The sequence below is a fragment of the Staurois parvus genome, unplaced genomic scaffold, assembly GCF_062004578.1.
Source record: "Staurois parvus isolate SC_StPar_1 unplaced genomic scaffold, SC_StPar_1.0 ptg000837l, whole genome shotgun sequence".
NCBI classification, from domain to species: domain Eukaryota; kingdom Metazoa; phylum Chordata; class Amphibia; order Anura; family Ranidae; genus Staurois; species Staurois parvus.
In genome coordinates, this window is record NW_028318633.1 from 75,840 (window position 1) to 147,928 (window position 72,089).

General features: G+C 48.8%; 2 protein-coding genes across 2 annotated transcripts; both read left to right on the top strand.

The window, feature by feature from the left end:
• Positions 1 to 9,864: 9,864 nt before the first annotated feature.
• LOC149443710 (E3 ubiquitin-protein ligase TRIM39-like) lies at positions 9,865 to 11,514 on the top strand. The gene has a single exon (XM_089655369.1). It carries the CDS (start codon positions 9,865 to 9,867, stop codon positions 11,512 to 11,514), a length of 1,650 nt encoding a protein of 549 aa, XP_089511495.1.
• Positions 11,515 to 45,370: 33,856 nt separating this feature from the next.
• LOC149443711 (E3 ubiquitin-protein ligase TRIM39-like) lies at positions 45,371 to 50,523 on the top strand. Its single transcript, XM_089655365.1, has one exon. The coding sequence runs from the start codon at positions 45,419 to 45,421 to the stop codon at positions 46,991 to 46,993; it is 1,575 nt and encodes a 524-aa protein (XP_089511491.1). The 5' UTR covers positions 45,371 to 45,418; the 3' UTR covers positions 46,994 to 50,523.
• The last annotated feature ends 21,566 nt before the right edge of the window (positions 50,524 to 72,089 follow it).

A 72,089-nucleotide genomic window follows, 5' to 3' on the forward strand; every position in this document is an offset into this window, starting at 1 on the left:
ATCTGTTGATCTCTTGGTGAGGTTGCTTTCCTATTTTTCCTCTTCCTTCACTCCCCTAGATTTTGGTTAGAAGTCTTTTTGAAGAAAGGTTATGTGCACCTAAAAGTCTAGGTTCCTCAGCTTTGGTTGAGTAGATAAGTAGTGTTTTGAAAGCCATAAAGACTGTTATTCAGTGGAAGTTGCTTCCCCTGCAAGTGGAGGATAAATTGAATGCCTGATAAGTGGGCCATAAAGGTCTTGGTGATGTTTTTCTACTTTTTTTTTCTGCTTTATGTAATTTTTTTGATGGTTGGAGGAGGCCATAAAGGCCATAACCAAAATATGAAGATGCAAGGTCAGGAAGTCCTTATATACAAATATTGTTGGGCTGGAGGTCATAAAGGCCTCTATTAATACTTTCTTACCTGCCCAGATAGCAAAGCCATAAAGGCTAAAGTTTCCTTTTTCTAATAGTATATATCTGATTTAGGGAGTTGTATCCTGTTCTTGTTTTTGCTTATGTTTCCAGATAATTGAATACTGTATGTATGTATTTATTTATTATTTTTGTATAAAATGTAAGCTGGTTGCAAGATTTTATTTCAATAAAATATCTCCAGCTATCCTACCCAGCTCAGGTGTGGTCGCATGGTGAGAGCTCTGCAGTGCTTCCAGAGGCCTGAGAAAGCCAGGGGCTAGATTTGCTCTGCCTGCCCAGGGAGGATGAGCAGTCCTGAGCAGGATCCCGGTGGAGAGAGACCACCTGAGGGCCCTAGTACCGGTCTAATACCAACACCTGTTGAGGACCTGGGAATAGGCCCAAGGAAGGAGGAGTTACAGTATGTACAGAGACTGTGTGGCAGCTCATATTGGCCGCCTTGGACGTGAAGAGGAGAAGCTGAATGCATGGAGGTTGGAGCTGAAGCGTTTTAGATGGTCCTATGACCTCTGTATGGAGCACCAAAAGGCAGGCTATGAAGCCTGAGCTGGAGGCACTTGAGCACAAAGTAAACAAGCAGACCCGGTTGGCAGCCTCTCTGAAAGCCACCAGTGGCCTGCTCAAAGAAAAGTATCAGAATGAGAAGCGGTTTAAGCTTGCCAGGAGCAAGTCCCTGGCTGCTGCAAGGGGCCATGTGGAGGTGGGGTCATCATCCTTGGAAGACCTGTCAGATGGCCCGGCTAAGGAGAAGAGGAGTGAGGGAGTACATGAGTCTGCTGTATCTGTGGGATCTACCCAGCAGGTTAAGGATCCCCCAGGGAGTGAAGTGGAGGAATCTGTCCCTATCCCCCCACGGCAGCCGCAGAGGAGCCAGGATTGGGGTTCTCAAGTGGAGGAGGCTGAGTGTGCGGATTCCCTGGATTTTGTGGCTGAAATGGACTCCCCATTCAGGGGTGGCAGTTCTGTTTCACATCAGAGGATTCTGACAGTGAAGATGACAGAGTCCCGAAGCCGGTGAAGCCGAAGGAAAGGGAGCGTTGTACCTACAGCTGCACAGGCTCTCCAGTGAGCTGGAGGGTGGTGTGAAGCTAGCTGTCAGTGAGCCTGTGATTACTGACATGGATCTACAGGTGGGCAGGATGGAGCCTCGTGCACCGGCGTGTGCAGTGAGTTTGGACTCTAAGGACATTGTGCTGTCTGATGATTGTGTCCCTATGTGTACAGGTACACCCGGTGTTACTGATCTGCCTACTATGGTCCCCCCTGCAGCTCTGGTTCCCCCGTGGCTCTGGCCCCTCCCATGGTTTCCATCCCTCCCGTGGCTCTTATGCATCCTGCGGCTCCCATCCCTCCCACTGCTCCCATCCCTCCTGCAGCCTCTGTCTCTCCTGCAGCTTCTATCCCTCCTGTGGCTGGTACATTGAGCTATTCAGCAGCCCTGAGAGGAGGTCAGGGTGTTGGTAAGCCTGCTGAGATGCGTGTGGGGGGGTCACCTACTGCAATCAGCAGAAGGAATGTGGTACAACTAAGGTGGATGGGTGAGGGTTCCCCACCATGCAGGAAGGAAGTTGTGGATAGGGTCATTGAGATGGGCTTTCAGGCGGCAGATATCTTTGCGTTTATTGCCCCTGTGGGTACAGGGGAGTACGACATCTCCTTTGTTAGGGCAGACAGCCTGGACATATTTTGGCAAAGATATGAGGCTTATTGTAAAGCGTCCCCTAGGTGGGCGGGGCTTCTCCCTAAGGTCGTTTCTCACCAGCCCCTGATAAAGAATGTTACCATCTTAATTAGGAATGAGTCCATACCAGCGGCGGACATAATGATATGGTTGGGGAGGTATGGAGAGGTCTTGGGACCCCTACGTAAGATTCTGGATGACGGGGATATGGACGGGAGGTTGGACGCCACAGTGAAGCTGAGGTTGGTGGGAAACGTAATATAGCATCTTCCCTCTTCAGCCTTTATGGGAAGGGACCACCTGGTGGCATTCTATGCAGGGCAGCCTAAGCTCTGCCATCGTTGTGGCAGTAATGGCCACTTTTCAGAGTCATCCGTGGTGTTGAAATGTTCATTATGCCAGGAGGTGGGGCATTTGGCAAGGGATTGCAATCAAATTAGGTGCAATCTTTGCCTAAATCTGGGTTATGCCTACAGCAAGTGCCCTGAGGCACTGCATAATCAGCCAGAACTAGTAACTGAGCTTGCTAGGATAGAGGCGGAGGAGGCGACTGCAGATGCAGCCCCTCAGGTAGTGTCCGCTGCAGTGGTAGTGGCCACCGCAGCGGCTGCTGAAGCCACTTCATCTTCAAGTGTTCCCCCTGTTGTATCCGTACCCTCCCCGTGTGTTGAGTCTGTGAGTATCAAGTCTGTGTGTGTGTCTTCCCCTTCCCTAGTGTCATCTGCGTCCCCTGCTGTGTCTGTTCCCCAGGCTAAAGCTAAAAAGAAGGGGATAAGCAAGGCGGCTGAGGGGGCTGGTCTGGCTGGGCATTCTGTTGCCCCTTCACCGGCCCTTCTCCCGCTGCGTCGCCGTAGCAAGACTGTGGAAGGTCAGGAGTCTGCTGGGGGTGGGCCGGTTGAGGGGGAGGATTGGTCGGTGGTTGGGAAGGGAGGCAAGAATAGGACGGTCCTCTCTACTTCATCTTCTATTTCCTCTCTGGAGGTTGATGACTTAGCTTTAAGTAATATGTTTGAGACCTTGTCTGGGGATGGTGGGGGACTGGTTGACTCCCCCTCCCCGATGGAGGAAGATGAGGCTGGGGGGTCCCTGAAAAGGGCCAGGCCCCCTTCTAAGAAAAGCAGGACAAAAGCTAAGAAACGCCAGTCTTAATGACCCAAATGGCAGTTCCCACTCCGATTGAGGTGACAACCATTAATGTTGCAGCATAAAGTCTGTAAGCGCTAGGAGTACGGCCTTATTTTTGCTCAGTGGTATTGGAGCCGACATTTTATTTTTGCAAGAGACCCGGCTTACCAGCCTTGCTGACGTCCATCTAGCAAAAAGGGAGTGGAGGTGCGGTCCTTCCTTCTGGTCTCTTGCGGCTGAGCCTTACAGCGGAGTTGCGGTACTTTTTACCGGCATGGTAACGTGTCTGCGGGTCATTGAGGTGGAGATTGGAAGATGTTTGATCTTGGATGTCCTTGTGAGGAGGCAGGAACTGCGCTTATTAATATTTATGGACCGCAGTCGAGTTGGGACAGGAAATGCCTCTTTACAAGGATCAAGCCTTTTCTTTTTAAGTCCCGGCAGGTTGTCTTTGGAGGGGATTTTAACACTGTGACTAGACCCAAGGACAGGAAAGGCTCCAATGACAGGCTGGGATATGACAGCATAAATGCAATAGTCAGGGAAGCAGGTCTGGAGGACGCCTTAATTAAGAGCAGCCCGGACAGCACTGGTTTCACGTTTAGGAGAGGTAACTGTCAGAGAAGGATAGATAGTTTTTTTTTTGAAGGGGGACTCTGCCTTTTTGGCACCTGAGTGCCGAGCTGTGGAGTTTTCCGACCACCTTTTACTTTGAATGTTTCAGATGCGCCACTGAGAGGGAAGGGCATCTGGAGGATGAATTCGGCCCTGCTGTATGATGAGGAAGTAAGACGATCTTTTGAGGAATTTTTTCAAGCTCAGGAGACCGTCCTGGATTTCTGCAACAGTAAACAGTAAGTCGGAGTGGTGGGAGCTTACCAAAGGTTTTGACAGGTTTTCCAAGGCCCTAGGAAAAAGGAAGCAACTTGGTAAATATATCGCCCTCCAATGGCTGCAGAAGAAACTCGACCTCCTCGTCTCTAGCGGTGGAGATTCTGGGGCAATCACGGAGGTTAAGCTTCTCCTTAGAAAGTACCAGTATGATCGGCATGCTTCTCTGGTTCTAGAGAGGGATTATGGGAAGTACCACTCGCCTGATCCCTTCCAGAATTGCAAACAGAGTGCAGCAATTAGGACGGTCACCGGCTTGAGGGATAGTACGGAGTCCCTGACAAAATCCAGGTCAGGGATTCTGGAGGTCTCTAGGTCTTTTTATGAGGAACTTCTGAGTGAGAGGCACCTTGACCAGGCAAGGAAGTTGAGCTTTTTCGATTCTACACCTCGTTTGGAAGGTAACATTCCGTCTGCAAGTTTGACAAGGGAAATTACAGCAGAAGAGGTAGCCAAAGCTATTGATGGTCTGGCCATTAAGAAAACTCCTGGGCCAGATGGTTTGACAGCGGAGTTCTTTAAAACCTTTAAGTCCAGCTTGGCACCTCGCCTTGCAGAGGTTTATAATTGCTGTCTGGATGAGGGGTCACTCATCCCTCCCTCTATGAGGCAGTCAGCTGTAATTCTGCTGTCAAAGGGTAAGGACCCTTTGGCTATTGAGAACTGGCATCCCATTAGCCGTCTCAAAGACGATAGAAAGATCCTGGCTAAGATCTTATTTTGGCGCTTGTCGTCAGTGGCAGATGGTTTACTTTCACTCCGGCAGCATTGCTGGGTCCAGGGCAGGAGCACCTTTACAGCGGTGTTAGTTGTCCAGGAGGCTCTGGAGCGATGTAGGGCTGATGGGGGAAGTATTTGCTGGCAGTGGACCATGTGACGAGCGCGGTGTCAGACCCCAGCCCTTCTCACAAAACTTATGACCGAAGGACTAGCCAATCTAAAACCGCGCTGTCACGTGTGTAACAATGCCACACCCAGCTGCACCCTGCACAAAGATTTTCCAGCTAATGGACTACAATCTATGTACCTGCAGCCTGGATGCTATTGTTACTGGGTCGGGTTAATTACGCACTTAACCCTTCACACTGCCACCACCTCCTTTTTGTATAGAGAAAGAGGAAACTCAGCAATACACTAGGATGATTGGTTAACCGTCAGTATTTCGCTATCTCTACAGACCGGTTATACAGAGGGTTAAATACTCATAGTAGCATTCTCTTTAGAGGCAGGGATTCATAAATTGCAACTAAGAGCTATAGAAACAGTTCAACACTTTTAGAAAGTAAGATTTATTACCTAAAGGTTAAAAGGGTGCAGTACGAATATTTACAGAAAGAAGATGCAACATATATATATATATATAAATATATATATATATATATATAAAAATACACAGAGCACAACAGCACAGCAAACAGACAACAGAAAGAAGTTTAGGTAAATAAGTACTTGCCAAATAAATGTCTGGGGTTAGGCAGTTCCAAGTCTGATGAGCAAAAAGAAAAAGGATTTCTGGTCTCGCATTGGGTTTCGTTGTTGCCGTGAGATTCTCCTTTGCGTTCTGTCCGATAGATGTTATATCGAACAGTCCTCACTTGTCTGACTCCTCACTTGCCTGACTGCTCCTTTTTCCTACACAAAATCAACTAGTATCTTCCTACCACGACAAGCCAATACCTTATTTGGCAAGAGGATTGTTAGGCAGAGCTCAGCATCGTACGTTGCTTGCATTCCTGAGGGAGGGGGGAAATCGGAGGAGGGAGACTGATTTGGGAGTTTAAGAGAAATACCAAAATGTAGTTGTTTGGAGCAGAATGGATGACCGCGCCCATCTCTGTGTGCATGATTGTGACAGACCAGGCAAAGGCTTTCGATCGAGTCGATCATAAGTACCTCTGGTATCTCCTGGATAGGTACTGCCTAGAGGGGAGGTTTATTGGCTAGCTTAAGGCTTTATATAAGGGGGCTGAAATCTTCATGTTTGTGAATGGCTGGGTTGGGTGGCCCTTTGGGGTTGGCTCTGGGGTGCACAAGGGGTGTCCGCTGAGCCCCTTGCTCTACATTTTTGCCATCGACCCCTTCATCAGGAGGTTAGATGGTGGAGCGTTTAGTGGGGTGCCAGTGGGCATTGCTGATGAGCCGCCTCTAAGGATTGTTGCTTACGCTGATGACATTTCTGTCTTTATCTCTGGGACTGAGGAAGCGCAGGAGGTGGTCTCATTGATAGAACAGTATTCCGAGGCGTCAGGCTCCAAGGTCAACCAGACAAGTGTGAAATTTTCTTTATGGGTAGGGAAGGTGAGAGCTTTTCACTTCCGGATGCCTTCCCGGTGCCCCAGCAGAAAGTAAAAATTCTAGGCATCGAATTTGGCCCCGCTGATTATGGCAAGTCAAATTGGGAAGCTAGGCTGTCCATTGCCGAGGTCAAAGTGAGATGTTTGGTATGGTCAACCCAATTGTGTTCTTCTGTCTGATGTTTGTTAAACATAATTTTGGTAGCATGTTGGCAGAGAGACCGCCTGCATGGGTAAGCCAGTTTCGGGCCTGGTTTAGACCCTATATGGACTGTTGGGAGAGAGGCGGGCCAGTGAAAAGCCTGCGTGTTAAGCATGGTAAGCTCTCGGCTTACGTGGCCCAGAACTTAAAGATACTTAGGCGGTGGCATGTGATGGCGGAGGAAGTCGGGTCCCTCCCTAGGAAGCTTCTGGGTGAGAGGATTGTGGCTACCGCTTTTCATGCGCTACTGGCCCTGAAAGATTGCCCAAGCCATATTATGCGGGAGGGTCTACGTTTGATTAATTTGGAGCGGATTCCCTTGAAGTTCAGGGACCAGGCTTGGCTCGCGTTCCATGGCAGGCTCTATGTGAGAGGAAACCTGAAGTACCGTCCTCTGGATGACCGTGGTTGTCTGAGGTCGGAGTGTCGGGGTGAAGTGGAGACTATGGACCACTTTTTGCTTCGGTGTCCTTTCAACATAGAGGTGTATAGAGAGGTGGGTGGGGCTCTGGGTGTTCCTTTCCTACACTGCATGTCTTATGCAGAGTGGGTGTATGGGGCATTCGAAAGTCGCACGGGTTTTGATTTGGACACTCTTTTCATAGTCAGCTTAGCGGTCCCTTATTACACTTGGAACGCACGGTGTCAGGTCTCAATTCGGTAAAAAGTCCTTCCCATCCAGGTGGTGGTGAATGACATTCTTTGTGAGGTTGGGAAGATTCGGGGTCTTGAGAAAGACAGATTGCGGTGAAAAGTCTGGATGGAGGAACATCAGGCTCGTAGCTGCTGTCTGTTGATCTCGGGTGGTGGTCCCTGTCTTTTTTTTCTCCTCTTTTCACTCCCCTAGATTTTGCAAGTAAGTATGGTTTTTGATGAAAGGCTGCATTCGCTGAAGGTCTAGCTTTCTTAGTCTTTGGTGGGTATAGTTTTTGTGTAGCTGTAAGTTTTCTTGGGTTTAAAGCCTGAGAGTTGTGTGATATTGGGCCATAAAGGCCAGCATCCTTCATGTATGCCATGATGCCACGCCATAAAGGTCACTGACCTTTCCTGTGTATTATGAGGTCAGGCTGTAAAGGCCTTTCTTTATAGGTAACCCTTGATGCTAGGCCTGTAAGGGGTTTTTTTTTGATTCTTCATACTAATGTGGTAAGGCCGGAAAGGTCTTTTTTTTGTTCTCTGAAGCCTTGTTATTTGGGCCATTTGTGTTCCTCTCCCTTTCCTTTCTACAGCCTATGGACTCTAATGCTACAGCCATAAAGGGCTGAATGTTCATATCTGTGTTTATGTTTTATTATGAAGTATTTTGTATATGATTTAGGCCAGAGGAATGGTGTTGTTGTATTTATTTATTGTTGCTTTTATTTTTTATAATTTTGTAATAAAAGCTTTTTGTTTGCTGGTCACAAGTTCTCTTGAAATAAAAAATTTCCAGCTATCCTGCAGCCAGGACCCTGGTGTAAATGACGCTCCCACTGTCCACACCCCCCACACCAGACACACCACAAAAGGTAGCTTGCCACCACCCAACAGTTTATCCACAGAATGGTCTGCTGAAACACCCCACACACACAAATCTCCATCTGGCCGATCTGTTACCTTTACAATCTGCATACAATCTGCCCACACACAGTGCAATTGCATACAGATTGGCAATGAGATTGACCGAACGTTTAAAGGCACTAAAATACAATCCAATCTAATCTCTCCAATCTAATCTCTCCAATCTAATCTCTCCGGAGATATGAGCACGAGCTTAAATACACAGAAGTCACTAATTTTAAGATTTAATATCCCGAAAGTGGGCGGAGCATAAGATATGTACAAAGTATAAAAAGTTACAGAAAATACAAAAAATATGAGAAGACACACAAATGACTATTCACTATAAAATAAAAAGGGGATAAAAGATAGAAGTAAAACTTTTACCAAGATTTATCCTGCGACTGGAGTAAGTCAGAAAGGTCCGTAATCCGTTAGTCCATTGACCAGCTCCATACGAAATACAATGTCCCAATGTCTGTGTACTCAATTTATGGGTATATGGACATAGGCGGTACATTAGTCCTTGGCCAATTGACCATGGGGGGGTGTTCCTGTACCTGCCCACAGGATGTTCTGGGTGCTGACCTGCCCAAGTTCAATCAGACCAAGACTGGCTTGAAACACCAAGTTGGGGATTGGATTTCCGACACCAGCACATCAGCTCGATTGCGACAGTACCAAACACCATTCAACACTCCAGCGCCGCCTAACCATTTCCTGCATTTTCCTGGCCACAAATATGATTTTTATATGTTGGTGTGACCCACAGCATGCCCAAACAGAAGGGAGTATTTTCATCTCTCTGCAACTAATATTTTAGCTTTTATGAGAGATGAAACATACCCCTTTGATGTATGTTTATTCTTTTAGCTCCCCAGACAGATCAGAGACCCCCTGCTGTCATGAAGCTGAAATGTCTGTGTTTCTCTTTTCAGCTTCAGGAAGGTGGCCAAGTCTGATTATGTATAGGTGTCAAAATCTTATTAGCACCCAGGTGTCACTTCCAGCCAGAGGAAGCTAGGCTTTTCAGGTGCTAATTGATGAGCTAATTGATGACCATCTGTCTGAGTACCTATGACTGAATATTTCTTTAATGACAAGGAATGAGCTAAATTTACATTGTCATATTCTCTACAGGTCACATCTTATCTACTCAAATCTGTACATTCATGTCACATTTCTGTCACACCCTGTGACTGCATGAAGTCATAGAGGAACCAAGTTCCTCACAACTTCCTTCCCTTTCTGCATTGCCAGGTCAGTCGAGTGCCACCTGTAGTGGGGAGTACAGACTGCACCTGCCTAGACGGGGTGACTACCACCATTACTCTCTGCATGTTGGGGTGTTGGAACAATAATGAAGACATGTTTTGGGGGTACACAGGCTGCAGTATACGCAGTGTATAGTGTGAGCTCAGACTCTATAGAACCGAATCCCTTTTCAGCATCATGTAGTCACCTCCACTTCCCATCTCAATGCACTTAGTGCTCCTCACGTCTCCCCACATCCGTCTTTCCCTCGTTCTCTGTCCTGCAATGTTGGGAGGTGCGATTATCATGACTACTGCAAATAAAAGCTTCTTCCTTCTGTACTCTGATCTCCGTGTCCTATAATACTCACCCAGCCCAGCCTCAGGGTGTCACCCCTCCCCCACTGCATTCCTCTCCATTGTCAGAGACTTTCAGTTTCGTTTCTCTTCTGATGTCAGCGATGGCGTCTTCTGCTCTGAGAGCTGAGCTGGAATGTTCCGTCTGTCTGAACATTTATACCGATCCTGTGACCCTGAAATGTGGACACAACTTCTGCCGGCTCTGTATTGGTCGTGTGCTGGATACACAGGAGGGGTCTGGAGGATATTCCTGTCCTGAATGCAGAGAGAAGTTTCCGGGTCGTCCTCCACTGCAGAAGAACATGAAACTACGTAACATAGCGGAGAACTTCTCATCTGCTCAGCCAGGTCAGGAGGACTCCAAGGTCTTCTGTACTTACTGTGTGGAGTCTCCTGTACCTGCTGTTAGATCCTGTCTACACTGTGAGGTTTCTCTGTGTGATAAACACCTGAAAGTCCACAAAAAGTCCCCAGAACACATCTTATGTGACCCCACCTTGTCCATGGAGAGCAGGAAATGCTCCGTCCATAAGGAAGTCTTGAAGTATTTCTGCACTGAGGATAAGACCTGTATCTGTATGTCTTGTTATGTGATTGGAGGACACACAGGACATAAGATGATGTCACTGGATGGGGCTTCTGAGAAGAAGAAGGAGACACTGAGGAACGTTCTGCAGAAACTTCTGACAAAGAGAGAGGAGATGGAGGAAAGAGTCCAGAGTCTGCAGGAACACAGGAGGAAAGTAGAAGAAGAAGAAGCTGGTGACACCGAGAGAGTCACTGCCCTGTTTATAGATCTCAGGAGACGTCTGGAAGACCTGGAGAAGACAGTCCTGAGGGACATCTCCGGGAGGGCAGAGCGGGTCTCCATCTTCATCCGGGATCTGGAAATAAAGAAGGAGGAGCTGTCCAGGAAGATGCGTGACATTGAGGAGCTGTGTAACATGACGGATCCACTGACTGTCCTACAGGAATCAGACACAGGTGACTTGTGTGATACTGAGGATGGAGATAATGAGGACAGAGAGAGACATGAGGAACTCCTCCATGATGGAGGGAGGCTGGGTGTGGCGGGGGTCTTACACACAAGTTTATCTGATATAATAACAGGGGGAAATGTATCCTTCTATATACAGGGGGCTGCAGACATATTACTGGATGGAAACACAGCTGGTAATAAGCTACAGATATCAGATGGCGGGAAAACTGTGTCCAGGTCAGATATAGACCAGAATTGTCCAGAAACACCAGAGAGATTTCAAGATTGTCCTCAGGTGATGAGCAGTCAGAGGTTCTCCTCCGGGAGACATTACTGGGAAGTGGATGTCGGGGGGTCAGAGAGCTGGACAGTCGGGATGTGTTACCCCAGTATAGACCGGAGAGGAGGAGTGGAGTCATTGATTGGATGGAATAACAAGTCCTGGGGTTTGGACAGGGAAGGTGATCAGTATGCAGTGATACATGATTATGATGAGACCCCATTACCCCCCAATCCCTCCAGTAACAGAGTCAGGATAGATCTGGATTATGAGGCCGGGCGGATCTCCTTCTATGATCTGTGTGACCCGATCCGACACCTCCACACCTTCACCACCACCTTCACTGAGCCCCTCCATGCTGGGGTATATGTATGGGAAGGTTGTATAAAGATAGGTGGGGGGAGGGGGGGGGGATGTGAGGACTCCGCCCACAGTCTGTTGATGTCAGATGAAGAATTGGAATTCATTTTATATTCACCCAATAGTATATAGAGGTGGGCGGGGCTTCCTGAAAGTTTTGGTAATATAAATAAATGTGAGATTTCTCCCTCTGTCACCGATCTCTGTGATTGGGTGGAATTTCTGTCCAATTACTGGAGTCACAATAACATTGGTCCTAATGGTCAGCGATGATGCGATCGATCTATCCATCCATCCATCCATCCATCCATTGACAATCTGAAAAATTACTTAATTTTTAAGTTATTACAGTGTATGACACCAGCCATCTCCTCTCTGCCCCTCCCCCTCCTCTCTGCCCCTCCCCTCATGTGGTCCCTCTGTGTGCGGTGGCACCATGATCAGTCATAGAGGTTGGGGATAAGTCACTGTGATGGGATAGGATGGAGCCACCTCTCCTCTCTGCCCCTCCCCCTCCTCCCTTCCCCTCCCCATGTGGTCCCTCTGTGTGGGGTGGCACCATGATCATACATAGAGGGTGCGGTGCAGTCACTGTGATGGGATAGGATGGGGTCTCCTTTCCACTCTTCCCCTCCCCCTACTCTTTGTCCCTCCCCCCACTTGGTCCCTCTGTATGGGGTATGAGACATAGAGGGTGGGGTGTGGTCACTGTGATGGGATAGGATGAAGCTACCCCCCCCTCTTCTCTCTGTCCATCCCCCTGCTTCCTGCCCCTCCCCCATGTAGCCCCTCTGTGTGGGGTGGAACCATGATCAGACATAGAGGGTGGGGTGCGGTCACTGTGATGGGATAGGATGAGGTCACCTCTCCTCCCTCTTCTCTCTGCCCCTCCCCCTCCTCCATACAATCTATACTACAAAGAGATGGAAATAAATGTAACAATCTGAGAGGAAATATATGAAGACGTCTTCTACAGATTTACTACTGAAAGAAATAATCTGATGTACCAGAGAGCCCAGACTGTGTTTCTTAGTCCCCGGTCACAGCGGTGCGACTCGTCATGTGAGTTGATAGTTTCTCATCACATGACAAGTCGCACTCTATTGTCCACAATGGAAGCGGTCATACCGGTACAAATCCCCCTCCATCCGAGTCGCACCGATTATGAAAGTTCTTCCTGCACTACTTTTTCCAAGTTCAGCTGCGACTTGCATAGACTTGTATATAAAGTCACACAGATGTCCTGCAAGTCGCACCTGAAGTCGCACTGACATCCGACTTTGGAATCGAGCGACTTCAAGTGACGTTTCCAGATTACAAAGTGGGATCCAGTGGGACTGAAGACTTAGTTTGTAGGCCAAGTGGGTCAGGATTAGATCCCCGGTCAGGTGTTTCCTATCTGGGGCTCCGTTAGAGAGATTTCTCCTCACTTCCTGTCCCGGTGACAACATTTTCCTAGACAGGAAATGAGGGGAACTCTCCAACAGAAACACAGAGTGAAATAAGAATCCTATGTTTAGTGGAGTAAAGAAGGGGAAGGTTTGGGGCCCCTGTCAGATCTTTCTATGTCTGTGTCCCTGGTACAGATTGGCCCTCACTCCTTGTCCCAGAGCCCCTATAGTAGGAAAAGCCAGCCGGGGTTCTCCTCCTTCCCCACACCATCCACAACTAGAAATCAAGTCTTTGTCTTGGCATGGACTGTAATAGAACATCTCCTTCATTCACCTACATATGTAAACGGTGTTCCCACCACACATGTGAGGTATCACCACAAACGTTACAACAAGAGCAATGATGGCGGCTCCAGACCTCCTCTGTAACTCCAAACTGGTAACCCCTAAAAATGTTTAAATCCTCACTTATGGAGATTTTATAGTTCCGTAGTTTGGTTGCCATTTTACAGATGTGCGCAATTTTAAAGTGGAACATGTTAGGTATCTATTTACTTGTTATGTCACCAAAAATGGGTTATATATTGTGTGTTTTTTTCATTAAAATTCATTAAAGTGTATTATTTCCCAAAAGATTGCGTTTGAAAAATTGCAGTGTACATACCGTGTGAGAAAAATATTGCATCACCCACCATTTTATTCTCTCGGGTCTCTTCTTAATATATATATATAATGTTTAGGGGTTCTAAGTCTTTTTCTAGTAAAACAATGGTGATTGGTACATGTAGGGGGAATGTGAGAATTGGTGTGGGGCGGGAAGTCGTGAAGAAACGATGTTGGATTCTATGAGATATTGGAAATCGTCTTTAGAGATGGAGGACATGGATGTTCTGAATCTATCTCTGCTTTCATCTTAGAATTCTCCTCTTTCTAGTACTTGCCGTGTTACACAAGATAGCTATGGAAGGGGGCTCCTTCCAGCATTTCTATGGAAGAGAAGGATCATCTTAGAGGGCGGGGCTAGCCTCGGCCCCGTGTTGGTCCCCCCAATAGAATTTCCTATCATGGTGTAGCGCCTCCCCTGGTGGTTTCCAGGTATCTGCAGCCACAGCATGGGCACTCTGACATTGTTGTATACAAATGTAGCAATCTATACATTTCTGTGTTTTCTTCATTTTTGGAACATTTTGTTGTGTTGATTCTTAAACAATCCTCCATTATTCTTCTCCCTGAAGAAGTGGATCCCAATCCAGGAAACGTGTCGAGTTCAGTCATAGAATAAAAATGGGAGGAGTTTGTAGAAATTAAACAAAAGCTTTGTTCTCAATGAATTTATAACTTCATGATTCTTCTGGAATAAAGTATATGAAATGGTAATATAATATATTTTGTGTGAGTTGTGCCTCAAAAACCCTTCCATTCCATTGACACATTCTCTATATACACCCCCACACCACAGTGCCAAGAGCCTGAGCCACTGTGAGCTTCTTGTGTGTGGGGACCTGGAGAAGTGCAGACCCATTTTTTTTAGCTGGCAGTCGGCTTTCATGTAAAAACAATCCTAGTGGCCAATTAGCTGTTGAATTGTTTTTACAAGCAGCGGGAAGGGACATCACCACCCCGCCTCCCACAGTTTTCTTGGGCTCTCCTGTCCCACAGGGGAATCAGAATGCAGCTGGCAGTTCCGCTAGCTGACCATAGAGCTGATCAGAGACCAGAATGGCTCCAATCATCTCTATGATCTAAGAAATCGGAAGCTATGAGCATTTCATCATTTCCCTTTCACCGCACTTTAACAGCGTCATTTGTAAATTGGGAAAGCATCTGATCACAGCGATCTTGGTGAGATGAGATGATGGAAGGGCAGAGGAGAGATCTAGAGTCTGATAGACCCCAGATTTCTCAAAAAAGAGCACTTGTTAATGCCTATTGCAGTCACAAGTAATATTTACATTCCCTGGGATAACAATAAAAGTGATAACAAAAAATGAAAGGGACAGTGTAAAAATAAATTTAAAAAATCAAAATAACTAAGAAAATAAAAAGCATCCTCGTCACCACGCACCTGCATGCGCAAGCGTTGACCCCGTGCCAGTATGTTAGCAGCGGTTGCACCATGCATGTGAGGTATCACCGCAAACGTCAGATCGAGGGCAGTAATTCTAACACTAGACCTCCTCTGTAAATATAAATTGGTGACCTGTAAAGGCTTTTAAAGCATCGCCTATCGATAATAAAAATGTATGTACTTTGTCACAATTTTAAAGCATGTCATGTTTGGTATCTATTTACTCGGCATAACATCATCTTTTATATTTTATCAAACAATTTGGCAATATATTGTTTTTTTTGTGCATTAAAATTCTAAAAAGTGTATTTTTCCCAAAAGATTTGCATTTGAAAAATCGCTGTGAATATACTATGTGACGTAAAAAATTACAACACCCATCATTTTATTCTTCAGGGTCTCTGCTTTAAAAAAATATTTACTGTTTGGGGGTTCAAAGTAATTTTCCAGCAAAAAAATGTTTTTTCATGTAAACAAAAAGTGTCAGAAAAGGCTCGGCCTTCAACAGTGGGTGATGTGGGGCAGAAGGTTCTAATGTTGGCCCTGAAATGCTGGGATAGTAAAAGCCCCTCCCCCTCCAGATGACCCCTTTTTAGAAAGTAGACACCCCAAGGTATTTCCTAAGAGTCATGGTGAGTATTTTGCAGATCTCATTTGTTGTCATATGTTTTTGGAATAAGAAAGAAAAGAAAAATGTATTTTTTTCTTTTCATTTTCAAAACCCTGTGACAAAAATGAGATCTGTAAAATACTCCCCATGCCTCTTATCAAATTCCTTGGGGGGGTCTACTTTCCAAAAAGGGGTAATTCGAGGGGGTGCTTCTACTATCCTGGCATTTTAGAACCTCTGAAACTGTGATAGGTAGTGGGGAAGTGATATGAGGAAATATGCCCTTTGAAAGCCTGGAGGTGGTCATTGGATTTTGGGGGCCTGGATGCAGCTAGACTGCCAAAAGCCTCTCACATGTGGTACCCCCATACTCGGGAGAAGTAGGAGAATGTGTTTTGGGATGTCATTCCACATATTACCATGGCATGCATGAGCAATATATCATTTAAATGACAACTTTGTTTTATGAAAATAAAATTGTCATTTTCAAAAAATTTGTGGCAAAAAAATTAAATGTTCCATGGCCTCAGCATGCCACTCTGCAAAATCCTTGGGGTGTCTACTTTCCAAAAAGGGGTCATTTTGGAGAGGGGGGTTGTTGCACTGTCCTAGTATTTTAGCACCTCGAGAAATGTGATAGTCAGAAAGTAAAATCTGTGTAAATTCCAATATACATCCCATAGTTTGTAGACGATATAACTTTCACACAAACCAATTAATTTACACTTATTGGGATTTTTTTACCAAAGACATGGAGAAGAATACATTTTGGCCTAAATTTATGACTAACTTTGAGTTTATTGGATATTTTGTACAAGCAAAAGTGAAAAATATTGTTTTTTCCAAATTTTGATTTTTTTTTGTTCATAGCACAAAAGGTAAAAACTGCAGAGCTGATCATTAACACCAAAAGAAAGCTCTATTTGTGTGAAAAAAGGACATAAACTTTGGGTGCAGCATTGCACGACCGCACAATTACCAGTTGAAATAGTGCCGTGCTGAACAGCAGAACATGGCCTGGTCATGAAGGGGGGTAAATCTTCTGGAGGGCGAGGGGTTCATTTTAAATGTAAACTTCCCCTGTGACTGCAATAGTCAGTGACCGGTCCTCTTTACTGAGAAATCTGGGGTCTATTAGATCCTGGATGTCTCCTCTGACCGCACTAAGATCGGAGGGATCAGATATTTTCCACATTTAAAGATGGCGCTGCTTACATCCGGGAATCTGGAAATGATGAAAATGCTGGTCACTTCTGGTTTCCTATACTATAGAGATCATTGGGGACCTTCTGGTCCTTGAGCATCTCTATGGTAAGCTGGTGGAAGTGCTGGCTTTTATTCCAGGCTCCCCGGTGGGGGGGTAAAGCCCGGAGAAGCAGGGGCACATAGTGTGATAATAAATCCTGTTCACCTTCCCAGAGTAGTACAGTGTCACTATGGTAACGCAGCACTGCTCTGGTCATAGTATGTAACAGGAAAATGGGAAAAATGGTAAAAAAGAAGAAAAGTTAATAAAAAAGAAAAAGAATATATATATATTTTGTCACCAGTCATTGTCACTGACCACGCCCACACCAGTTATATGACGGCGCTGTACTGCTATGGGGACAGGATGTAAAAAATATATATTGTGACCAAAAATTACAACTTCAAAAATCTCGCCATGCCTCTTACTAAATACCTCAGAGTGACTACTTTCCAAAAAGAAGGCATTTGGGGGGATTTGTACTGTTCTGACATTTGGGGGGATTTGTACTGTTCTGACATTTGGGGGGATTTGTACTGTCCTGACATTTGGGGGGATTTGTACTGTTCTGACATTTGGGGGGATTTGTACTGTTCTGACATTTGGGGGGATTTGTACTGTTCTGACATTTGGGGGGATTTGTACCGTCCTGACATGTGGGGGGATTTGTACCATCCTGACATCTGGGGGGAATTTGTACTGTCCTGATATTTGGGGGGATTTGTATAGTCCTGACATTTGGAGGGTGCCCCCACCATATCCCTCCACCCCTCCCTTCCCCCTTGTACATTCCAAGGTCTGTGGGGTTTCCATGGACAGGGCTGGGCCGGCCGTTGCCGAGGCAACCTAGCCGCGTCCCACATGATCTTCAAGAGACCCACACAGGAAGCAGCATCTCTCCCTGTTCCTGTCCATGCTGTTGGTTATCATCTTGCTCCCAAAAAGATGCTGGGAGGCTCGGGTGAGGGGGACCGAGCCTCCCCAGCCATCCCCCCTGCGCACTCTGCAGACCCCCAAAAGGTCAGGACTGTAGCCCTCTACAACACCCCAGGGTTGGGAGTCTCCACAGCTCTGCATGAGCCTTCTCCTCAAAGGTCAGACCCCACAGCTGAGACCCTGCCAGTCTATAAGCCTGTCTACTGAGCATCCTTGCACTCTGTCTGCTGCTGAGTGCCCTGGGAGCTGTGGCTGAGGGAGCCTGCACACTGTCCCTGGAAGCTGTCTGCTGCTGAGTGCCCTGGGAGCTGCTGCTGTCTGCTGATCGCTGGTTGTCCCTGGAACGCTGACCGCTGGTCGTCCCTGTCTGGAGCCGCCTGCCGCTGAGGGTCTGCCAGCTGCTTACTGTCAGTGTCCTGAACTGTCCCCGCTGTGTGCACAGACCCCCCGTGTCCTGAACTGTTCCTGTTGTGTGCACTGACCACCCGTGTCCTGAACTGTCTCCGCTGTGTGCACTGACCACCAGTGTCCTGAACTGTTCCTGCTGTGTGCACTGACCACCCGTGTCCTGAACTGTCCCTGTTGTGTGCACTGACCACCCGGGTCCTAAACTGGTCCTGTTGTGCGCACTGACCACCCGTGTTCTAAACTGTCCCAGCTGTGTGCACTAACCACCCGTGTCCTGAACTGTCCCTGTTGTGCGCACCGACCACCTGTGTCCTGAACTGTGCCTGCTGTGCGCACCGACCACCCGTGTTCTGAACTGTCCCCGCTGTGTGCACCGACCACCCGTGTCCTGAACTGTCCCCGCTGTGTGCACCGACCACCCATGTCCTGAACTGTCCCTGTTGTGCGCACTGACCACCCGTGTCCTGAACTGTGCCTGCTGTGTGCACCGACCACCCGTGTTCGGAACTGTCCCCAGTGTGTGCACCGACAGCTCGTGTCCTGAACTGTCGCCGCTGTGTGCACCGACCACCTGTGTTCCGAACAGCCCCGCTGTGTGTGCACTGACCACCCATGTCCTGATGGCATGCCTGAAGTATAGCTACCTGTGGTGCCCCTGAGTGCTTGAGCCATCGCTACCCGTTGAGTCCCTGTGAACCCGATGTCCCTAGAAAGCTGGGTGGGAGCTGTGCTGAGGCCAGACTCAACAGCTAGAGTCCTGTTGAGTCCCCAAGACCCCTGCCCAGGGGGAGATTGCCTGCCTGTTGCCCGAGACTCCAATCCACTGTCCAGTCACGGAGGGAGCTTGACTGAGGCCCCAAGCCTAGGGGGGTATTGCCTGCCTTTTGCCCGAGACCTTTACCCAGGGGTAGGTTGCCCGCCTGTTGCCCAAGACTCCAATCCGCTGTCTAGTCACGGAGGGAGCTTGGCTGAGACCCCAAGCCTAGGGGGGAGATTTCCTGCCTGTCGCTGAAGACCCCCCGTGCCTGGAATCATCCCTGGTTTGCGCACACATCACCCTCCCTGTCATTTCCCCATTGAGTGTCTGTCCTTTTGTTGCTTCAATAAAGCTTTGTGTGTTCCCCATCTTCTCCGTGTGCGCTGTCCTGCCTGCGCTTCCGTTACAGGGGGTATTTGTACCGTCCTGACATTTGGGGGTATTTGTACCGTCCTGACATTTGGGGGAGATTTGTACCATCCTGACATTTGGGGGAGATTTGTACCATCCTGACATTTGGGGGAGATTTGTACCATCCTGACATTTGGGGGGATTTGTACTGTCCTAACATTTGGGGGGATTTGTACCATCCTGACATTTGGGGGGATTTGTACTGTCCTGACATTTGGGGGGATTTGTACTGTCCTGACATTTTGGGGGGATTTGTACTGTCCTAACATTTGGGGGGATTTGTACTGTCCTGACATTTGGGGGTATTTGTACCATCCTGACATTTGGGGTATTTGTACTGTGCTGACATTTGGGGGGATTTGTACTGTCCTGACATTTGGGGGTATTTGTACTGTCCTGACATTTGGGGGGTATTTGTACTGTCCTGACATTTGGGGGTATTTGTACTGTCCTGACATTTTGGGGGTATTTGTACCATCCTGACATTTTGGGGGATTTGTAGCGTCCTGACATTTGGGGGGTATTTTTATCGTCCTGACATTTGGGGGGATTTGTACTGTCCTGACATTTTGGGGCCTCCAGATATGAGATCGGCTGTCAGTACATCAGGATGGAGCAGTTTTCAGATATATCTCCCATAGTCTGTAGGCTCTATAACATTCATACAACCAATCACTATGCACTTGTGGGGGGGGGGGGGGGGTTACACCAAAGACATGGAGTAGAATACATTTTGTTTTGAATTTATAAAGAAAAATGTTTTATAACACCAAGCATAGAATATCGGGGGGTCGGTCTTGTTCTGTTTCTATAATATAGAATAGTTTGTGGACTCTATAACTCCCTACAGACTAAATAATAAACACTGATTTGGGGTATTTTCACCAAAGAAACGGATCAGAATACATTTTGGCTAAAATTTATGTATAAATATTATTTATTTGCTAAAGAAATGAACATGTTCATTTCTCTTGTTTATTTTTGTTTTTATTTTTGTTAGCAAAAAAAAAAGCCCCCACCCCCCCAGTGGTGATTACATACCATCAAAAGAAAGTTCTATCTGTATAATAAAAATGATAAAAGTTTAGTTTGGGTGTCAGTGCAAAGTGTGATAGCGCCCCCTCTCCATCAGGGGGTCGTATTCCAGCCACCTTTTTGTGTCACAATCTCTTTTGCCTCCCCGGTATTCAGCTACAAATAAGACGTGTGTCCTGTCATAGAGCTTCATGTACAGAACATTTATTACACAACAAGGAAACCATCAGTCACTTTTATATATATCAACATGCAGAGCTAGGATGGAAAGTAATTATTAGAGATGAGCGAATCGAATCAGGCGAAGTGGAATTTGTTTAAAATTTCAGGAAAAATTTGATTCGCAGCGAATCCGAATTTTTGCCGACTTCGGATGGTCGAATCAAATTTTTCCTGATCGGCCGTTTTCATCCCTTCTACAGCCGGCAAAAATGTCCCTGCAGAGAGCTCCGCTATTTCTGACAGCTGTCTGACAGTTCTTTCACATGTACAGCGGTTGAAACATTGTATGTATTTGTTTCCATTTAGGATACAGATGTTTTTATTAGGAAACAAATAGATACAATGTTTCAACCGCTGGAAATGTGAAAGAACTGTCAGAGAACTGTCAGAAATAGAGGAACTCTGCAGAAACACTTTTTGCTTTACTGGAATTATTCTTATTTTCATTCTTCTTCTTATTTTCATTCTTCTTTTCATTCTTCTTTTCATTCTTTTCATTCTTCTTTTCATTCTTCTTCTTATTTTCATTCTTCTTTTCATTCTTCTTTTCATTCTTTTAATTCTTCTTTTCATTCTTTTCATTCTTCTTTTCATTCTTCTTCTTATTTTTATTCTTCTTTTCATTCTTTTCATTCTTCTTTTCATTCTTTTCATTCTTCTTTTCATTCTTCTTCTTCTTTTCATTCTTCTTCTTCTTTTCATTCTTCTTTTCATTCTTTTCATTCTTCTTTTCATTCTTCTTCTTATTTTCATTTTTCTTTTCATTCTTCTTTTCATTCTTCTTCTTATTTTCATTCTTATTTTCATTCTTCTTTTCATTCTTTTCATTCTTCTTTTCATTCTTCTTCTTATTTTCATTCTTCTTTTCATTCTTTTCATTCTTCTTTTCATTCTTCTTCTTGTTTTCATTCTTCTTTTCATTCTTTTCATTCTTCTTTTCATTCTTCTTCTTCTTTTCATTCTTCTTTTCATTCTTTTCATTCTTCTTTTCATTCTTCTTCTTATTTTCATTCTTCTTTTCATTCTTTTCATTCTTCTTTTCATTCTTTTCATTCTTCTTTTCATTTTTCTTCTTATTTTCATTCTTCTTTTCATTCTTTTCATTCTTCTTTTCATTCTTCTTCTTCTTTTCATTCTTTTCATTCTTCTTTTCATTCTTCTTCTTCTTCTTTTCATTCTTTTCATTCTTCTTCTTCTTCTTTTCATTCTTTTCATTCTTCTTCTTCTTCTCATTCTTTTCATTCTTCTTCTTCTTCTCATTCTTTTCATTCTTTTCATTCTTCTTCTTCTCATTCTTTTCATTCTTCTTCTTCTCATTCTTTTCATTCTTCTTCTTTTCATTATTTTCATTCTTCTTCTTCTTTTCATTCTTTTCATTCTTCTTCTTCTTCTTCTCCTTCTTCTTCTTCGTCGTGCCCCGTGACTGCCCAAATGAGTGAAGTGTGCGGTGATTCTAAGATGGACGGCACTCATCTGCATGTCATACTGACTGACAGTATTATTTCTCTTCCCCAGCAGACTCCAAGGACATTTAAATTAAAGGTACAGTGTTCTGCACTAATATAAAGGCTCTCTGAAGCCTAGAAACCCTTTTTATAAGTAAAATTTGCAGCGAATAAATTTGAATCGAATCAAATTTTTTCGGAAAATTCGGCGAATCAGGCGAATCGAATTTTTGAAAAATTCGCTCATCTCTAGTAATTATCATAAATTGTTACTTGTATCAAAAACCCGTATGATATATAGCGTCTGTAGATATCGGAAGAAATTAAACAACACTCTGAAACAGTGCAAATATGTGGTATGAACGTGACAGTCTTACAGAAGGTCAGGGTAACAATGGTGACATTGGTGGTAGATATCGGTGTGGATTGCACGAACCAGATGGCGCTTATTAATGCGCATATGAATGATGATACTCGGGTCATCTGAACTTGGACATCTGGGATACGGATCGTCCGATGGACAGCCCCAGGAATTACAGCATATCAGCCACACTTCCAGATACTTGCAAAGCGATCAAAATCCACCAGAGGGAGCCAGCGATCAGGATGTCATTACAGGTCTTTAGCCCAGCATCAAAGAGTATGTAGTACACACGAAATCCACCAGAGGGAGCCAGCAGTTAAGATATCATCCAATGGTCTCCTTTTAAAAGGCAGGCTCATAGAGGAATGAGCCCAAGCACAACAAATGCCATAGTGCAACACTGCTTTATTATGATGAACAACAATTAAAAAGAATGACACTTACACTTTCAAAAACACTTTTGGCACCTAGCCAACTGAGGGGTCCACGTGGCAGGGTCACTGAAAGCCACTTTCTGACATGTTTCGTGCAATAGCACATTTTGCAAGTATCTGGAAGTGTGGCTGATATGCTGTAATTCCTGTGGCTGTCCATCGGACAATCCGTATCCCAGATGTCCAACTTCAGATGACCCGAGTATCATCATTCATATGCGCATTAATAAGCGCCATCTGGTTCCTGCAATCCACACCGATATCTACCACCAATGTCACCATTGTTACCCTGACCTTCTGTAAGACTGTCACGTTCATACCACATATTTGCACTGTTTCAGAGTGTTGTTTAATTTCTTCCGATATCTAGAAACACTATATATATCCGTACATCATGCGGGTTTTTGATACTAGTAACAATTTATGATAATTACTTTCCATCCTAGCGCTGCATGTTGATATATATATTGTATTTAGAAGGTTCTGAGGGTATTACCGTTCATGCTGGCGGCTCCACCTGCATACATCTAGCACTCGTTTTTTCCATATATTTCATCAGTCACTGTTGTTGGTGCGCTCTTCCTCTACCTCCACCTCCTGCACCTTACTCCATACCAGATCCTTTACTACTTGGGGGCTACAGCGCCCCCTAATTACACAGACATGACTTACCCAGGAAATGTTCTCATCCTACATCCATCTAATGGATCCCTCTTCATGATATCCCACATCCATCTAATGGATCCCTCTTCATGATATCCTACATCCATCTAATGGATCCCTCTTCATGATATCCCACATCCATCTAATGGATCCCTCTTCATGATATCACATAGCCATCTAATGGATCCCTCTTCATGATATCACATAGCCATCTAATGGATCCCTCTTCATGATATCCTACATCCATCTAATGGATCCCTCTTCATGATATCCCACATCCATCTAATGGATCCCTCTTCATGATATCCTACATCCATCTAATGGATCCCTCTTCATGATATCCTACATCCGTCTAATGGATCCCTCTTCATGATATCCTACATCCATCTAATGGATCCCTCTTCCTGATATCCCACATCCATCTAATGGATCCCTCTTCTTGATATCACATAGCCATCTAATGGATCCCTCTTCATGATATCGTACATCTATCTAATGGATCCCTCTTCATGATGTCCTACATCCATCTAATGGATCCCTCTTCCTGATATCCTACATCCATCTAATGCAGTGGTTCTCAACCTTTCTAACGCCGCGACCCCTTAATACAGTTCCTCATGTTGTGGTGACCCCCAACCATAAAATTATTTTCGTTGCTACTTCATAACTGTAATTTTGCAGTGGGAGGAATAGTGCCCCATCATTGGTATCAGTGGGAGGAATAGTGCCCCATCATTGGTATCAGTGGGAGGAATAGTGCCCCATCATTGGTGTCAGTGGGAGGAATAGTGCCCCATCATTGGTATCAGTGGGAGGAATAGTGCCCCATCATTGGTGTCAGTGGGAGGAATAGTGCCCCATCATTGGTATCAGTGGAAGGAGTAGTGCCCCATCACTGAGGTCAGTGGGATGAATAGTTCCCCATCATTGGTATCAGTGGGAGGAATAGTGCCCCATCATTGGTGTCAGTGGGAGGAATAGTGCCCCATCATTGGTATCAGTGGGAGGAATAGTGCCCCATCGTTGGTGTCAGTGGGAGGAATAGTACCCCATCCTTGGTGTCAGTGGGAGGAATAGTGCCCCATCCTTGGTGTCAGTGGGAGGAATAGTGCCCCATCATTGGTGTCAGTGGGAGGAATAGTGCCCCACCATTGGTGTCACTGGGAGGAATAGTGCCCCATCATTGGTATCAGTGGGAGGAATAGTGCTCCATCACTGGTGTCAGTGGGGGGAGTAGTGCCCCATCACTGGTGTCAGTGGGAGGAGTAGTGCTCCATCACTGGTGTCAGTGGGAGGAATAGTGCCACATCATTGGTGTCAGTGGGAGGAATAGTGCCCCATCATTGGTGTCAGTGGGGGGAGTAGTGCCCCATCATTGGTGTCAGTGGGGGGAGTAGTGCCCCATCATTGGTGTCAGTGGGAGGAATAGTGCCCCATCACTGGTGTCAGTGGGGGGAGTAGTGCCCCATCACTGGTGTCAGTGGGAGTAGTGCTCCATCACTGGTGTCAGTGGGAGGAATAGTGCCACATCATTGGTGTCAGTGGGAGGAATAGTGCCCCATCACTGGTGTCAGTGGGGGGAGTAGTGCCCCATCACTGGTGTCAGTGGGAGTAGTGCCCCATCACTGGTGTCAGTGGGAGGAATAGTGCCACATCATTGGTGTCAGTGGGAGGAATAGTGCCCCATCATTGGTGTCAGTGGGAGGAATAGTGCCCCATCATTGGTGTCAGTGGGAGGAATAGCGCCCCATCATTGGTGTCAGTGGGAGGAATAGTGCCCCATCATTGATGTCAGTGTGGTGGAGGGGAGAATAGTGCCCCATCATTGGGGTCAGGGGGGGGGGGGAATAGTGTCCCATCGTTGGTGTCAGTGGGGGGAGGAATAGTGCCCCATCATTGGTGTCAGTGGGAGGAATAGTGCCCCATCATTGGGGTCAGGGGGGGGGGGGAAATAGTGCCCCATTGTTGGTGTCAGTGGGGGGAGGAATAGTGCCCCATCGTTGGTGTCAGTGGGGGGAGGAATAGTGCCCCATCGTTGGTGTCAGTGGGGGGAGGAATAGTGCCCCATCGTTGGTGTCAGTGGGGGGAGGAATAGTGCCCCATTGTTGGTGTCAGTGGGGGGAGGAATAGTGCCCCATCGTTGGTGTCAGTGGGGGGAGGAATAGTGCCCCATCGTTGGTATTAGTGACACAAATGATGGGGCACTATTCCTCCCACTGACACCAATGATACTTACTTTGCTGACCCCTGCTCCAGCCTGGGCTCGCTCTCTCACTTACCTGTCAGCTGTCTTCCTTCTCTGGCCGCTCTCCTCTTCACTCGCTCCGGCAGCTCCCTCGATCTTCTTTGATGTACGCGCGCTGCCGCTCGGCTCCTCCTCTCCAAGCTCCACCTCCTCGCCGGTGATTGGCCGCCTGTGTGCCTCTCCTGAGCTACAGTTCCGGTGGCCAATCAGCGGCGAGGAGGCGGAGCTGCTGAGCGATCCCGGAGGTGTGGCCAGGTGACAGGAGCAGCGTATCATCCCGCCCACACATCGCCTGAGACGGAGCAGCGGTGTCTCGGTTCCTAAGACCATCGGAAATATGTGTTTTCCGATGGTCTTAGGCGACCCCTGGGAAATGGTCGTTCGACCCCCAAAGGGGTCGCGACCCCCAGGTTGAGAACCGCTGATCTAATGGATCCCTCTTCATGATATCCTACATCCATCTAATGGATCCCTCTTCATGATATCCTACATCCATCTAATGGATCCCTCTTCATGATATCCTACATCCATCTAATGGATCCCTCTTCATAATATCCCATATCCATCTAATGGATCCCTCTTCCTAATATCCAATATCCACCTAATGGATCCCTCTTCATGATATCGTACATCTATCTAATGGATCCCTCTTCCTAATATCCTACATCCATCTATTGGATCCCTCTTCATGATATCCTACATCCATCTAATGGATCCCTCTTCATGATATCCTACATCCATCTAATGGATCCCTCTTCATGATATCCTACATCCATCTATTGGATCCCTCTTCATGTTATCCCATATCCATCTAATGGATCCCTCTTCCACATATCCTACATCCATATAATGGATCCCTCTTCCTGATATCCCACATCCATCTAATGGATCCCTCTTCCTGATATCCCACATCCATCTAATGGATCCCTCTTCATGTTATCCCATATCCATCTAATGGATCCCTCTTCCACATATCCTACATCCATCTAATGGATCCCTCTTCATGATATCCCACATACATCTAATGGATCCCTCTTCATGATATCCTACATCCATCTAATGGATCCCTCTTCATGTTATCCCATATCCATCTAATGGATCCCTCTTCCACATATCCTACATCCATCTAATGGATCCCTCTTCATGATATCCTACATCCATCTAATGGATCCCTCTTCATGATATCCTACATCCATCTATTGGATCCCTCTTCATGATATCCTACATCCATCTAATGGATCCCTCTTCATGATATCCTACATCCATCTATTGGATCCCTCTTCATGATATCCTACATCCATCTAATGGATCCCTCTTCATGATATCCTACATCCATCTATTGGATCCCTCTTCATGTTATCCTATATCCATCTAATGGATCCCTCTTCCTAATATCCTACATCCATCTATTGGATCCCTCTTCATGATATCCTACATCCATCTAATGGATCCCTCTTCATGATATCCTACATCCATCTAATGGATCCCTCTTCATGATATCCTACATCCATCTATTGGATCCCTCTTCATGTTATCCCATATCCATCTAATGGATCCCTCTTCCACATATCCTACATCCATATAATGGATCCCTCTTCCTGATATCCCACATCCATCTAATGGATCCCTCTTCCTGATATCCCACATCCATCTAATGGATCCCTCTTCATGTTATCCCATATCCATCTAATGGATCCCTCTTCCACATATCCTACATCCATCTAATGGATCCCTCTTCATGATATCCCACATACATCTAATGGATCCCTCTTCATGATATCCTACATCCATCTAATGGATCCCTCTTCATGTTATCCCATATCCATCTAATGGATCCCTCTTCCACATATCCTACATCCATCTAATGGATCCCTCTTCATGATATCCTACATCCATCTAATGGATCCCTCTTCATGATATCCTACATCCATCTATTGGATCCCTCTTCATGATATCCTACATCCATCTAATGGATCCCTCTTCATGATATCCTACATCCATCTATTGGATCCCTCTTCATGATATCCTACATCCATCTAATGGATCCCTCTTCATGATATCCTACATCCATCTATTGGATCCCTCTTCATGTTATCCTATATCCATCTAATGGATCCCTCTTCCTGATATCCTACATCCATCTAATGGATCCCTCTTCCACATATCCTACATCCATCTAATGGATCCCTCTTCATGATATCCTACATCCATCTAATGGATCCCTCTTCCTAATATCCTACACCCATCTAATGGATCCCTCTTCCTACTATCCAATATCCACCTAATGGATCCCTCTTCATGATATCCTACATCCATCTATTGGATCCCTCTTCCTAATATCCTACATCCATCTAATGGATCCCTCTTCATGATATCCTACATCCATCTAATGGATCCCTCTTCATGATATCCCACATCCATCTAATGGATCCCTCTTCATGATATCCTACATCCATCTAATGGATCCCTCTTCATGATATCCCACATCCACATAATGGATCCCTCTTCATGATATCCTACATCCATCTAATGGATCCCTCTTCATGATATCCCACATCCATCTAATGGATCCCTCTTCCTGATATCCTACATCCATCTAATGGATCCCACTTCATGATATCCTACATCCATCTAATGGATCCCTCTTCATGATATCCTACATCCATCTAATGGATCCCTCTTCATGATATCCTATATCCATCTAATGGATCCCTCTTCATGATATCCTACATCCATCTAATGGATCCCTCTTCATGATATCCCACATCCATCTAATGGATCCCTCTTCCTGATATCCTACATCCATCTAATGGATCCCTCTTCATGATATCCTACATCCATCTAATGGATCCCTCTTCATGATATCCTATATCCATCTAATGGATCCCTCTTCATGATATCCCACATCCATCTAATGGATCCCTCTTCATGATATCCTACATCCATCTAATGGATCCCTCTTCATGATATCCCACATCCATCTAATGGATCCCTCTTCATGATATCCCACATCCATCTAATGGATCCCTCTTCATGATATCCCACATCCATCTAATGGATCCCTCTTCATGATATCCCACATCCATCTAATGGATCCCTCTTCCTGATATCCTACATCCATCTAATGGATCCCACTTCATGATATCCTACATCCATCTAATGGATCCCTCTTCATGATATCCCACATCCATCTAATGGATCTCTCTTCATGATATCCTACATCCATCTAATGGATCCCTCTTCCTAATATCCCACATCCATCTAATGGATCCCTCTTCATGATATCCTACATCCATCTAATGGATCCCTCTTCCTGATATCCTACATCCATCTAATGGATCCCACTTCATGATATCCTACATCCATCTAATGGATCCCTCTTCATGATATCCTACATCCATCTAATGGATCCCTCTTCATGATATCCTATATCCATCTAATGGATCCCTCTTCATGATATCCTACATCCATCTAATGGATCCCTCTTCATGATATCCTATATCCATCTAATGGATCCCTCTTTATTAATGTTTTTCATTATTAATGTATAATTTTTTTTGTTAATTTATCAGGTCACATTACTGGCCATGGTGGTGGACAACTCAATATAAATGTCCATGCTGAAGGAACAACTCCATAAAGACATGGATGACCAGTTTGGTGTGGAGGAACTGGAGTGTCCTGTACAGAGCCCCAATCTCATCCTACTGAACACCTCTGGGATGGATTCCAAGCCAAGTCTTTCTAAATTTTTTTGGCGACCAACATGGAGCCCAATGTGTGAGCCGGGTCTTCTCATCCAACATCAGTACCTGACCTCACAAATGGGCAAACATTCCCACAGAGACCCTCCAAAGTCTTGTAGAAAGCCTTCCCAGAGGAGTGGAGGATGTTATGGCTGCTGTGACATGAAAATATAGGAATTGGATGATCCCACAGATATTCTATTCATCTATTGCAGATATTTTATGAATTCAGCAGTTAACAGAGTAGATGGATGTCCAAAATTTCAATCTGAATAAACATCTTTGGCCTGGAGGTGGAAGCAATGAACACCCGGCTACTAATGATCCCTGACAGGTCCTACAAGGTATGTGTGGAAATACCAATGTAAGGATTGGTATTGTAGCAATCATGCGCACAGAGATGGACGTGGTTCAACCCTTTTGGCTACAACCTCCATCTTGGCAAAGGATCATCCATCTTGTACAAACATATCTCTCCTCATTCTCCCCCTCCCTCTCTGAGAGTCACAGTGACATTTGGTCAGTGTGTGCATGTTGGAAATGTCACAGGCAGGCCAGGGCCCAGGGCTCCGAGCTATAAACCATCTTTGAGCTGGGTGCTGGGCTGGCTGGGAAGCTGAGCAATCTGGCACCTCTGGCACCAATGACAACAACCTCCTGGATCCCCTACAGTCCGGCTTCCATCCCCTACACTCCACCGAAACCGCCTTACTCAAACTCTCCAACGACCTGCTAACCGCCAAAGCTAATGGCCACTACTCAGTGCTTCTACTCCTTGACCTCTCTGCGGCCTTCCACACAGTCAACCACCCCCTCCTCCTCAAAAAACTACACTCCCTCAGCCTCAGAGATTCTGCTCTCCCCTGGCTCTCATCCTACCTGTCACAACGCTCTTTCAGCGTTACCTATAATGATACCACCTCCCCCTCACTCCCCCTCTCTGTTGGGGTCCCTCAAGGCTCTGTCCTCAGGCCCCTTCTCTTCTCCATCTACACCTCCTCCCTTGGCCAACTCATACACTCTCATGGCTTCAACTACCACCTCTATGCCAATGACACACAAATCTATCTCTCAACCACCCACCTCACCCCCTCGGTCTCCGCCCGAATCACACACCTACTGAGCGACATATCAGACTGGATGTCGCTCCACTTCCTTAAACTGAACCTCTCCAAAACCGAGTTTCTTGTCTTCCCCCCCAGCCCAAACCTCACCCCCCATTGACTTCTCCATCACATCCAACAACGACTACTGTAACTCCCTCCTCACTGGCCTGCCTCGCCACTGACTATCCCCGCTTAAGTCGATCCTGAATACGGCTGCCAGACTCATTCACCTTTCCAACCGCTCCATTTCCGCCACCCCCCTCTGCCAATCCCTCCACTGGCTTCCGATTGCGCAACGGATCAAATTCAAAATCCTAACACTGACATACAAAGCCATCCACCATACTGCCCCGAACTACATCACTGACCTAATATCCAAGTACCACCCAGCATGCACACTCCGCTCCTCACAAGACCTCCTTCTCTCTAGTTCCCTGGTCTCCTCCTCCCATGCCCACCTCCAGGACTTCTAAAGGGTGTCACCCATCCTCTGGAACTCCCTGCCCCAACCCATCAGATTATCACCTACTCTCCTCTCCTTTAGGCGCACCCTGAAAACCCATCTCTTCAGGGAAGCCTACCCCACCCCCTGCTAACTTGCCGACCGCCTCCACTCTTCCTACCACTCCATCCCCCACAGCTATCTCCTCCTGTGCCACCATCCCCTCCCTCCTAGATTGTAAGCTCGAAAGAGCAGGGCCCTCAATCCCCTCATGTTTTGCATTGTATTGTTATTGTTCTGTCACATGTTCTGTCCCCCTCTGTAATGTACAGCGCTGAGCGAACTATTGGCGCTTTATAAATACTGTTTAATAATAATAATAACTTCGTACAAAGATAACCCAAGCCTTCCCCTGAGTTCAAAGACATTCCAGACGAGTAAGAAACTAGATAACACTTTTAAAATCCATTTTCCCCTATGTCTCATATCTTGGAATATGAGAGACTTAAATAAAAAAACAGGCATATCTTCAGATTGGCCACGAGAAGACAAACAGTTTGATATGTCACTCTCCTTGGCTGGAGTACATAGGAAAGCAGAAAATTACATCTCTTGAACCACTCAAGTATGTATTTTATATTGCACATCTAACCATTCCTCAGATGCGTTTGCATATTAATCTACCCACGGGTGGGATGGTACTTGTTGCAAGGAAAAGTTATGAGCCAAAATATGAGCTATGAGAGATTTTAGTTCTAGTTTGAATCTCTGCCCAGACCATCCCTCCCCAAATGAGGCATTGGTCCTTGGCTCCCTGTTGGGGAACTACAAAATGGGCTGTCAGGCCTAAGAGTGTAAGTTGAAGAATTCTCCCATTTTACATCTTTTTTCTGTAAATATTTTTATTGCACTCTTTTGACCTTTTAGTAATAAATCTTTCTTTCTGAAAGTGTTGAATTGTTTCTATAGCTCGTTAATGCAACTTATAAATTCCTGCCTCCAAAACAGTGCTACTGTGTTTGTTTAACCCTCTGTATAACCTGTCTGTGGTGACCGTGCTAGACAGACGATTATCTCAACCATTATAGTGTTATAGCTGATATCGCTGAGTTTCCACTTTCCTTGTACAAAAAGGAGGTGGTGGTAGTGTGGAGGGTTAGTTGTGTAATTAACCTGACCCAGTAACAATCACATTCAGGCTGCTAGTACATCGATTGGTGGTCCATTAGCTGGAAAATCATTGTGCAGGGTGCAGCTTGGCTTGGCATTGTTACGCATGTGACATCGCGGCTTCAGATTGGCTAGTCCTTCGGTCACAAGTTTGGTGAGAAGGTCAGGGGTCTGACGCGCGATCGTTACAGGTATGTGGCCTGTTTTTCAGCTTTTTCCCCGAAATAGATCTGGTGGTTAGGAACTCCTCCCTGTATAGTGTGTTACACCTTTCCCTGTGTGTGAACTGATTCAGGCCAAGAGTGACAATCTACCTCTATTCTCCCCATATATGTAATGTCCATGTTGGGTTAGTATGTTGTATATGTCTGCTCTATGTTGTACATGTACGATATAGATTTTATTTTCCCCATTTGTTCCATAAATAAGTTTAGATGATCACAAACAATTATCATTATTTCCATTTTGGAATCTACAGCTTCAGTGTAATTGTCTTATGTAGGCATTTATGTTCTTGTACAGCTCCCCATGACCCCCCTGAAGACAGATATTACCTCCACAGGGAAGGGGATGGGCTAGCAATTACACCAGGGCTGCAATGGGGAGATTAGAACAGAAATTGGGTGCCAGTCACTTTAGGTCTCCAAAATGAGAAAAATCCTACAGTGTATTGGCCAGCTTTATTCATGTAGCTAATCTACCCCATACAGGGTTCATCTAGGATTCTCCAGATTGACCAAACAGCTAAATGTAAAAGTCAGGTTCAAATTAAACTTCAACAGGGTTACTAACTCTTACCCTAAGGAAAAGACCTACCTTCCTCTTATCAGTTCCATGAAGACCATTCTATAACTTGGTCTGTGTTGATGGGCTCTGGACTTGTGTCTGTCTGAGAAGCTTCTGCTATTATTCAGACATCACCTGTAGGTGCATTTGACCTTTTTGAAGAAGGTTTTACATGTCCATAAAATTTATGTGAATGCACAGCCTGATGGAGATGAACAAAACAGCCATCGAACAAGTCCATGAAATGTGGTAAGAAGATTTATCCCTTGTCATCCATGGAGACCTTCCATCTGGAGACCACCTACAGCCAAATCCCTTATTGTATATGGCAGCTGCAGGTTAAAAACTCACCAGCCAAGACTTCTCTCTTCCCTACTTCTCTTGGTCTTCTGAATAGGCCCCTTCCTCCCACCAATAGACCAGTAGGGTTGCTGCAGGTGCCTGACATCTCACAACACTGGCAGATAGTGCTGGGGCCCTCAACTTCAGACCAGCTAGAGAAGACACATGTCAGTATCACAGCCTGCATTATGGAAGATACACGGACGCTTTGGTGAAATACCGATGCTGTAGGGAAGTCAGACCTTTACCTTGTTATGAAGATGAAGGACAAGAATAAAATTTCTGGACAAAAAATGAACGGCCAAACTTGTGGATTTTTTTACGCACAGTGAGAGACCACACAATCATATAAAATATCACACTTTATTCACATAAAATGAACACAAAAAGGATTTTTTAGAACAAGGAGTACAAAACCCCCTAACACAACAGGGGGGGGGGTAGTAAATCACATATCCCTTTGCATGTAACACATTACATGTCACCTATAGCATGGATTTTGATTCCAAAGGAGTAAGGTTCAGAATAAGAAATGATCAACGCGTTTCTCCTACATATCTGGCTTCTTCAGGACCGTGACTTCTGTGTACAGGAGAGCAGTACTACTATATGTAAGATATAAAGAGGTCAAACAATATATACACAATCAATTATATACAGCAAAGTAAAATATACATAAAATAAACAAACACAGTCACTGGGCTTACATAGGAGAGCGACAGCCGATGATATCTAGTCTGGGGGGCGGACATAGGAGACCCGAGTGCAGAACACAGGCAACAGACCAGGGAACTCGATAGTATATAACGGAGTCCTACAAGAAGAAGCACACGGCACCACCAGCAAATAGTATAATTGTGTTGTGGGTCCAAATGTACTCATTATCAAATTCTTAGGCCAAATATATGGACTCCTCCTCACAATGATCATAGATTGTGCCCACAAATAGCTAGAACAGTGAAGGCTCAAAATGTAGAGGCTGGTGGCAATCTGAGATAAAGATCAAAAGGGCGTTGGCAAGCCTGAAGAAAAGGACCATTTATAAGATTTGGGCTAAACACGGATTAAAGCCGCGTATTATATATCCAAAAGACCACAAACTCCCTGGTGTGGCTGGACGACAGGAGGGAAATAGTCTCGTGGGCAGGCAGTGTATACTCCAATGTATAGGCTTCCAGATCCAGGAACCGGAGTCCTGATGAGGCAGGGGCCCCGCACATATAGTGGTGCATATGACAAACCTCACCTAGAATACCATAAACAAAGTAATACACTCAGGGGATGTACAGGCGGCTTGTTAAATATAATAGCTCAATATATGTGTTACTAAACATAGTACATAATATGAACGTCAGGAGTGATCCAGATAGAGAGACAATGTAATACACTTGCAGCAAATCCTTATACAGAGTCCCGATAAGAAATATCATAAAGGACCATAAATAGTCCATTGGGAGCCGTATACCTATCCCAGCCAAACCCATATATGCTGAACCTACAATATGGCAGAAAGGCATTGCAGCCCATACCTCAGGTTTGTCACCAAGTGCCACATCCAAGTACCCCCACTGTGCCAATTGTAGCTGTGCGCATGTGAAACACCACGACCCATCGCCATGATGGTGCAGCTTATGTCCATCATAAATGTGACTGTGTGAGTGACATCAGATACACATCACGTCAGCATAGTGACACGCATGCGCCAGTGTCACGTACCTGGACAGTGAGCCTGAGGTGAAGAGGCAGACCTCCCGTACAAATTCGGCTCGAGGACCACTGATCGTGAGACGGCAGTTGCAGGTGCATGGTGGGGTATGAATGCCTGAGATCAGTCGGGTAACAGCTGGTGGGCTGATGAGTTGCAGGCCAGAGCAGGGTGCAGATGTAGCCGTGTGGGATGGATGGATGCTGGAGCACCGCGTGCTGAGGATGCAGGGTCAGACGAGCCGGGTTCGATATTGGTGAGGCAGATCAGGCTTATAGCGGCAAGAGGAAGAGTAGTCGGGTCACAGGCCAGGTTCAGTAACAGCAGATTAATCAGACAGGAGCAGGAAGAAGAGTAATCCGAGGACAAGCCAGAGGTCAGGGCAGGAGGCAATCAAGCAGAAGTCAGGAACAGGCTGGTTTGGCAACAGGAATCAGTCACGGAAATCAGGAAACACAAGCAGGGCGAAAATACATTCCTCAATGAGATAACCACAGCAGACAGTTTAAATAGCCCTCTTGGTGCCAGCATTAGTGACAGGCGTGTGCCCGCATGTGCGAGTGCCTATGCCCAAGTGCCTGCACATCTGCTCGGCTTGCAAGTACCCTACGCATGCGCATATTTGTGCGCCGTGGAGCTTTGCCTGCACTATGGGCAGAGCTTTCCTGACATTGCCCCCCCCCATGGGCAGCCTCCGGATGCCCAATTGGCTTCTTTTTTTTGGGTGGCTAAGAAAAATTCACAAATTAAGTCCAAAGCGTGTACGTTCTCTGCAGGTTCCCATTAATTTTCCTCTGGCCCATACCCCTTCCATTTGATTAGATATTGTGTCTGGCCCCTCCTTTTCCTACAGTCCACAACAGCCTCGACCTGAAATTCCTCCTCTCCATCAATATTTATAGGCTCAGGGGGCCTTGGCCTTCGGTTAGAAAAGGGATCGGGTACTGCAGGCTTTAATAGTGATACATGGAAAACTGGGTGCACTCTAAGGGATTCCGGTAGTGCTAACTCATAAGAGACATCATTAATCTTGCGTCTTACCGGAACCGGTCCCACAAATTTAGGTGCCAGCTTCACCGAAGGACACGCCATTTTCAGATTGGTTGTAGCAAGCCACACCTGGTCTCCTGGGTGCAGAATCAGTTCTCCCCTTCTATTTCTGTCGAAGACCCTCTTGCTGTCCTCCTGGGCTTTTGTGACCGTCTCCTGTAACAAATTATTATTAGTAACAAAGAAATTCAGTGTGTCTTGAGCAGCAGGGACAGAAGTCTCCGGCACAAGGTCAGGTAAAAAGGTAGGGTGAAACCCATAATTAGAAAAAAAAGGAGATTGCTTGGTGGCAGAATGGCTGGAATTATTGTATGCAAACTCTGCCAGAGGCAAGAGCGATACTCAATCATCTTGGACAAAAGAGGTGTAGCACCGGATGTACTGCTCCAGGGTCTGATTAGTCTGTTCGGTCTGTCCGTTGGTTTGCGGGTGATAGGATGAAGAAAAGGACAGCTTGATTTTCAGGGTCTCACATAGTGCCCTCCAGAATCTCGATATCAACTGTATCCCTTGATCTGAAACAATGTTTATAGGGATCCCATGGAGCCTGACAATTTCTATGATAAAGACCCGAGCCGTTTCAAAAGCGGAAGGTGTATTTTTCAGGGGCAAAAAATGGGCCATCTTTGATAATCGGTAAACTACCACGAAGATAGCGGTATATCCTGCTGAAGGTGGAAGCTCAACTATAAAGTCCATTGCTATCATTTTCCAAGTTCTATCAGGTACCCGCAGAGGTCTGAGCAATCCCCAGGCTTTATTTTGGGTGGTTTTATTTCAGGTGCAGATGGTACATGTCTTTTCATAGGTTTTACAGTCTTTTACCATATCTGACCACCAGAATGTGTGCTGTGCTAGTTCTAGTGTTTTTGAGTCCCTGAAGTGACCTGCTAATGGGGGTGGTCATGGCAATACCCAAGGACAAGGGTCCGCACTTCTTCAGGTACCAGAATTTGTTCTCCTTTCCATAGAAGCCCATCCTTGCTCTGTACTGTAATTCCGGGTGGACTGGATGCTCCCGCCGATGCCTGCTGTAGTTGGGACAAGAGGCTAGTCTACAGCAACAGAAAGGTATCTGGCCTTGGGGTATCCTTCGGATCCTCAAATATGCGTGAGAGTGCATCAGGTTTGGTGTTCTTGGACCCTGGCCTATAAGTGATATGGAAGGTAGAAAAAAAGTGCCCACCTGGCCTGACGTGGTTTGAGGCGTTTAGCAGTCCTTAGTTATTCGAGATTTTTGTGATCTGTATAAATTAAAATCGGATGTGTGGCCCCTTCTAGCAAGTATCTCCATTCTTCCAGGGCTACTTTAATTGCCAGAAGCTCCCGGTCCCCTACGTCGTAGTTCCTTTCAGCCGAAGAGAGTTTCCATGAGAAAAAAGCTACCAGGTGCATCAATTCCTTGAGTCCTTTCCGTTGTGAAAGAACTGCCCCCACTGCATTTCTGATGCGTCTACTTCAAGGATATAAGGTAGTAAGGAATCCGGGTGGCTTAGAATAGGAGCAGCTGTAAATAGTTCCTTCAGAGATTTGAAAGCAGCCTGTGCTTCAGGGGTCCAGTGGAAACTAACCCCTAGCTTTCTGAGTTGGGTAATAGGTGAGATAAGGGCTGAAAATGTTTTAATGAACTTTCGGTTAAAATTGGCGAAGCCTACGAACCGTTGGATTTCCTTTTTTATCCAATGGGACCGGCCAGTCCAGGATTGCTGATATCTTCTGTGGATCCAATTCGATTCCAGCTGTGGAGATGATTAGTCCGAGGAATGGGATGCTTTGCCGTTCAAAATTGCATTTCTCGGCCTACAGTCCATGCTGACGAAGTCGTCCCAAGACATTTTAACATGCTCTCGATGGATCTCCAGGGATGAGGAAAAGATCAGGATGTCGTCTAAATATATTATGACAAAGATGTCAAGGTAGTCTCTGAAGATGTCATTAACCTCCCTAGCGGTCTGATGATGTCAGTATTTCTGTGCTCAAAGCGGTACATTTTTTGCATGGAAATATGTATTTTTTTTATTGTAGGCCTGTAATTTTTAGGAATAACTCCCTGAAATCTGTCCGGACAAGAGTCTAGTAAACATCCCGGGGAGGATAAAATTTGAAACACGAAATCATAAATTATAATTTAATAAATAATCATAAAAAATAATATAATAATAAATGTAATTCAATAATATAATTAGAGATGAGCGAATCGAACCAGGCGAAGTGGAATTCGATACGAATTTCAGGAAAAATTTGATTCACGTCGAATCCGAATATTAGCCTACTTCGGGTGCGCGAATCGGATTTTTCCCGATCAGCCGGCAAAAGTGTCCCTGCAGAGAGCTCCGCTATTTCTGACAGTTCTCTGACATTCACTCCATACAGCGGTTGAAACATAGCCTATGTTTCAACCGCTGTATCTATCTGCAGAGCTCCGCTAAGTGTATCTGCACAGCTCCGCTATTTCTGACAGTTCTGTGACATTCCCTCCATACAGCGGTTGAAACATTGTATCTATTTGTTTCCATTCATCCTCAGAAGAAGAAGATGAGGATGAGGATGAAGAAGAAGAAGAAGAAGTAGGATGAAATAAGAAGAATTCCAAGCCGGCAAAAAGTGTATCTGCAGAGCTCCGCTAAGTGTATCTGCAGAGCTCCGCTAAGAAATAGCGGAGCTTTGCAGATACACTTTTTGCCGGCTTGGAATTCTCCTTCTTCTCATCCTTCTTCTTCTTCTCATCCTTCTTCTTCTTCTCATCCTTCTCCTTCTTCTCATCCTTCTTCTTCTCATCCTTCTCCTTCTTCTCATCCTTCTTCTCATCCTTCTCCTTCTTCTCATCCTTCTTCTCATCCTTCTCCTTCTTCTCATCCTTCTCCTTCTCCTTCTTCTCATCCTTCTCCTTCTTCTCATCCTTCTCCTTCTCCTTCTTCTCATCCTTCTCCTTCTCCTTCTTCTCATCCTTCTCCTTCTCCATCTTCTCATCCTTCTCCTTCTCCTTCTCCTTCTTCTCATCCTTCTCCTTCTCCTTCTTCTCATCCTTCTCCTTCTTCTCATCCTTCTTCTCATCCTTCTCCTTCTTCTCATCCTTCTTCTCATCCTTCTCCTTCTTCTCATCCTTCTCCTTCTTCTCATCCTTCTTCTTCTTCTCATCCTTCTTCTTCTCATCCTTCTCCTTCTTCTCATCCTTCTTCTCATCCTTCTCCTTCTTCTCATCCTTCTCCTTCTTCTCATCCTTCTCCTTCTTCTCATCCTTCTCCTTCTTCTCATCCTTCTCCTTCTTCTCATCCTTCTCCTTCTCCTTCTTCTCATCCTTCTCCTTCTTCTCATCCTTCTCCTTCTCCTTCTTCTCATCCTTCTCCTTCTCCTTCTTCTCATCCTTCTCCTTCTCCTTCTTCTCATCCTTCTCCTTCTCCATCTTCTCATCCTTCTCCTTCTTCTCATCCTTCTCCTTCTCCTTCTTCTCATCCTTCTCCTTCTTCTCATCCTTCTCCTTCTCCTTCTTCTCATCCTTCTCCTTCTCCATCTTCTCATCCTTCTCCTTCTTCTCATCCTTCTCCTTCTCCTTCTCCTTCTTCTCATCCTTCTCCTTCTTCTCATCCTTCTCCTTCTTCTCATCCTTCTCCTTCTTCTCATCCTTCTCCTTCTCCTTCTCCTTCTTCTCATCCTTCTCCTTCTCCTTCTTCTCATCCTTCTCCTTCTCCATCTTCTCATCCTTCTCCTTCTCCTTCTCCTTCTTCTCATCCTTCTCCTTCTCCTTCTTCTCATCCTTCTCCTTCTTCTCATCCTTCTTCTCATCCTTCTCCTTCTTCTCATCCTTCTTCTCATCCTTTTCCTTCTTCTCATCCTTCTCCTTCTTCTCATCCTTCTTCTTCTTCTCATCCTTCTTCTTCTCATCCTTCTCCTTCTTCTCATCCTTCTTCTCATCCTTCTCCTTCTTCTCATCCTTCTTCTCATCCTTCTCCTTCTTCTCATCCTTCTCCTTCTTCTCATCCTTCTCCTTCTTCTCATCCTTCTCCTTCTCCTTCTTCTCATCCTTCTCCTTCTTCTCATCCTTCTCCTTCTCCTTCTTCTCATCCTTCTCCTTCTCCTTCTTCTCATCCTTCTCCTTCTCCTTCTTCTCATCCTTCTCCTTCTCCATCTTCTCATCCTTCTCCTTCTTCTCATCCTTCTCCTTCTCCTTCTCCTTCTTCTCATCCTTCTCCTTCTTCTCATCCTTCTCCTTCTCCTTCTTCTCATCCTTCTCCTTCTCCATCTTCTCATCCTTCTCCTTCTTCTCATCCTTCTCCTTCTCCTTCTCCTTCTTCTCATCCTTCTCCTTCTTCTCATCCTTCTCCTTCTCCTTCTTCTCATCCTTCTCCTTCTCCTTCTTCTCATCCTTCTCCTTCTCCATCTTCTCATCCTTCTCCTTCTCCTTCTCCTTCTTCTCATCCTTCTCCTTCTCCTTCTTCTCATCCTTCTCCTTCTTCTCATCCTTCTTCTCATCCTTCTCCTTCTTCTCATCCTTCTTCTCATCCTTCTCCTTCTTCTCATCCTTCTCCTTCTTCTCATCCTTCTTCTTCTTCTCATCCTTCTTCTTCTCATCCTTCTCCTTCTTCTCATCCTTCTTCTCATCCTTCTCCTTCTTCTCATCCTTCTTCTCATCCTTCTCCTTCTTCTCATCCTTCTCCTTCTTCTCATCCTTCTCCTTCTTCTCATCCTTCTCCTTCTCCTTCTTCTCATCCTTCTCCTTCTTCTCATCCTTCTCCTTCTCCTTCTTCTCATCCTTCTCCTTCTCCTTCTTCTCATCCTTCTCCTTCTCCTTCTTCTCATCCTTCTCCTTCTCCATCTTCTCATCCTTCTCCTTCTTCTCATCCTTCTCCTTCTCCTTCTCCTTCTTCTCATCCTTCTCCTTCTTCTCATCCTTCTCCTTCTCCTTCTTCTCATCCTTCTCCTTCTCCATCTTCTCATCCTTCTCCTTCTTCTCATCCTTCTCCTTCTCCTTCTTCTCATCCTTCTCCTTCTTCTCATCCTTCTCCTTCTCCTTCTTCTCATCCTTCTCCTTCTCCTTCCTCATCTCCAAGGGCATTTAAATTAAAGGTACAGTGTTCTGCACTAATTTAAAGGCTCTCTGAAGCCTAGAAACCCTTTTTATAAGTTAACTTCGTAGCGAATAAATTCGCATCGAATCAAATTTCTTCCTGAAATTCGGCGAATCAGCCGAATCAAATTTTTGAATAATTCGCTCATCTCTAAATATAATCAAACCAAAAACACTGAAATGTGAAATAGAGCGCCAAGTTGGCCCATCGCTGAGCTCAGTCGCAGAATCATTTTCAGTGTCTGATGAGGAATTTCCCCCACAAATCATTATCACTCAATTCTGCAAGTGGTTCTGATTTACTATCGCTGTTCTCTAGCCGGTCTAAAACCGCGTCTGACCCAAAGGGACGCTTTTTGGACGCCATGGACGTTTCTCAGTGTCCAGGCAGAAAGAACAGTAAAAATGCAGGCAGGGCGCCGGACAAAGAACTCGGGACAAAATGTATGTGAAATGGTTTGATACAGGAATGTTATATTATGAGATTTTAGTGATTTTAGTGAATGTCACTTTTTGTCATTTTCAAATTTCCCGCCGTTCCGTCCCCCGTACGTCCCGACGTCGCAGGGAACGGAACCCAGAAGACGGATGCCGGCATCCGCCGGAGGACATTACAGGGGACACTGCAGGGGGGACATTGCGGGAGCGCAGGATGTGGCGGAACCGTTCCGCCTGGATTTCCTCATGAGGGGCAGTGCGTCTCACCCAATGGTCCCCTTTTCCAGCAAGGCTTCCAGTGCTCTGCCAAGGCATGTATAGGAGCTCAAAACACTCCCTTCCCTGATATCCCAAACCACGAGTCAGAACTTCGTGTAGGGTGAAAATGATACACTCTTTATTAAACACAGCTCAGTATATACAGGTTCACTCCCACCCCCACCAGACAGCCTGGCACTGGGTTTTCCCCACCCACAACTAAACTCTACAACACAACAATATAGTATGAACTCTATTAGAAGTGAAAGACTACAAGGTCACATCTCCCTAAACAAACAGTGTAGAATGTCTGTGAAACATGTCCAGCTTTACAAACAGGAGAAAACCAGAACAGAAAGGGCAAAATGTTATCACAGAGGGACAGTTTGTCACACAAGACAAGGTAAGTGATCGAGGGATCCCGGAGCAGCGCCGCATGGTAAGCCCGAGTGTAGCTCGGGGGGGTTACCGCTTGTGGTACTGAAACTTTACCCCGAGCTACACTCGGGAATACCGCCAGGGAGGTTACGGAAATGCTGGAAGGTAGCAGGTGCATTGCACAATCCAAATGACATAACTAAATATTCAAATTGGTCAAATTGGGTGCGAAAAACCGTTTTCCATTCATCCCCTTCTCGGATACGAACCAAGTTATATGCTCCTCTTAAGTCTAACTTCGTAAAAATGGTTGCAGTCTTGAGTCTTTGAAAAAGTTTGGGAACCAAAGGAAGGGGGTAACGGTTTTTCACCGTAATTTTATTTAGTTCACGGTAGTCCACACAAGGCCGTAAGGATTGGTCCTTCTTTTCTACAAAGAATATTCCGGCTCCTGCCGAGGATGTGGAGGGACGAATGAATCCTTTTTGAAGGTTTTCATCAATATACTCCTTTAAAACTCCTAATTCCCATTTCCCCAACAGGGGAAAGATGTGCCCACAGGAGATTTCAGATTCTGGGAGTAGATCAATCGGACAGTCATAAGATCGATGAGGAGGAAGGGTATCTGCTCCTCGTTTACTAAAGACATCCAAATAGCCATGATAGACTGGTGGAACTATTTGGGCAAGCTCAGCATCAGAGTCCATGCAAAGTAATGTAGGTATGGGTGAAGGTGCCATGGGTAAGCAGTGTTCTTGGCAGTATGGAGAAGAAAACTGAATCCTGCCGGTCTTCCAGTTGATTTGAGTGGTGGGGTCTCTTTGTTTACTAATCCAGACTTGATACGAGACCCATCAGCAAGAAATATGTTCAGCCCTTGTTCCTTCAGCTGTAAAGGGATGTGTTGTTGGGCTTCAAAGGATAGGTCAATGAAGCAGCTACAAGCTCCAGAATCAATAATCGCGGTTACCGACACGGTTCTTCCAGGGAGCTAAAAGGACATAGGTACAGCCATGTGAGTTGTGCTGGTAGAACATGGTGGAGGAACATCAGAAGAGATGGAGATGCGCTTATGAAGCTTAGCTGGACAGGAACGCACATAATGGCCAGTTTCTCCACAGTATAGGCAGAGGTTATTGACTCGGTAGCGCTGGCATTCTTCCGGAGTTAGTGATAGACGAATCAGCCCAAGTTGCATGGGTTCGGGTGTGTCTGATGTCTCAGGATCAAAGTTTCCAACAGGAGGATTAGGCTGGAATCTTAGGTAGCATCCATGTAGGCCTAGGAATTTGGTTGGACCTTTCTAAGCTGCGTTAACATAGGCGACGATCGATCTGAATGGCTAGCGTGATCAAATCCTCCAGAGAGTCTGGTATGCCAACTTAAGCAAGTTCGTCTTTGAGGGGCTCAGCCAGACCCAAGTGGAACTGGTGACGCAGGGCAGCATCTTTCCAATTGGTATCCCCACTCCAACGTCTAAAGTCCGTGACGTAGTCCTCGGCCGCTCGGTGACCTTGTTGGAGCGCATGTAATGCTGCTTCAGTGGTAGTGGTTTGTTGTGGGTCATCATATAGTTGAGCCATTGCGTCAAAGAGAGTGGTCATAGTGTTTAAATGTGGGTGATGCCCACGTTTGTGGTTCACCTTGAAGCAGGGAAATAATGAACCCCACCTTGACAGTCTCTGTAGACAAGGTTCTTGGCTGGAGATTGAAGTAAAGTTGACATGCGTTGCGGAACGCTCTAAACTTGCTTCGGTCTCCATTAAACCGCTCAGGAGTAGGTACACGGGGTTCAGGTGCGCATATCCATCCTGTAGAGTCTTAACTGCTTGAGTGAGCGCTGCCAGGTGATGACATATTTCATCTAGGGGAGAGGGTCCTCTTCCAATGTGAGCACAACTGCATGCGCCTCTGCCCAAGTGCCTGCACATCTGCTCAGCTTGCCAGGACCCTGCACATATTTGTGCGCCGTGGAACTTTACCTGTACTATGGGCAGGCCTTTCCTGACACTGTCTCTGCGCCAGCAGTTCCAAGTGAGCCTGTCTCTGTGCCAGCAGTTCCAAGTGAGCCTGTTTCTATGCCAGCAGTTCCAAGTGAACTTGTCTCTGTGCCAGCAGTTCCAAGTGAGCCTGTGTCTGCGCCAGCAGTTCCAGTCAATTCAACCTCCATGCTAGCAGTTCCAGTAGAGACTGTGCACCAGTAGTTCCTGTCTAACCAGCTTCTGCACCACCAGTCCCAATCAATCCTGCCTCTGTGCCAGCAGTTCTAAGTGACCCTGTCTCTGCCAGATGTACCAGTCTAATATGTCTCCATGACAGCTGTTCCTGCCCAACCTGCCCCTGTGCTGTTCTGTTCCTTTCCAGCCTCATGCCAAACCCCAGTGACAGGGCACCTTGTCTGCCATCAGACCCTGGTGGGGGTGGGGAGCCCTCTCAGTCATTGTGTTCAAGAACCAGGATTTTCCAGCATCTCCGGGTATTATGGGAATATAGGATCCTCAGTGCCACAAGGACTACTCATTTACTTCATGTGATAAATCTCCATATCATAGTGCTGGAGTGTTTGGAGGGCATTCCCTAACCACCCCCTTCATGACCTGGACATTGTTTGCTATTCAGCAGTGCACTAATTTAGGGGCGCTGTTTACCCACAAGGCATTTCCCTATAGTAATATTACACCAATGAAACCACATATCCCATTCTCAGACTGAAGGGGGCGCTGTTTACCCACAAGGCATTTCCCTATAGTAATATTACACCAAAGGAACCACATATCCCATCCTCAGACTGAAGGGGTGCTGTTTACCCACAAGGCATTTCCCTATAGTAATATTACACCAGTGGAACCACATATCCCATCCTCAGACTGAAGGGGGCACTCAGTACAGACTGAACCTGCCTAGACGAGGTGACTACCCCCATTACTCTCTGCATGTTGGGGTGCAATAATGAAGACATGTTTTGGGGGTACACAGGCTGCAGTATACGCAGTGTATAGTGTGAGCTCAGACTCTATAGAACCGAATCCCTTTTCAGCATCATGTAGTCACCTCCACTTCCCATCTCAATGCACTTAGTGCTCCTCACTTCTCCCCACATCCGTCTTTCCCTCGTTCTCTGTCCTGCAATGTTGGGAGGTGCGATTACCATGACTACTGCAAATAAAAGCTTCTTCCTTCTGTACTCTGATCTCCATGTCCTATAATACTCACCCAGCCCAGCCTCACCCTGTGTAGGAGGGTGTCACCCCTCCCCCACTGCATTCCTCTCCATTGTCAGAGACTTTCAGTTTAGTTTCTCTTCTGTGGTCAGCGATGGCGTCTTCTGCTCTGAGAGCTGAGCTGGAATGTTCCGTCTGTCTGGACATTTATACCGATCCTGTGACCCTGAGATGTGGACACAACTTCTGCCGGGTCTGTATTGGTCGTGTGCTGGATACACAGGAGGGGTCTGGAGGATATTCCTGTCCTGAATGCAGACAGAAGTTTCCGGGTCGTCCTCCACTGCAGAAGAACATGAAACTACGTAACATAGCAGAGAATTTCCTGTCTGCTCAGCCAGGTCAGGAGGACTCCGGGGTCTTCTGTACTTACTGTGTGGACTCTCCTGTACCTGCTGTTAGATCCTGTCTACTCTGTGAGGTTTCTCTGTGTGATAAACACCTGAGAGTCCACAAAAAGTCCCCAGAACACATCTTATCTGACCCCACCTTGTCCATGGAGAGCAGGAAATGCTCCGTCCATAAGAAGATCCTGGAGTATTACTGCACTGAGGATGAGACCTGTATCTGTATGTCTTGTTGTATGATTGGAGGACATAAAGGACATGAGATGATGTCACTGGATGGGGCTTCTGAGAAGAAGAAGGAGACACTGAGGAATGTTCTGCAGAAACTTCTGACAAAGAGAGAGGAGATGGAGGAAAGAGTCCAGAGTCTGCAGGAACACAGGAGGAAAGTAGAAGAAGAAGAAGCTGGTGACACCAAGAGAGTCACTGCCCTGTTTATAGACCTCAGGAGACGTCTGGAAGACCTGGAGAAGAGAGTCCTGAGGGACATCTCCGGGAGGGCAGAGCGGGTCTCCATCTTCATCCGGGATCTGGAAATAAAGAAGGAGGAGCTGTCCAGGAAGATGAGGGACATTGAGGAGCTGTGTAACATGATGGATCCACTGACTGTCCTACAGGAATCAGACACAGGTGACTTGTGTGATACTGAGGATGGAGATGATGAGGACAGAGAGAGACATGAGGACCTCCTCCATGATGGAGGGGGGCTGGATGTGGCGGGGGTCTTACACACAGGTTTATCTGATATAATAACAGGGGGAAATGTATCCTTCTATATACAGGGGGCTGCAGACATATTACTGGATGGAAACACAGCTGGTAATGATCTACAGATATCAGATGGCGGGAAAACTGTGTCCAGGTCAGAGAGAAACCAGAATCGCCCCAAAACACCAGAGAGATTCCTGTATTGTCCTCAGATGATGAGCAGTCAGAGGTTCTCCTCAGGGAGACATTACTGGGATGTGGATGTCGGGGGGTCAGAGAGCTGGACAGTCGGGATGTGTTACCCCAGTATAGTCAGGAGAGGAGGGGAGGAGTCAGTGATTGGATATAATACCAAGTCCTGGGGGTTGGACAGGGAAGGTGATCAGTATTCAGTGATACATGACAGACATCGGATCCCATTACCCCCCAATCCCTCCAGTAACAGAGTCAGGATAGATCTGGATTATGAGGCCGGGCGGATCTCCTTCTATGATCTGTGTGACCCGATCCAACACCTCCACACCTTCACCACCACCTTCACTGAGCCCCTCCATGCTGGGGTACATGTAGGGGGAGGTTGTATAAAGATATGTGGGGGGAGGGGGGAGATGTGAGAACTCCGCCCACAGCCTGGTGATGTCAGACAAAAAATTGGAGTTCATTTCATATTCATCCAATAGTATATAGAGGTGGGCGGGGCTTCCTGCAAGATTTTGTACTATAAATAAATGTGAGATTTCTCCTCTGTCACCGATCTCTGTGATTGGGTAGAATTTCTGTCCAATTATTGGAGTCACAATAACATTGGTCCTAATGGTCAGTGATGATGATGATGATGCGATCGATCCATCCATCCATCCATCCATCCATCCATCCATCCATCTATCGACAATCTGACATAATACTTTGTAATTTTTAAGCAGAGTTATCACAGTGTGACACCAGCCATCTCTTCCTGCCCCTCCCCCCTCCCTGTCCCTCCCTCCATGTGATCCCTCTGTGTGGGGTGTCACCATGATCAGACATAGAGGGTGGGGTGTGGTCACTGTGATGGGATAGGATGGGGATCACCTCTCCTCTCTGCTCCTCCTCCTCACTGCCCCTCCCCCATGTGGTCGCTCTATATGGGGTTGCACCATGATCAGACATAGAGGGTGGGGTGCAGTCACTAGAATGGGATAGGATGGGGTCACCTCTCCTCCCTTTCCCTCCCCCTCTTCTCTGCCCCTCCCCTTCCCCCTGCCCCTCCCCCATGTGGTTCCTCTGTGTGGGGTGGCACATGATCAGACATAGAGGGTGGGGTGCGGTCACTGTGATGGGATAGGATGAGGTCACCCCTCCCTCTCCACTCTTCCCCTCCCTCTTCTCTCTGCCCCTCCCCCTCCTCTCTGCCCCTCCCCCTTCTCTCTGCCCCTCCCCCTTCTCTCAGCTCCTCCCTCTCTTTCCTGCCCCTCCCCCTCCTCCATACAATGTATACTACAAAGAGATGGAAATCAATGTAACAATCTGAGAGGAAATATATGAAGACGTCTTCTACAGATTTACTACTGAAAGAAATAATCTGATGTACCAGAGAGCCCAGACTGTGTTTCTTAGTCCCCGGTCACAGCGGTGCGACTCGTCATGTGAGTTGATAGTTTCTCATCACATGACAAGTCGCACTCTATTGTCCACAATGGAAGCGGTCATACCGGTACAAATCCCCCTCCATCCGAGTCGCACCGATTATGAAAGTTCTTCCTGCACTACTTTTTCCAAGTTCAGCTGCGACTTGCATAGACTTGTATATAAAGTCACACAGATGTCCTGCAAGTCGCATCTGAAGTCGCACTGACATCCGACTTTGAGATTAAATTACTTCACGTGACATTTCCAGATTACAAAGTGGGATCCAGTGGGACTGAAGACTTAGTTTGTAGGCCGAGTGGGTCAGGATTAGATCCCCGGTCAGGTGTTTCCTATCTGGGGCTCCGTTAGAAAGAGTTCTCCTCACTTCCTGTCCCGGTGACAACATTTTCCTAGACAGGAAATGAGAGGAACTCTCCAACAGAAACACAGAGTGAAATAAGAATCCTATGTTTAGTGGAGTAAAGAAGGGGAAGGTTTGGGGCCCCTGTCAGATCTTTCTATGTCTGTGTCCCTGGTACAGATTGGCCCTCACTCCTTGTCCCAGAGCCCCCTATAGTAGGAAAAGCCAGCCGGGGTTCTCCTCCTTCCCCACACCATCCACAACTAGAAATCAAGTCTTTGTCTTGGCATGGACTGTAATAGAACATCTCCTTCCTAGAATTGGAGCAGTGTGGGTGTCGGTGTCAGTGGAAGCAGCACTGAGATGGATGTTGCTGTGCAGCGTGTTCTCCGCTCTCACCCTCCTCATCTTCCCCACCAGAGAAGACGATATTCTACAGAGAGCCGTCATACATCAGGCTGCTAATATGTAGAATAGACGGGAAGATGAAGAGGGTGAGAGCGGGGAACATGCTGATCAGTAATAGACATCACAGTGCTGCCTGCACTCCCCCCTCTGATTGGTTGCTCCGGCTCTCACACTCTGCAGCACCGTGCACTATCCACCTCATTGATGGTTTAGACTTTAGCCCCTTCCTGCCTGTAGGACGTACTGGGATGATGACTGCAGCTCCAGGCTGGACATTCCTTGTCATGGAAAAGCCATCCTAGTGGCTGATTAGCTGCTGGACTGCTTTTATAGGCAGCTGGAGGGGAACCCCCCCTTCCCCACCCACTGGGGTCTCTCAACCATCTCCTGTGTGATCAGGGAGCCCAGTACCTAAACCGGAGGTACTGCATGATTACCATAGAGCTGGCTGTGGGCTGGATGGTCCTTGGCCATCTCTATGGTCCTGGGAGGCCGGACGTCACTTCAGGTTCCGGCAGATGTGAACACTGACATTTTTTCGTGGAATGCAGAGATCGATGTTTGTTTATCTCCTCCTTTCCAGGGTAGAGGATGTTTACATTTCTTATGACAGCAATAAAAGTGATAAAAATAAATAAATACATAAAGGGACATTGTAAAAATATGAAAAAAATACTTTTTTTAACATGTCCCCATCCCCCGTGCTCACATGTATATGTAGGTAACTTCCACATATGTAAACGGTGTTCCCACCACACATGTGAGGCATCACCACAAACGTTACAACAAGAGCAATGATGGCGGCTCCAGACCTCCTCTGTAACTCCAAACTGGTAACCCCTAAAAATGTTTAAATCCTCACTTATGGAGATAATTAAGTTCCAGGTTATATATTGTGTGTTTTTTTCCATTAAAATTCATTAAAGTGTATTATTTACCAAAAGATTGCGTTTGAAAAATCGCAGCGTAAATACCATGTGACACAAAATTGCATCACCCACCATTTTATTCTCTCGGGTCTCTTCTTAATATATATATAATGTTTAGGGGTTCTAAGTCTTTTTCTAGTAAAACAATGGTGATTGGTACATGTAGGGGGGATGTGAGAATTGGTGGGGGGGGGGAAGTCGTGAAGAAACGATGTTGGATTCTATGAGATATTGGAAATCGTCTTTAGAGATGGAGGACATGGATGTTCTGAATCTATCTCTGCTTTCATCTTAGAATTCTCCTCTTTCTAGTACTTGCCCGTGTTACACAAGATAGCTATGGAAGGGGGCTCCTTCCAGCATTTCTATGGAAGAGAAGGATCCTCTTAGAGGGTGGGGCTAGCCTCGGCCCCGTGTTGGTCCCCCCAATAGAATTTCCTATCATGGTGTAGCGCCTCCCCTGGTGGTTTCCAGGTATCTGCAGCCACAGCATGGGCACTCTGACATTGTTGTATACAAATGTAGCAATCTATACATTTCTGTGTTTTCTTCATTTTTGGAACATTTTGTTGTGTTGATTCTTAAACAATCCTCCATTATTCTTCTCCCTGAAGAAGTGGATCCCAATCCAGGAAACGTGTCGAGTTCAGTCATAGAATACAAATGGGAGGAGTTTGTAGAAATGAATGTGTGGAGGTGGAGATGACCATACGTTCTGGAAATGGATACATTATGTACAAATAATGATGACAAATGGAGGTTATCTGAAAGCTTTGTTCTCAATGAATTTATAACTTCATGATTCTTCTGGAATAAAGTATATGAAATGGTAATATAATATATTTTGTGTGAGTTGTGCCTCAAACATCCTTCCATTCCATTGACACATTCTCTATATACACCCCCACACCACAGTGCCAAGAGCCTGAGCCACTGTGAGCTTCTTATGTACGGGGACCTGGAGAAGTGCAGACCTATCGCTGGGGTGTCTGTGCCCACCCAAGGTTCAAAGTACTGAGAGGCTGTGAGGTCTCCTGCCATGACAGAACCCAAGGCTGTAGAGATCTGCTGCTGGTGTGAGGGCCTACACCAGAGCTGAGCTTCTGGGACCTGACTTCATAGAACTGCAGACTGCCAAGTGATCTGGACTGGATTTCTGTGTGCCAGGAGGGGTGAGCTGACCATCCGTGTTTATCCCAACATTGACATAGTTAGGGCAATATAGACAGCTCTTTATTCAGCAACCCACTAGCCGTCTACTGCACACTCTAAAAGGGACAGCTACATGTGCACCACCTTCAGAAGGGCCCCAACTAAAGCTAGCCAAAACTGGCAATTAGGCACCAATACTTCATAGCCACCTCCAGGGGTACAACTTTGTCAGGAGCACATATGCCCGGCCACTATTGGGGCTGTATGCATGGAGTACACATGAGGACATTTGTTTTCTTGGTGTCATTGATGGCAATACTGTAACCCTGTTTGTGTCCATTATAATTTGGTATAACATTGTTACGGTTATAGGGCGGCCTATCGGGCATTGCCAATCTAGTACAGCATCTGTAACCCTGTGTGCTTGCTTGTTCATTGAGTTATGAAATATTTATCAGCATTGCTTTACTGCATTCATCTCACCTACTCCAGTTGCTTGGCCTACTCTCTGTGTAGTGTCATAGAGTGGCAGCTTACTAACGCATGGGTTACACGGGCTCCAACCTACAGCCGGGTGTGTCAGTGGGGACCAAGCAGCTCTAAGAGTCGTGGCAGAACAGAGGACCCGTCATCACCAGCGGCTCCTGCAGGGTAAGCGCTACAAAAGGAAGACAACAAATGTTACATCTAAAATATAAAAAGTCGGCAAAGAAATAATATTTGAAGGGAGTGTCACATTTCCTGAACCCCAATCACATCTGTGGGGGACACCTTCTGGGGGTTAATTGTGCTGATTTTTAAGGCTAATAGAGAGAGAATGTATAAAGGGCATGGGGGGGAGAGGGGGCGGGGCATTGCCGGGGGGAACATATATATACCAATGCAAAGAATGGTAAAATTTGCTGGAATTGTCAGACTAATAACATGGCGGCTAAAATGGACCAAAGCACAAAAATACAAACATTTGGTGTGGCTGGGAGCAGCGATTTCAGTAATATTTATAGAGAAACATTAATAATTCAAAACTCCATTACATGACATGTCTGGGGGACGCCCATGACATCATTGACCAAATATGAATAATAAACAACTAAATGGTGTAGCGCTAATAAATATCTACATATCTGTGCAGAACACAAACATAACAAATACATAAAATAAATAAATAAATAAATGAATGAATAAATAAATCACTCGTAATAAACAAACAAGTGAAAAAAACCTGTGAAGAGAATACATAGGTGCGAACCCCCCCCCCCCCCCCATCCCCAACTGGGGGATCAAATACAAATGTGATATCAGTGAGTAAATGTCACCCCCTATATTTAAGGGAACATAATAAACATTTAAATATAAAGTGCAACCCCTAATGGGGAACAATGAGTACAAAGTCATGTGTGTAGCAAACCACTTAATCACAGCAAACGAACAATACGTCATATATAAGGTCAGTCCATAAAAAAGTCCCCTCTGACAAACTCTTGTGAACACGAATAAACAGCAATCGTGAAAAATCCTTAAATGTCCTGAGTGCCCCCTCCCCTCCTTACAGTGACCACACAGGCCAGCTCACTTAATGGATCAACCACGTTCCTCACAGGAACTACCGCGTCATATGAAAGATGACCGCACTGGATAGCATCAGCAGTGTCAGGATTCCTCCTGAACTCCCTCCAACCGCTGGATAATCTTGCAATGCCGCTCACATCAGAGGATCAGAATAGAAACAATAAAGATCCTCCATAGTGTAAGTCAGCTTTATTAAAGTAAAAAATGCCAGAGAATTCCCATCACATTTAGATGAATTCAGATCAGCCTTTCACCTCATGTAATGGGTGTACTGCATGATTTCCTGGTGTCCCAATATGGTGCCCACCCCGGAAGTGACGTCACCGCGCACCGGAAGTCCTGTCACGGCGTACCAGCGTGTTATGTCACGATGATCACGTGACTTCTTCAGGGTACCCTGAAGTCAGAGGGGACTTTTTTATGGACTGACCTTATATATGACGTATTGTTTGTTTGCTGTGATTATGTGGTTTGCTACACACATCACTTTGTACTCATTGTTCCCCATTAGGGGTTGCACTTTATATTTAAATGTTTATTATGTTCCCTTAAATATAGGGGGTGACTTTTATTCACTGACATTTACTCACTGATATCACATTTGTATTTGATCCCCCAGTTGGGGATGGGGGGGTTCTCGCCTGTGTATTCTCTTCACAGGTTTTTTTCACTTGTTTGTGTATCACAAGTGATTTATTTATTCATTCATTTATTTATTTTATGTATTTGTTATGTTTGTGTTCTGCGCAGATATGTAGATATTTATTATCACTACACCATTTATTTATTTATTTTATGTCTTTGTTATGTTTGTGTTCTGCACAGATATGTAGATATTTATTATCGCTACACCATTTATTTATTTTATGTATTTGTTATGTTTGTGTTCTGCACAGATATGTAGATATTTATTATCATTACACCGTTTAGTTATTTCTTTTTGTGTTCTCTTATTGGTACAAGGAGTAGGGAGTGAGCAGCTTAGGTTAGGGATTATCCATTGAAGCGCAGGAGGAATTTTCTATTGACCAAATATAGTTCCCTCCATAGTTGTTCAGTGATGTCATATAGGAGACCCCGCCCCCCTGTATATTTGGGCTTTCACCTGTCAGAGGGAGGGAATAGATAGGACCAAACGTGGATTGGCAAGCAGAGTTTTCGTCTTTTTCCCAGTTGGCCGGCATTGGACATCATGATTGAAGTGGATCTACATGACGGGACCATGTGATCGATGATGAATGTACATCAATGGGACTTCTGTTGATGAGTAAAGGACTTGTCAATACCTGTGTACATGTTTTCTTTGTGAATGAGTACTATGTACAGCCACCAGGCCCAGGTTGTGGGGAAGAAGCCCTTGTCCTCATCAACATGGGAAAGGGTGCTTTGCCAAGAGACCCCCCCCTTGGAAAGGTACCCCTCCATGTTTAGGGCATGTGGTCAGGTATGGTTCAGAGGAGGGGACCCCCCCTTTCATTGTCTGCCCCAGGCTCCATGTTTGGATAAGTGTTTAGTATACATTTTTTAGGGGACCCCACACTTCTTTTTTTTATTTTAGCTTGGGGGTTCCCCCTTAAAATCCTTACAAAACCAGAAGGGCCAGATATGAGTTGCACCATTTTTTCTATCCCATGATTACACGGCCATGTAAGCAAATATTGCCATTCCTGTCATTGGTTGTCAAGGACTCGGCTGTACCAACTCCCTACAATCAGGTTAAAGGCGAAGTTCATGTTTTGTTTCTAAATTCCGGCTCCCCTGTGTTCCAATATACCATGAATGTTCATCTATTGCAGAAAAGAGGAAGATTCCTTTTTATCCTTGTTAGATTTTAGACACATACAATACTTCTTTTAGTGTCTTGAGGTGATTATGAATGAAGAGCCATTGAAATAAAAAATGAAGTGTGATTTTATTCTATCACACAATGGTGTAAAATAACAATGTAAAGCGTATCATGAACAGTTCCATGTAGATAAAACTACTAGCCTAAATAACAAGCAAAAGTTTAATGATAAAGTCACCATTATTTGTCATGGCTGTCCTTGCCATGTGCAGTTACCCATGTCCTTCATGCTGTCCTTCTAGACTTTGTAAAAAAGCCGGAAGTAGACGGAATTGATGATCTAGCAGCTTGCACCTGTTGCAGCTTCTCAGTCCTGTATGTATGTGTGTGTTATGTATAAGAGTGTCAGTATTAGCGTGTGAGTGAGAGTCTCTCATGTCCGTTGTCTCATGGTCTTTTAAGAGGCAAATTTACGTCATAGTTAGTGATCTTAATACCTTCTATGGAAATTATTACTGCTTAGCAAAGCCATTTCATATAAGGAAGGGATGCTATACATATGATGTTTGATGGACAGGAACAGATGTATGCTGATGTAAATAATATTATAACTAGAGATGAGCGAATTATTTAAAGATTCGATTCGACTGATTCGGCGAATTCGTGAAAAAAATTTGATTCGAGTCGAATATATTCGCTGCGAATTTAACTTATAAAAGGGTGTTTCTAGGCTTCAGAGAGCCTTTATATTAGTGCAGAACACTGTACCTTTAATTTAAATGCCCTTGGAGTCTGCTGGGGAAGAGAAATAATACTGTCAGTCAGTATGACATGCAGATGAGTGCCGTCGATCTTAGAATCACCGCACACTTCACTCATTTGGGCAGTCACGGGGCCAAAACCAGTGTGTGGAGCCACAGTGTGGCGGTGGAGGCAGCAGCAATGGGAGGCCATACAGTACCCTATGACAAAATGGAACCCACCAGCAGTGTGAGGAGACCTGAAAGTGGCACATGGCAGAGTGTGGCGATGGAGACAGCAGCAATGGGAGGCCGTACAGGGACCCATGACACACTCTGGACCTGGCAGCAGCATGAGGAGGCGGTACAGGGGCCCATGACAGATTACGGGCCTGGCAGCAGCATGAGGAGTCAGTACGGGGGCCCATGGCAGATTAAGGGCCTGGCAGCAGCAATGGGAGGCCGTACAGGGACCCATGACACACTCTGGACCTGGCAGCAGCATGAGGAGGCGGTACAGGGGCCCATGACAGATTACGGGCCTGGCAGCAGCATGAGGAGTCGGTACGGGGGCCCATGACACACTCTGGACCTGGCAGCAGCATGAGGAGGCGGTACAGGGGCCCATGACAGATTACGGGCCTGGCAGCAGCATGAGGAGTCGGTACGGGGGCCCATGGCATATTACGGGCCTGGCAGCAGCAATGGGAGGCCGTACAGGGACCCATGACACACTCTGGACCTGGCAGCAGCATGAGGAGGCGGTACAGGGGCCCATGACAGATTACGGGCCTGGCAGCAGCATGAGGAGTCGGTACGGATGCCCATGACACACTCTGGACCTGGCAGCAGCATGAGGAGGCGGTACAGGGGCCCATGACAGATTACGGGCCTGGCAGCAGCATGAGGAGTCGGTACGGGGGCCCATGGCAGATTACGGGCCTGGCAGCAGCAATGGGAGGCCGTACAGGGACCCATGACACACTCTGGACCTAGCAGCAGCATGAGGAGGCGGTACAGGGGCCCATGACAGATTACGGGCCTGGCAGCAGCATGAGGAGTCGGTACGGGGGCCCATGACACACTCTGGACCTGGCAGCAGCATGAGGAGGCGGTACAGGGGCCCATGACAGATTACGGGCCTGGCAGCAGCATGAGGAGTCGGTACGGGGGCCCATGGCATATTACGGGCCTGGCAGCAGCAATGGGAGGCCGTACAGGGACCCATGACACACTCTGGACCTGGCAGCAGCATGAGGAGGCGGTACAGGGGCCCATGACAGATTACGGGCCTGGCAGCAGCATGAGGAGTCGGTACGGATGCCCATGACACACTCTGGACCTGGCAGCAGCATGAGGAGGCGGTACAGGGGCCCATGACAGATTACGGGCCTGGCAGCAGCATGAGGAGTCGGTACGGGGGCCCATGGCATATTACGGGCCTGGCAGCAGCAATGGGAGGCCGTACAGGGACCCATGACACACTCTGGACCTGGCAGCAGCATGAGGAGGCGGTACAGGGGCCCATGACAGATTACGGGCCTGGCAGCAGCATGAGGAGTCGGTACGGGGGCCCATGACACACTCTGGACCTGGCAGCAGCATGAGGAGGCGGTACAGGGGCCCATGACAGATTACGGGCCTGGCAGCAGCATGAGGAGTCGGTACAGGGGCCCATGACACACTCTGGACCTGGCAGCAGCATGAGGAGGCGGTACAGGGGCCCATGACAGATTACGGGCCTGGCAGCAGCATGAGGAGTTGGTACGGGGGCCCATGGCAGATTACGGGCCTGGCAGCAGCAATGGGAGGCCGTACAGGGACCCATGACACACTCTGGACCTGGCAGCAGCATGAGGAGGCGGTACAGGGGCCCATGACAGATTACGGGCCTGGCAGCAGCATGAGGAGTTGGTACGGGGGCCCATGGCAGATTACGGGCCTGGCAGCAGCAATGGGAGGCCGTACAGGGACCCATGACACACTCTGGACCTGGCAGCAGCATGAGGAGGCGGTACAGGGGCCCATGACAGATTACGGGCCTGGCAGCAGCAAGAGGAGTCGGTACGGGGGCCCATGACACACTCTGGATCTGGCAGCAGCATGAGGAGGCGGTACAGGGGCGCATGACAGATTACGGGCCTGGCAGCAGCAACTTGGACAGGAGGACGTTCAGCTTCTGCACCGTCGGGTGCGTGCTCGCAAACAGTTGTCTCTTGGAAACGGATTCCAAGAAAGACTGCTGACGGAATCCGTGAAGAGGAGTAGCAGGAGAAGGAGCATCTGAACGAGCGGAATATGCCAACAAGCGACAACGGGGGCCCATGGCAGATTACGGGCCTTGCAGCAGCAATGGGAGGCCGTACAGGGACACATGGCACACTCTGGACCTGGCAACAGCATGAGGAGGCGGTACAGGGGCCCATGACAGATTACGGGCCTGGCAGCAGCATGAGGAGTCGGTATGGGGGCCCATGACACACTCTGGACCTGGCAGCAGCATGAGGAGGCGGTACAGGGGCCCATGACAGATTACGGGCCTTGCAGCAGCATGAGGAGTCGGTACAGGGGCCCATGGCATATTACGGGCCTGGCAGCAGCAATGGGAGGCCGTACAGGGACCCATGACACACTCTGGACCTGGCAGCAGCATGAGGAGGCGGTACAGGGGCCCATGACAGATTACAGGCCTGGCAGCAGCATGAGGAGTCGGTACGGGGGCCCATGACACACTCTGGACCTGGCAGCAGCATGAGGAGGCGGTACAGGGGCCCATGACAGATTACGGGCCTGGCAGCAGCATGAGGAGTCGGTACGGGGGCCCATGGCAGATTACGGGCCTGGCAGCAGCAATGGGAGGCCGTACAGGGACCCATGACACACTCTGGACCTGGCAGCAGCATGAGGAGTCGGTACGGGGGCCCATGGCAGATTACGGGTGTGGCAGCAGCAATGGGAGGCCGTACAGCACCCTATGACAAAATGGAACCCACCAGCAGTGTGAGGAGACCTGAAAGTGGAACATGGCAGAGTGTGGCGATGGAGACAGCAGCAATGGGAGGCCGCACAGGGACCCATGACACACTGTGGACCTGGCAGCAGCATGAGGAGGCGGTACAGGGGCCCATGACAGATTACAGGCCTGGCAGCAGCATGAGGAGTTGGTACGGGGGCCCATGGCAGATTACGGGCCTGGCAGCAGCAATGGGAGGCCGTACAGGGACCCATGACACACTGTGGACCAGGCAGCAGCATGAGGAGGCGGTACAGGGGCCCATGACAGATTACGGGCCTGGCAGCAGCATGAGGAGTCGGTACGGGGGCCCATGACACACTCTGGACATGGCAGCAGCATGAGGAGGCGGTACAGGGGCACATGACAGATTAGGGGCCTGGCAGCAGCAACTTGGACAGGAGGACGTTCAGCTTCTGCACCGTCTGGTGCGTGCTCGCAAACTGTTGTCTCTTGGAAACGGATTCCAAGAAAGACTGCTGACGGAATCCGTGAAGAGGAGTAGCAGGAGAAGGATCATCTGAACGAGCGGAATATGCCAACAAGCGACAACAGGGGCCCATGACAGATTACGGGCCTGGCAGCAGCATGAGGAGTCGGTACGGGGGCCCATGGCAGATTACGGGCCTGGCAGCAGCAATGGGAGGCCATACAGCACCCTATGACAAAATGGAAACCCACCAGCAGTGTGAGGAGACCTGAAAGTGGCACATGGCAGAGTGTGGCGATGGAGACAGCAGCAATGGGAGGCGGTACAGGGACCCATGAGACACTGTGGACCTGGCAGCAGCATGAGGAGGCGGTACAGGGGCCCATGGCAGATTAGGGGCCTGGCAGCAGCTATGGGAGGCCCGTAATCTGCCAGCACCCTATGACAAAATGGAACACACCAGCAGTGTGAGGAGACCTGAAAGTGGCACATGGCATGACACACTGTGGACCTGGCAGCAGCATGAGGAGGCGGTACAGGGGCCCATGGCAGATTAGGGGCCTGGCAGCAGCAATGGGAGGCCCGTAATCTGCCAGCACCCTATGACAAAATGGAACCCAGCAGCAATGTGAGGAGACCTGAAAGTGGCACATGGCAGAGTGTGGCGATGGAGACAGCAGCAATGGGAGACGGTACAGGGACCCATGAGACACTGTGGACCTGGCAGCAGCATGAGGAGGCGGTACAGGGGCCCATGGCAGATTAAGGCCTGGCAGCAGCTATGGGAGGCCCGTAATCTGCCAGCACCCTATGACAAAATGGAACCCTGGGCTGGGGCAGGCAGAACCGCCGTATCTTTATCACGGTTTTCCCAGGCCACCGAATGGCGACGCTGCATATGCTGACGCAACGCTGTAGTCCCAACATGGGCCCCCTGGCCACGCTTGACTTTCTGGCCACATAGTCGACATACGGCTACGTTTACTTCCTCGGGCGGCTTGAGGAAAAATTGCCACACCGCCGAGTAGGAAACTTTGCCCCCGCTACTCCTCACTGGCTGACTGCTACTTCCTCCGTGCACACCGGCACCAATACTGGCCGTGGTGGTAGGCTGCAGTGGAGCTGGTGCTCTACTCCGTGGCCGTTTGCCTCCACTGACACTGCTGCGACCCTGCTGCCTCCTGGCAGCAGCAATGGGAGGCCGTACAGGTACCCATGACACACTCTGGACCTGGCAACAGCATGAGGAGGTGGTACAGGGGCCCATGGCAGATTAGGGGCCTGGCAGCAGCAATGGGAGGCCCGTAATCTGCCAGCACCCTATGACAAAATGGAACCCAGCAGCAGTGTGAGGAGACCTGAAAGTGGCACATGGCAGAGTGTGGCGATGGAGACAGCAGCAATGGGAGGCGGTAAAGGGACCCATTAGACACTGTGGACCTGGCAGCAGCATGAGGAGGCGGTACAGGGGCCCATGGCAGATTAGGGGCCTGGCAGCAGCTATGGGAGGCCCGTAATCTGCCAGCACCCTATGACAAAATGGAACACACCAGCAGTGTGAGGAGACCTGAAAGTGGCACATGGCATGACACACTGTGGACCTGGCAGCAGCATGAGGAGGCGGTACAGGGGCCCATGGCAGATTAGGGGCCTGGCAGCAGCTATGGGAGGCCCGTAATCTGCCAGCACCCTATGACAAATTGGAACACACCAGCAGTGTGAGGAGACCTGAAAGTGGCACATGGCATGACACACTGTGGACCTGGCAGCAGCATGAGGAGGCGGTACAGGGGCCCATGGCAGATTAGGGGCCTGGCAGCAGCAATGGGAGGCCCGTAATCTGCCAGCACCCTATGACAAAATGGAACCCAGCAGCAATGTGAGGAGACCTGAAAGTGGCACATGGCAGAGTGTGGCGATGGAGACAGCAGCAATGGGAGACGGTACAGGGACCCATGAGACACTGTGGACCTGGCAGCAGCATGAGGAGGCGGTACAGGGGCCCATGGCAGATTAAGGCCTGGCAGCAGCTATGGGAGGCCCGTAATCTGCCAGCACACTATTACAAAATGGAACCCTGGGCTGGGGCAGGCAGAACCGCCGTATCTTTATCACGGTTTTCCCAGGCCACCGAATGGCGACGCTGCATATGCTGACGCAACGCTGTAGTCCCAACATGGGCCCCCTGGCCACGCTTGACTTTCTGGCCACATAGTCGACATACGGCTACGTTTACTTCCTCGGGCGGCTTGAGGAAAAATTGCCACACCGCCGAGTAGGAAACTTTGCCCCCGCTACTCTTCATTGGCTGACTGCTACTTCCTCCGTGCACACCGGCACCAATACTGGCCGTGGTGGTAGGCTGCAGTGGAGCTGGTGCTCTACTCCGTGGCCGTTTGCCTCCACTGACACTGCTGCGACCCTGCTGCCTCCTGGCAGCAGCAATGGGAGGCCGTACAGGTACCCATGACACACTCTGGACCTGGCAGCAGCATGAGGAGGCGGTACCGGGGCCCATGGCAGATTAGGGGCCTGGCAGCAGCAATGGGAGGCCCGTAATCTGCCAGCACCCTATGACAAAATGGAACCCAGCAGCAGTGTGAGGGGACCTGAAAGTGGCACATGGCAGAGTGTGGCGATGGAGACAGCAGCAATGGGAGGCGGTAAAGGGACCCATTAGACACTGTGGACCTGGCAGCAGCATGAGGAGGCGGTACAGGGGCCCATGGCAGATTAGGGGCCTGGCAGCAGCTATGGGAGGCCCGTAATCTTCCAGCACCCTATGACAAAATGGAACACACCAGCAGTGTGAGGAGACCTGAAAGTGGCACATGGCATGACACACTGTGGACCTGGCAGCAGCATGAGGAGGCGGTACAGGGGCCCATGGCAGATTAGGGGCCTGGCAGCAGCTATGGGAGGCCCGTAATCTGCCAGCACCCTATGACAAAATGGAACACACCAGCAGTGTGAGGAGACCTGAAAGTGGCACATGGCATGACACACTGTGGACCTGGCAGCAGCATGAGGAGGTGGTACAGGGGCCCATGGCAGATTAGGGGCCTGGCAGCAGCTATGGGAGGCCCGTAATCTGCCAGCAACCTATGACAAAATGGAACCCAGCAGCAGTGTGAGGAGACCTGAAAGCTGCACATGGCAGAGTGTGACGATGGAGACAGCAGCAATGGGAGGCCGTACAGGGACCCATGAGACACTGTGGACCTGGCAGCAGCATGAGGAGGTGGTACAGGGGCCCATGGCAGATTACAGGCCTGGCAACAGCAATGGGAGGCCCATAATCTGCCAGCAACCTATGACAAAATGGAACACACCAGCAGTGTGAGGAGACCTGAAAGTGGCACATGGCAGAGTGTGGCGATGGAGACAGCAGCAATGGGAGGCCGTACAGGGACCCATGAGACACTGTGGATCTGGCAGCAGCATGAGGAGGCGGTACAGGGGCCCATGGCAGATTAGGGGCCTGGCAGCAGCAATGGGAGACGCCCGTAATCTGCCAGCAACGTATGACAAAATGGAACACAGCAGCAGTGTGAGGAGACCTGAAAGTGGCACATGGCAGAGTGTGGCGATGGAGACAGCAGCAATGGGAGGCCGTACAGGGACCCATGAGACATTGTGGACCTGGCAGCAGCATGAGGAGGCGGTACAGGGGCCCATGTCAGATTACAGGCCTGGCAGCAGCAATGGGAGGCCCGTAATCTGCCAGCAACCTATGACAAAATGGAACCCAGCAGCAATGTGAGGAGACCTGAAAGTGGCACATGGCATGACACACTGTGGACCTGGCAGCAGCATGAGGAGGCGGTACAGGGGCCCATGGCAGATTAGGGTCCTGGCAGCAGCAATGGGAGGCCCGTAATCTGCCAGCACCCTATGACAAAATGGAACCCAGCAGCAATGTGAGGAGACCTGAAAGTGGCACATGGCAGAGTGTGGCGATGGAGACAGCAGCAATGGGAGGCCGTACAGGGACCCATGAGACACTGTGGACCTGGCAGCAGCATGAGGAGGCGGTACAGGGGCCCATGGCAGATTACAGGCCTGGCAGCAGCAATGGGAGGCCCGTAATCTGCCAGCAACCTATGACAAAATGGAACCCAGCAGCAGTGTGAGGAGACCTGAAAGTGGCACATGGCAGAGTGTGGCGATGGAGACAGCAGCAATGGGAGGCCGTACAGGGACCCATGAGACACTGTGGACCTGGCAGCAGCATGAGGAGGCGGTACAGGGGCCCATGGCAGATTAGGGGCCTGGCAGCAGCTATGGGAGGCCCGTAATCTGCCAGCACCCTATGACAAAATGCAACACACCAGCAGTGTGAGGAGACCTGAAAGTGGCACATGGCATGACACACTGTGGACCTGGCAGCAGCATGAGGAGGCGGTACAGGGGCCCATGGCAGATTAGGGGCCTGGCAGCAGCTATGGGAGGCCCGTAATCTTCCAGCACCCTATGACAAAATGGAACACACCAGCAGTGTGAGGAGACCTGAAAGTGGCACATGGCATGACACACTGTGGACCTGGCAGCAGCATGAGAAGGCGGTACAGGGGCCCATGGCAGATTAGGGGCCTGGCAGCAGCTATGGGAGGCCCGTAATCTGCCAGCACTCTATGACAAAATGGAACCCAGCAGCAGTGTGAGGAGACCTGAAAGTGGCACATGGCAGAGTGTGACGATGGAGACAGCAGCAATGGGAGGCCGTACAGGGACCCATGAGACACTGTGGACCTGGCAGCAGCATGAGGAGGTGGTTCAGGGGCCCATGGCAGATTACAGGCCTGGCAGCAGCAATGGGAGGCCCGTAATCTGCCAGCAACCTTTGACAAAATGGAACCCAGCAGCAGTGTGAGGAGACCTGAAAGTGGCACATGGCAGAGTGTGGCGATGGAGACAGCAGCAATGGGAGGCCCGTAATCTGCCAGCACTCTATGACAAAATGGAACACACCAGCAGTGTGAGGAGACCTGAAAGTGGCACATGGCATGACACACTGTGGACCTGGCAGCAGCATGAGGAGGCGGTACAGGGGCCCATGGCAGATTAGGGGCCTGGCAGCAGCTATGGGAGGCCCGCAATCTGCCAGCATCCTATGACAAAATGGAACCCAGCAGCAGTGTGAGGAGACCTGAAAGCGGCACATGGCAGAGTGTGGCGATGGAGACAGCAGCAATGGGAGGCGGTACAGGGACCCATGAGACACTGTGGACCTGGCAGCAGCATGAGGAGGCGGTACAGGGGCCCATGGCAGATTAGGGGCCTGGCAGCAGCAATGGGAGACGCCTGTAATCTGCCAGCAACCTATGACAAAATGGAACCCAGCAGCAGTGTGAGGAGACCTGAAAGTGGCACATGGCAGAGTGTGGCGATGGAGACAGCAGCAATAGGAGGCCGTACAGGGACCCATGAGACACTGTGGACCTGGCAGCAGCATGAGGAGGCGGTACAGGGGCCCATGGCAGATTACAGGCCTGGCAGTAGCAATGGGAGACGCCCGTAATCTGCCAGCAACCTATGACAAAATGGAACCCAGCAGCAGTGTGAGGAGACCTGAAAGTGGCACATGGCATGACACACTGTGGACCTGGCAGCAGCATGAGGAGGCGGTACAGGGGCCCAAGGCAGATTAGGGGCCTGGCAGCAGCTATGGGAGGCCCGTAATCTGCCAGCATCCTCTGACAAAATGGAACCCAGCAGCAGTGTGAGGAGACCTGAAAGTGGCACATGGCAGAGTTTGGCGATGGAGACAGCAGCAATGGGAGGCGGTACAGGGACCCATGAGACACTGTGGACCTGGCAGCAGCATGAGGAGGCAGTACAGGGGCCCATGGCAGATTAGGGGCCTGGCAGCAGCAATGGGAGACGCCCGTAATCTGCCAGCATCCTATGACAAAATGGAACCCAGCAGCAGTGTGAGGAGACCTGAAAGTGGCACATGGCAGAGTGTGGCGATGGAGACAGCAGCAATGGGAGGCCGTACAGGGACCCATGAGACACTGTGGACCTGGCAGCAGCATGAGGAGGCGGTAAAGGGGCCCATGTCAGATTACAGGCCTGGCAGCAGCAATGGGAAACGCCCGTAATCTGCCAGCAACCTATGACAAAATGGAACCCAGCAGCAGTGTGAGGAGACCTGAAAGTGGAACATGGCAGAGTGTGGCGATGGAGACAGCAGCAATGGGAGGCCGTACAGGGACCCATGAGACACTGTGGACCTGGCAGCAGCATGAGGAGGCGGTACAGGAGCCCATGGCAGATTAGGGGCCTGGCAGCAGCAATGTGAGACGCCCGTAATCTGCCAGCACTCTATGAGAAAATGGAACCCAGCAGCAGTTTGAGGAGACCTGAAAGTGGCACATGGCAGAGTGTGGCGATGGAGACAGCAGCAATGGGAGGCCGTACAGGGACCCATGAGACACTGTGGACCTGGCAGCAGCATGAGGAGGCGGTACAGGGGCCCATGGCAGATTACAGGCCTGGCAGCAGCAATGGGAGGCCCGTAATCTGCCAGCAACCTATGACAAAATGGAACCCAGCAGCAGTGTGAGGAGACCTGAAAGTGGCACATGGCAGAGTGTGGCGATGGAGACAGCAGCAATGGGAGGCCGTACAGGGACCCATGAGACACTGTGGACCTGGCAGCAGCATGAGGAGGCGGTACAGGGGCCCATGGCAGATTAGGGGCCTGGCAGCAGCTATGGGAGGCCCGTTATCTGCCAGCACCCTATGACAAAATGGAACACACCAGCAGTGTGAGGAGACCTGAAAGTGGCACATGGCATGACACACTGTGGACCTGGCAGCAGCATGAGGAGGCGGTACAGGGGCCCATGGCAGATTAGGGGCCTGGCAGCAGCTATGGGAGGCCCGTAATCTTCCAGCACCCTATGACAAAATGGAACACACCAGCAGTGTGAGGAGACCTGAAAGTGGCACATGGCATGACACACTGTGGACCTGGCAGCAGCATGAGAAGGCGGTACAGGGGCCCATGGCAGATTAGGGGCCTGGCAGCAGCTATGGGAGGCCCGTAATCTGCCAGCACTCTATGACAAAATGGAACCCAGCAGCAGTGTGAGGAGACCTGAAAGTGGCACATGGCAGAGTGTGACGATGGAGACAGCAGCAATGGGAGGCCGTACAGGGACCCATGAGACACTGTGGACCTGGCAGCAGCATGAGGAGGTGGTTCAGGGGCCCATGGCAGATTACAGGCCTGGCAGCAGCAATGGGAGGCCCGTAATCTGCCAGCAACCTTTGACAAAATGGAACCCAGCAGCAGTGTGAGGAGACCTGAAAGTGGCACATGGCAGAGTGTGGCGATGGAGACAGCAGCAATGGGAGGCCCGTAATCTGCCAGCACTCTATGACAAAATGGAACACACCAGCAGTGTGAGGAGACCTGAAAGTGGCACATGGCATGACACACTGTGGACCTGGCAGCAGCATGAGGAGGCGGTACAGGGGCCCATGGCAGATTAGGGGCCTGGCAGCAGCTATGGGAGGCCCGTAATCTGCCAGCATCCTATGACAAAATGGAACCCAGCAGCAGTGTGAGGAGACCTGAAAGCGGCACATGGCAGAGTGTGGCGATGGAGACAGCAGCAATGGGAGGCGGTACAGGGACCCATGAGACACTGTGGACCTGGCAGCAGCATGAGGAGGCGGTACAGGGGCCCATGGCAGATTAGGGGCCTGGCAGCAGCAATGGGAGACGCCTGTAATCTGCCAGCAACCTATGACAAAATGGAACCCAGCAGCAGTGTGAGGAGACCTGAAAGTGGCACATGGCAGAGTGTGGCGATGGAGACAGCAGCAATAGGAGGCCGTACAGGGACCCATGAGACACTGTGGACCTGGCAGCAGCATGAGGAGGTGGTTCAGGGGCCCATGGCAGATTACAGGCCTGGCAGCAGCAATGGGAGGCCCGTAATCTGCCAGCAACCTTTGACAAAATGGAACCCAGCAGCAGTGTGAGGAGACCTGAAAGTGGCACATGGCAGAGTGTGGCGATGGAGACAGCAGCAATGGGAGGCCCGTAATCTGCCAGCACTCTATGACAAAATGGAAAACACCAGCAGTGTGAGGAGACCTGAAAGTGGCACATGGCATGACACACTGTGGACCTGGCACCAGCATGAGGAGGCGGTACAGGGGCCCATGGCAGATTAGGGGCCTGGCAGCAGCTATGGGAGGCCCGTAATCTGCCAGCATCCTATGACAAAATGGAACCCAGCAGCAGTGTGAGGAGACCTGAAAGCGGCACATGGCAGAGTGTGGCGATGGAGACAGCAGCAATGGGAGGCGGTACAGGGACCCATGAGACACTGTGGACCTGGCAGCAGCATGAGGAGGCGGTACAGGGGCCCATGGCAGATTAGGGGCCTGGCAGCAGCAATGGGAGACGCCTGTAATCTGCCAGCAACCTATGACAAAATGGAACCCAGCAGCAGTGTGAGGAGACCTGAAAGTGGCACATGGCAGAGTGTGGCGATGGAGACAGCAGCAATAGGAGGCCGTACAGGGACCCATGAGACACTGTGGACCTGGCAGCAGCATGAGGAGGCGGTACAGGGGCCCATGGCAGATTACAGGCCTGGCAGTAGCAATGGGAGACGCCCGTAATCTGCCAGCAACCTATGACAAAATGGAACCCAGCAGCAGTGTGAGGAGTCCTGAAAGTGGCACATGGCATGACACACTGTGGACCTGGCAGCAGCATGAGGAGGCGGTACAGGGGCCCAAGGCAGATTAGGGGCCTGGCAGCAGCTATGGGAGGCCCGTAATCTGCCAGCATCCTCTGACAAAATGGAACCCAGCAGCAGTGTGAGGAGACCTGAAAGTGGCACATGGCAGAGTGTGGCGATGGAGACAGCAGCAATGGGAGGCGGTACAGGGACCCATGAGACACTGTGGACCTGGCAGCAGCATGAGGAGGCAGTACAGGGGCCCATGGCAGATTAGGGGCCTGGCAGCAGCAATGGGAGACGCCCGTAATCTGCAAGCAACCTATGACAAAATGGAACCCAGCAGCAGTGTGAGGAGACCTGAAAGTGGCACATGGCAGAGTGTGGCGATGGAGACAGCAGCAATGGGAGGCCGTACAGGGACCCATGAGACACTGTGGACCTGGCAGCAGCATGAGGAGGCGGTAAAGGGGCCCATGTCAGATTACAGGCCTGGCAGCAGCAATGGGAAACGCCCGTAATCTGCCAGCAACCTATGACAAAATGGAACCCAGCAGCAGTGTGAGGAGACCTGAAAGTGGAACATGGCAGAATGTGGCGATGGAGACAGCAGCAATGGGAGGCCGTACAGGGACCCATGAGACACTGTGGACCTGGCAGCAGCATGAGGAGGCGGTACAGGGGCCCATGGCAGATTAGGGGCCTGGCAGCAGCAATGTGAGACGCCCGTAATCTGCCAGCACTCTATGAGAAAATGGAACCCAGCAGCAGTTTGAGGAGACCTGAAAGTGGCACATGGCAGAGTGTGGCGATGGAGACAGCAGCAATGGGAGGCCGTACAGGGACCCATGAGACACTGTGGACCTGGCAGCAGCATGAGGAGGCGGTACAGGGGCCCATGGCAGATTACAGGCCTGGCAGCAGCAATGGGAGGCCCGTAATCTGCCAGCAACCTATGACAAAATGGAACCCAGCAGCAGTGTGAGGAGACCTGAAAGTGGCACATGGCAGAGTGTGGCGATGGAGACATCACCAATGGGAGGCCGTACAGGGACCCATGAGACACTGTGGACCTGGCAGCAGCATGAGGAGGCGGTACAGGGGCCCATGGCAGATTACAGGCCTGGCAGCAGCAATGGGAGACGCCCGTAATCTGCCAGCACTCTATGACAAAATGGAACCCAGCAGCAGTGTGAGAAGACCTGAAAGTGGCACATGGCAGAGTGTGACGATGGAGACAGCAGCAATAGGAGGCCGTACAGGGACTCATGAGACACTGTGGACCTGGCAGCAGCATGAGGAGGCGGTACAGGGGCCCATGGCAGATTACAGGCCTGGCAGCAGCAATGGGAGGCCCGTAATCTGCCAGCACTCTATGACAAAATGGAACACACCAGCAGTTTGAGGAGACCTGAAAGTGGCACATGGCATGACACACTGTGGACCTGGCAGCAGCATGAGGAGGCGGTACAGGGGCCCAAGGCAGATTAGGGGCCTGGCAGCAGCTATGGGAGGCCCGTAATCTGCCAGCATCCTATGACAAAATGGAACCCAGCAGCAGTGTGAGGAGACCTGAAAGTGGCACATGGCAGAGTGTGGCGATGGAGACAGCAGCAATGGGAGGCGGTACAGGGACCCATGAGACACTGTGGACCTGGCAGCAGCATGAGGAGGCGGTACAGGGGCCCATGGCAGATTAGGGGCCTGGCAGCAGCTATGGGAGGCCTGTAATCTGCCAGCACCCTATGACAAAATGGACCACACCAGCAGTGTGAGGAGACCTGAAAGTGGCACATGGCATGACACACTGTGGACCTGGCAGCAGCATGAGGAGGCGGTACAGGGGCCCATGGCAGAATAGGGGCCTGGCAGCAGCTATGGGAGGCCCGTAATCTGCCAGCACCCTATGACAAAATGGAACCCAGCAGCAGTGTGAGGAGACCTGAAAGTGGCACATGGCAGAGTGTGACGATGGAGACAGCAGCAATGGGAGGCCGTACAGGGACCCATGATACACTGTGGACCTGGCAGCAGCATGAGGAGGCGGTTCAGGGGCCCATGGCAGATTACAGGCCTGGCAGCAGCAATGGGAGGCACGTAATCTGCCAGCAACCTATGACAAAATGGAACCCAGCAGCAGTGTGAGGAGACCTGAAAGTGGCACATGGCAGAGTGTGGCGATGGAGACAGCAGCAATGGGAGGCCGTACAGGGACCCATGAGACACTGTGGACCTGGCAGCAGCATGAGGAGGCGGTACAGGGGCCCATGGCAGATTACAGGCCTGGCAGCAGCAATGGGAGGCCAGTAATCTGCCAGCACTCTATGACAAAATGGAACACACCAGCAGTGTGAGGAGACCTGAAAGTGGCACATGGCATGACACACTGTGGACCTGGCAGCAGCATGAGGAGGCGGTACAGGGGCCCATGGCAGATTAGGGGTCTGGCAGCAGCTATGGGAGGCCCGTAATCTGCCAGCACCCTATGACAAATTGGAACACACCAGCAGTGTGAGGAGACCTGAAAGTGGCACATGGCATGACACACTGTGGACCTGGCAGCAGCATGAGGAGGCGGTACAGGGGCCCATGGCAGATTAGGGGCCTGGCAGCAGCTATGGGAGGCCCGTAATCTGCCAGCACCCTATGACAAATTGGAACACACCAGCAGTGTGAGGAGACCTGAAAGTGGCACATGGCATGACACACTGTGGACCTGGCAGCAGCATGAGGAGGCGGTACAGGGGCCCATGGCAGATTAGGGGCCTGGCAGCAGCTATGGGAGGCCCGTAATCTGCCAGCACTCTATGACAAAATGGAACCCAGCAGCAGTGTGAGGAGACCTGAAAGTGGCACATGGCAGAGTGTGACGATAGAGACAGCAGCAATGGGAGGTCGTACAGGGACCCATGAGACACTGTGGACCTGGCAGCAGCATGAGGAGGCGGTACAGGGGCCCATGGCAGATTAGGGGCCTGGCAGCAGCTATGGGAGGCCCGTAATCTGCCAGCACCCTATGACAAATTGGAACACACCAGCAGTGTGAGGAGACCTGAAAGTGGCACATGGCAGAGTGTGGCGATGGAGACAGCAGCAATGGGAGGCCGTACAGGGACCCATGAGACACTGTGGACCTGGCAGCAGCATGAGGAGGCGGTACAGGGGCCCATGGCAGATTACAGGCCTGGCAGCAGCAATGGGACGCCCGTAATCTGCCAGCACTCTATGACAAAATGGAACACACCAGCAGTGTGAGGAGACCTGAAAGTGGCACATGGCATGACACACTGTGGACCTGGCAGTAGCATGAGGAGGCGGTACAGGGGCCCATGGCAGATTAGGGGCCTGGCAGCAGCTATGGGAGGCCCGTAATCTGCCAGCATCCTATTACAAAATGGAACCCAGCAGCAGTGTGAGGAGACCTGAAAGTGGCACATGGCATGACACACTGTGGACCTGGCAGCAGCATGAGGAGGCGGTACAGGGGCCCATGGCAGATTAGGGGCCTGGCAGCAGCTATGGGAGGCCCGTAATCTGCCAGCACTCTATGACAAAATGGAACCCAGCAGCAGTGTGAGGAGACCTGAAAGTGGCACATGGCAGAGTGTGACGATGGAGACAGCAGCAATGGGAGGTCGTACAGGGACCCATGAGACACTGTGGACCTGGCAGCAGCATGAGGAGGCGGTTCAGGGGCCCATGGCAGATTACAAGCCTGGCAGCAGCAATGGGAGGCCCGTAATCTGCCAGCACCCTATGACAAAATGGAACCCAGCAGCAGTGTGAGGAGACCTGAAAGTGGCACATGGCAGAGTGTGGCGATGGAGACAGCAGCAATGGGAGGCCGTACAGGGACCCATGAGACACTGTGGACCTGGCAGCAGCATGAGGAGGCGGTACAGGGGCCCATGGCAGATTACAGGCCTGGCAGCAGCAATGGGAGGCCCGTAATCTGCCAGCACTCTATGACAAAATGGAACACACCAGCAGTGTGAGGAGACCTGAAAGTGGCACATGGCATGACACACTGTGGACCTGGCAGCAGCATGAGGAGGCGGTACAGGGGCCCATGGCAGATTAGGGGCCTGGCAGCAGCTATGGGAGGCCCGTAATCTGCCAGCATCCTATTACAAAATGGAACCCAGCAGCAGTGTGAGGAGACCTGAAAGCGGCACATGGCAGAGTGTGGCGATGGAGACAGCAGCAATGGGAGGCGGTACAGGGACCCATGAGACACTGTGGACCTGGCAGCAGCATGAGGAGGCGGTACAGGGGCCCATGGCAGATTAGGGGCCTGGCAGCAGCTATGGGAGGCCTGTAATCTGCCAGCACCCTATGACAAAATGGAACACACCAGCAGTGTGAGGAGACCTGAAAGTGGCACATGGCATGACACACTGTGGACCTGGCAGCAGCATGAGGAGGCGGTACAGGGGCCCATGGCAGATTAGGGGCCTGGCAGCAGCTATGGGAGGCCCGTAATCTGCCAGCACCCTATGACAAAATGGAACACACCAGCAGTGTGAGGAGACCTGAAAGTGGCACATGGCAGAGTGTGGCGATGGAGACTTCAGCAATGGGAGGCGGTACAAGGACCCATGAGACACTGTGGACCTGGCAGCAGCATGAGGAGGCAGTACGGGGGCCCATTGCAGATTACAGGCCTGGCAGCAGCAATGGGAGGCCCGTAATCTGCCAGCACCCTATGACAAAATGGACAGCACCAGCAGTGTGAGGAGACCTGAAAGTGGCACATGGCAAAGTGTGGCGATGGAGACAGCAGCAATGGGAGGCCGTACAGGGACCCATGAGACACTCTGGACCTGGCAGCAGCATGAGGAGGCGGTACAGGGTCCCATGGCAGATTACAGGCCTGGCAGCAGCAATGGGAGGCCCGTAATCTGCCAGCACCCTTTGACAAAATGGAACCCACCAGCAGTGTGAGGAGACCTGAAAGTGGCACATGGCAGGGGCATGATTCATGGCGGATTTAGTCAGTTGTGTCA

Bases quoted from the DNA above. Each gene is read 5' to 3' on its own strand.
- LOC149443711 (XM_089655365.1), top strand. From the start codon at position 45,419: ATGGCGTCTTCTGCTCTGAGAGCTGAGCTGGAATGTTCCGTCTGTCTG.
- LOC149443710 (XM_089655369.1), top strand. From the start codon at position 9,865: ATGGCGTCTTCTGCTCTGAGAGCTGAGCTGGAATGTTCCGTCTGTCTG.